Raw genomic sequence first — 72,089 nt, forward strand, 5'->3', positions numbered from 1 at the left:
CACAGAGCTTTAAAGAACAATGAGATGAACTCTCCAGGTGTCTTACCATACAGAGACCGACACTGTAAGAAAGTGAAAATGTGCAGTTGTTATTTGAAGCAGCTATTTCTGCTTGACCTGATCATTGCAAAATGCACCATTTTGGTGTACAGTGTATCCCAACAGACTGAATGCACATGGTCGAAACATGAAAACATTACAATCAAAGCAGAACTTTTGAAACATTTGTTTAGCAGAATAGATCTGCTTCCAAAACATTTATTATTTTTTTTCAATTTACCTCAATTTTACCTTTTATCTTAGCAGAAACAAAAGGGATTATGATGCTTCTTCATATCCACTGTAGATAATTAAACTTTAATAACTTTAATAAAAGACACCTTTGGTTAAATTAGATTCCATTTTTAATTTTCTAAACTTAATGTGTGCATAAAACAAGTGCATGTGTGTCATCTCATTGAGCCTCTCTTTCCCTCACGAACACACACGAACACAAACATCCAGTAAGTGCTCAGAGGGGAGAGGATATTCCTGCGGGGCAGTGCAGCTCTGCAGGCCTGATTTATGTCAGCGCTGTTCATGGAAGAAACCCAGCAGAGGCCAGTCCTCATCATCTGATCACTGATCAGCACTGCATCAGCAGGAGGCCGCATCAGCTGCTCTGTGCTCTAAACATCCACAGACCTAGCTTCATCAACACTGCTCATAAAAACTGCTGCAGGTGCCGAGAACATTTATTTGATGTCATTTTTACTTTATTTATGCCATGTTTTGCCTTTTGATTAATTGTGATTATTATTTATAATAAGTTCATATTTTCAGGATGTTTTATTTCTCCGTTTTTAACAATTTCATATCAAATAATTAATGTTAATCTGAGTGGGGGAGAAAAGTTTCAGCTGAGCTCGCAACTGTGCATGATACTATAGCCAAATTATAATCAAACTACCACGCTTATGAAGAATATTAAATGTTACAGTGCATAGTTGTTGTTATTAATATATGTCATGATGGTGTTTACAGTTAAGTTTAGTGATGTTCTGTGTTTAAGTCACAATTATACGAGATCAGTGTTTCTGTAGTGCACACATGTGAAGTGTATATATGCAGATGGAGCCTGTAGAAATGAAGGAAAAATCGCTGGGACTTTCGCAAGTTGAGAAGAAACTTCTATGTGCGGACAATAAACCACAATACAAACTGAAAACGTGTACGCGAAGGCTCGTGTGTGCAGCAGAATTTTCTTGTTCGCTCGCAGGTTTTACCGTTCACGAGTAGCTATGGCAAGTGTTTTACTTTTTTTTTTTTTTTTTTTTTTGTGCTTGTAGCTAAATGTCACTTCAAAGGCTAATATTTCCCATGTCGCTACATGTGTGTCAGTCTTGTTGTAAAATGTAGGTAAATTAAAACAAAATGTTTTTTTTTTACAACAATAAACGTATATCCAAAATGTTGTTTTAATTTGGGGGAACGCAAATAGTTATTCTATGGCATCACAGCAATAAATAAATAAATAAAATATTTATTAAAAACTTCTATTTGTTCACTTCAGAAAAAAAACAAAAAAAACATGAGTAGGCCTACACTCAACTCGATATGGATAAATGTAAAAACACAGCACTATGTAACTTATTCTGTATTTACAATTTGCTAAATGTATATAATTAGCCAGTACATCATAAAATCATCTACCAAACCGCCTATTCGTCTTATCCCAAATCACTACGGTACATTCATAATAAGTGATTATTTTTGGACTATTGTAGCCTGTCCGTGTACACCTCCGCGGAGTAACACATAGGCTACCTGCGTGAATCGCTATAGACATAAACTTGGAGAAGTAGCTCCGTTTAGAATGTTCTTCCGCGGGATGCGTCCAGTAATAACCGCTAGAGCGCCAACAATTTACATAACTAGTGCTGCTTTAAAAATGTAGCGATTTAAAAAGGCCATTTTCTTTTCATTGTTGGTCATGTGGATGAAAGTTTATTGCTTTCAAGAGAACGGAACTAAAACACAATTTGAATGCAGGAGGTTATGCAAGTGAATAGTCATTCAGATGATCATGAGAGGCACACCTAACATATCTAAGAGGATAGAGGAAGCCAAGGATTATAAATGAATAATAGGCCTATTTTAAATGATATGTCTCTGAAATTTAAGCCTTTGGCTCTCTGTTGGTAACATGCCAAATTTGAGCAGAAGCTTGCAAAACACAAGCACATCTGCACAGCAATCTGAACAAAACCTGCCAAACATTTCAAATTTGATGGGGGAGAGAGAAAAAGATCAGTGAGAAGAGAGAGATCAAAGCCGGAAGAGTGTGGAAGAGAGAAGGGAGAGAGATTGGAGGGGGAGGACTGTTGGAAGAGGAGAAAGATGATGAAACACTTTTTGCAGAGTAATATTTTCAACAAAACTACTGTACCATTCATCCACATATATCAGTCATCAGAATCCAAACAAATGTTTCTCTCTTTTTCGTTCTCTGAAACCCTGCCCTCACCACACGGCCTTCATTCCATCGCTGCCGGCATGACTCTCTCGTTCATCCATCTTTTCCAAAGTGCTCTCCTTCCCTTCTTGTCCTTCGCTCCCTCCCTCCATCTCGCACTCTCCCTCAGCGTGCACTAAACAAATAACGATTGTATTTATCTCTATCATTCTCTCCATTTTCCTTTCCTCTCTCTTGTTTTCTTGCTCCCTCGTTCAATATTTCATGTGAATGAGAGCGTATCTATTCTAAGCTTGCTCTCCGCCGCCTCCCCTTCCTCCCCAGTTGTTAAAAAAATCCTTTTTCTCTCCACATCCTTCTTTCTGTCTACCTCCTTTCCCTCCATTTCTATAAATCTTTCTGTCTCCCACATCATCCCTGATGTTCTGTGTCCCATTTTTGCTCTCCCTCTTTGGCTTTCCATGACTGGACAATGTCCACTTCATTTATACAAAGAGGCTTTTAGCCAGCGTGCCTCTTTTCTCCATTGTTTGGCAAACAACACACACACACTCACATGCACAGGCTTTTCTGTTTTTCCGTCTCTTTTATTATTATACTCTTTTCTTTTTCACCGGTCTTAGTAATATCTCTCCGCCAGTTTTTTGATCTTCTTGTTTCTCTCTCTCTTACCCTCTCTTATGTGTGCTCTATCTGTGTCAGTGTTGTTTTAGGCACAGCAGTGGAAGGTAAACAGTGAGATTGAAAATTCATGTCAGACAGATGAGTGAGAGGAACCGAGAGCAAAGGAGGGAAGGAGAGTGACAGAAAGAGAGAGAGAGTGGGAGAGCATGTGTGAAGGGCCACTTTTGCTTCTTAATTTGGAAACAAAGAAGCTCTCAGATATAACCGGTCCTGCAAAGCAACAAATTTGGCTTAGGACCATGCTGTCGATTACTACAGGTGGTGAATTTGACTTGTTCCTTTAGCTGGTAAAAAAAGATATTCAATTCACTGAAATAGTATTCAATGTGAAAAAAGACAAAAAAGAGAGAAAGAATGGAAAACATATTACAGTAATGCACTTACTGTACAATTGAAAAGCTGGCAGCCAAGTGTTCAAGAGAGCTTAAAAGCAGAAATGTGAAGTTTGAGATTGTTAAAGCAGGAATTCATCAAATGTATAGGGTATAGTAGACGAGATTAAAATATAATTTGTAAATGCTATAGTTTATGCTGCACAATAGAAACGCTTCTCCACACTTGCTTTTGAATTTTGATCACAGTTCTATTATATCTGGAAACGAGATCTGGGAACTTGGGTAAGTGCTACAAATATAAATCGAACGTATAAATCGGTGATGCCGCAGTCACAGCGAGAGAACTTCCGTGTCATAAGGTCAGCCGTCCTGCCAGATGTGTTTGTGTTTTAGTTGGGTAGTTTATATCTGAAAACAAATCAAAGTTGGGCAAGAGCTGAATGTTCTATTAGATTGAAGGCTACGAATGTGTGGAGATTGGATTTGAGAGCAAGAACCGGCCATGTGACAGATAGAACCGAGCAGGAACTCCCCGAGCTAAATGTCAGAAGGGCCACGGTGTCACAGGGCCTGAAAATGATACACTACCATTTTTCATCATCTGCTCCTGAGACAGAGAGACACAATTGAATTGGGAGGCAGTATTGCAAATGAAAGATGTTTTATGAAAACTGACAATAGCCTGTCATGGTTATATAAAATGGTTTGAATCGTCGAAAATAAAGAAATGAAAAAAGGATGGAATAGAAAGGATATGTAAATCTCTCACTCTAGGGGGAGCGCACAACTGACTTGCTTGGATATTACAATTTAGGAGCTATTTATGATTGCAAATTTCAAACTCAATTCGCAACATACTTAAAATACATGGAATCTTAGTGTGTGAAGGGGATGCTGAAGAGGGAATATTTTCCTCTAGACTTACCGTACCAATTTACATTTTTTTCTTGCTTGAGACCAAAAACTTTTGTGCTGACAGGGCGAAGGAACAACTGTTGAAAATAGGAGTGAAATATTTCGTTTCTGCCATAGAAACTCTGGCGGAGAGAAAGATGGCAGGCTGATGAGACTGAGGCACACAAAGAGGTGACAGAGGTAGATCACAAGAGAGTGAGCGAACAAAAGGAGGACAGGAATAGACTTCGAAAGAGTCAATGTAGCTTGACACAATGGATGTAGGGTGAAGACAGGAGGAGCTGGCAAATGTGTATGTGTGTGTGTGCGTGTGTGTGTGTGTGTGTGTGTGTTTGGGGGGAGGTTACTGTGCTTCACAAATGGGCGGGGGGGGGGGGAGACAGGTGAGAAGTAGTAAAAAACAAAAAAAGAGGGAAAAGACAAAAAGACAGAGGGATTCCCCAATGACACCTAATCTCTTCCTCTCTTTCTCACTGTCCTCTCTCCCTCTATTCCCTCCTTTTCTCCCAATAAATCATTTTGACTTCTCCTTAACCAACTCATTCCCAGCAGACAGGAGGCAAACTGCATCTATCCCTCCTCTGCAACTCTCTCCTTCCTCTCGCTTGCTCGCTTTTTCTCATTCCTGAAAAAAATAAACCCTAAAAACCCCCAAAACTATCACGGCTATAGCCAAGGCAACGTGTCTTAAGGCATCATGACATCGACCAGGATGTAATAAATATTACATAGCACTTTTCCCTCTAACTATCTACAACCATTTCTGTATCTGGGCATTATCTATTCACCTGTATTTCTAGATGCACCCCAGATAGACAGACAGACAGATAGATCAGGGTTTCCAGGTCTGCATAACAAAACCAGCCCAACTGATACTCAAAACTAGCACAATCATGGCCAAAACAGCCCAGTAGTGATCCTGGAGGGTCAGAACTGCCTTCCAGGGGGTTCCAAAACAGTGGACTTGCCAACACTGAGATAGATAGATAGATAGATAGATAGATAGATAGATAGATAGATAGATAGATAGATAGATAGATAGATAGATAGATAGATAGATAGATAGAGGGTGGTTTGTGTATGTGTGCTGAGGTTTATGGCAGGCCTGACATGAGGGACACACACATAAAACACTGATTACTATCATTAACATCAGCTCAACATCCTTATGCGGTTGAGTAGATACCATGAGTGAAGGACAGAGATAGAGATGAGCCAATCCATCAATCCATTTCCCCTCCTAAGAGGATTTCCCATAATTATTCCATATTAGAAAAGACTTGGGGAGAGAGAGAGAGAGAGAGCAGGAGCATAGAAGGATGGAGGTTTGCTAATAAAATGATATAAAGCACTGCACTCTGACAGACAGTAAGAGGATTGTGCTGGTAGGTAATTAAAACTGCACTAGGAACGGTCTCCGTCGTAATTGTTTAATGATATAAAATAAAGATTGTCTCGTCCGTCTCGAGAGCAGCTGTCTGAAAGCATCTCTGAAAGACTGAGAGCTGGAGCCAGCGGACGCGCGCTTTTGTGCTGGGCAGGAGGCGGAGCTGGTGACTGAACGAGCACAGCCTACCAAACAGTGCGCGCTGGCGTGTGTGTGTGTGTGTGTGTGTGTGTGTGTGTGTGTGCGAGAGAGAGAGAGAGCGGCGAATATGGCCAAAGAGAGCGAATAAAACTCGCTTGAGCACTTGTTCGTCACACAAATGCAAGTGTAAAACATCCCGCAGCCGCCGCGCGCAGGATGCTCCACGAGCATCCTTCCAGATACGATCTTACGAGCAGCATCAGCAAAAGAAAATATTAGTTTTACAGTCACGGAGCCTCGTTACATCCCGAGTTTCTCCAGCGTTACGGGAGGACACCCGCATTTAAACTCCCAGCACCCGGCTGCCAGCATCTCTCTGCTCCGTCCGCGGAGATCCAGCAGCGCGCGATCAGCGCTGGTCTCGTGTCGGACTATAGGATTTGGGTGGACGCCATGGGGACAAAGGGAGGGGATCTTCGCCATGGATTCTGACTTTTTAAACACTTAATATAAACCTATAGATTGCGAAACCCCTATAGAAGTAGTTGAGCGAGCTGCGCTTTGGTCGCGTCTCTTCCTGCCCTTCTTCGCCGAACGGGATGGTTCCAGCGCAGCGTCGCGTGGGGTGAGAAGATCTTGCAAGACTAGGAAGAAAAGCGAGAGATCGAGGGATTATGGCACTCTTCGCGCTCTGTCTTTTTATTCTGACGCTCACCTGCACGAACTTTGACCTGGTGACTGCAGCCAGGCACGCGGTACACTGGAACAGTTCAAACATACTGTAAGTCGTCTTTTTAAACGTCATTTCCCCGACAATAAGGCGTCATTTATTCTAAAAATACACTTACATAGATTTTAAAAAATACTTGAAAAATAGCAAAAATGTTGTGTGTGTGTGTGTGTGTGTGTGTGTGTGTGTGTGTGTGTGTGTTTATAGCAGGGAAAGTAAAATATAAACCAAATGTCGCATGCAATTCTCCAGTTTGAAACCGTTTTAGAGGTTTACACTCACAGGGATTCCCTTTTGGGGCAGGTGCACCAGTATACAAGGACAGGAGCTTTTTGAGATGTGTCATGTTTGTGTGTATTGTGAATGTGTTTGTCCATATTTCTGTATGACTATAATCAGTGCAGGTGTTTGTTTTGGTAATAGGCTTTATTTTGATATATTTCCTAGTAGTAAGGGTGATATATCTCCTAGATCTCTTGAGTTTGAAAACAACCACATGCAGGTTAGGTTGATGTTTGCTGAATATTAGTGTTTTGTAGTCCTCATAACTTTGTAGTCATAATCTGTAGAGCTCATCTGAGGTCTTTTTGTCAATTACTTTAGTAAAAATCAAATACAACAAAGCAGAGTTATGCCTCAAGCCCCAACTGTAATGTTGACCAAACATGTAGTACTAATCATTGGAAACTCCAGATGTTGCATACTGTCATGACAAAAAGAGACTTCCGCTCCAAATAGGAGCCTTGTACAGTTTCTTATGTTGTATGTTGTAGAAATGTGGTCAGGTTTGTGCTTTTGTCCTCACAGAACTGCTTTCTCTTTCCTTGTGTGTCTCTTTCCATCCCTTCTCCATTCTCTTGCACTCCTGCATGTTTCTCTCATGGAGTCACTGTGCGTTTCTCCCCCTCTGCTTTTCCGTTCTCCTCCCTCTTTCAGAATCATACATGGAGCTTGGTCTAGTCCCCTGTTTCTTTTCCTTCCATCTGCAGTAATTAGCTGCACTTTTTCAAAATGACCTCAATATGCCTGCATTGTGACACTATTCAATCTCAGCATCTCTCTCTGTCTCACACACACAGTCTCTCTCTCTCTCACACACATACACACTTCGTTTTTAACTTCATATTAGAATGGATGAGGTTGGTTTGGTCACGGTTAGGTATGTCGGCTCTGACTGAATGGTAAATTAGAGCAACAGTGGGGATATAAATGAGTGTGTTAGAGTGATATGGCTCTACTGGTTGTAAAACCTACAAATTAATGCAGAAACTGGCCTAATTTACAGGTACTGTTCACACTAATAAGTAGCTTGGGGCAGAATACAAATTTGGCCTAAATGAAAATCAAATTAAACACATGCACCACCAGGAGCCCACCTGCCTGAGAGCTTCTTATTTATTGGTACTTCTATCTTAATCTCTATCTCAATCACTCACTCACTTTTTACATTTTACAGAGGTTTTCTGTCATGAAAATCTGGAGCTTGTTTTTAAGCTGGCATACAAGGTACAATTTTAAAAGCCACTGGATATCCCCTTTTTTGCCCCTCTTTGAGTTTCACCCCTATGCTGTTTGCATACACCAATGTATACTGTATATATTATAATTAATGTTTTACTTATAGGGCTATATGATCATCGTGCTTGAATATGGCCGCTTGACCGGCTACAAGTTCATAGGGCAACAAAACTCATACACCCCCCCCCATAAATTAACAGATTTTATCCTATTACAGCCATGCAAATGCAAACATTTCCAATTTGAATCATGATAAAAAGCGATAATTTTTGCCTTACAACAGTGGTTGTCAACCAAGTGGGCCGGGACCCACTATGGGACCTCATGGTTGAAGGAGGGCTTCATACATTAAATTAATACATTATTATTAACGCAATGATTATTTATTATTAATCAATTACAATAAAATAAATATGATTATGTCTTGTGAACAAAACCATACAGTCTGAACATATTGTCTTGAACGTTAATCACACATGTTAATGAAAAAGTGTTTTGCGCTTAATTTTGCACTAAATTTGCACCACGTGCTTTTCCATTCACACCGGAGTGCTCACTGTGCTGAGAAATTATAAGTGCTTCTTCCACCCAGTTTCAGCAAACTGAGAAAGCTGCCTAACTGCATTAGCATCGGTAGCAGCACGGGGCGGATATGCTACGTGATAAAACCAAATTAAACTGGCTTATTTTCATGGATTAAGTTTAATGAGACTTCTACAGCAAATGTCATTACACACTTTCGGCCGACTGCACAGTAGAAAGTATGGACATTAACCTCGTTTTACTATGAGCTTTACTAAGACGTGTTATAGGAAGAGTGTACTTCATTTTGGTAAAAAAAGTGTGAGGGGAAATTAGCCTGTGAGCTAGCATTATCGGTGTGTATGTGTGTGTGTGTGTGTGTGTAGACTTCCCTCTCCATAAATGCTTTGCAACACTGATGACACACTGTTACCTCAGCTTGGCCTAGTTATACAGCACAGAGAAAGAGAGAAATAGAGAGTGATTTAGAGCTGATACTAAAGCATTGTATTGCTAAATGTTGCTCTATATTCTCCTTTTATAAATATGCTTATTCTTAGGGGTCACAGCCTAGATGCTAATAGCTGTTATAGCTGTGGTCAGTGTGCTGAATTTGGGACTACAGCCAAAGCTGCACAGTCACTCCGTCTCTCGTCACTGTGGACCAGACCGAACAAGCTAGTATTCTGGTGTTTTGACTCAGGGGTTTGATACGGCACGAGTGTGTGAGTGTGAGTGTTGTATAACTAAACGTCTTTGTTTCGAGCAGAGCACGTTTGGTGTAAACAGTAAGAGAGGTGCCGTCGGCGATGAGGTAAAAAAATGAAAAACAAAGCAACCAGACCAATGCCTCCTCATTCATCTTCTAAGAGAGTTATAGCTGAGAATGTACTTTCAGCTCGCACACGTACACACACTGACAATTACTGAGCACGGAGTGGGCAGTGATCCTAACGGCCCTACACTCTCGCTCCAGTGATGCGCATCCCAGAAAAAAAAAACACACACAACCCTCTCAGACGCATAATTGAGAAACAGGGTTGAATAAATACATACGAACCACCGGTTTTCCTGGCCAAACAAACATCTCTGCTGACGAGAGGATAGATTCTATTTTCACATTCTGAGTGAATGCTTCATTATAGTCACATGAGGGAACTCTAGGGTTTATATGGTACGTAATTGAGAAAAAACACTGAACACGTGTAAAGTTAGTAGAGGTGAAGTGAGTGTGAATTTCAAGTGGATCAGATCCTGATTCTCCTGTTGTCTTTGCTTGTAAAGTACCATAACAACTGCTTGTACAATACACAGTCAGATTTCGCATCATCAAGCAGCACTATGCTGTAGTGAATCTACAGAAGTGGAGGCCGATAAGCACTGAGAGAGTTTAGTACAGTACAGCATGGTCATGTCATTTCTATACGGACTGTGTGTAATTAAAACACATAGGAAACAATTATGAGTACAGTCTACATCTCATATGAGTGCACACCATTCAGATGACTCTTCACAGAGTTTATTTCTTAATTTTTGAAATAAAAGAAAAAATAGCACCAAACTACAGAATGCACCTACATTTTTTGAAATATAAATCTATATAGAAAGTGATTATGACAGCATTTGTTTTGTCAGTTTTCCATCAGATAATGATCCTAATGGAAAGTACTGGAGCAAACAATGGTTTCTATGGTTACCACAGGGCAGGCAAACGTGTTTTTGTTTAAGAGCATCTATTTAGGCTACTGCTTGGTGAAATTCAGGGTCTGAGTAGGGTGTAAACTTGACATACTGAAATGTTTGAAAATCTTGTTATTTACACTATATATTTATAAGGAATATATACGTTTCACTTGTTTTGCTTCCTTCAAGGTTAAAATGGGGTCAGACCCCCTTAAATTGTCCTCTGTATAAGATGCTAATAGTGGCACATATGAAGGATGATTTAAGTGATGAAAGATTTATGATACTTAAGTTCCTGCAGAGAAACGGTGTTGAAAAAAAAAAAAAAACAGAAAGGGGGTCCTGTTTACACTGTGCATAACAGTACAAGCCCCCCCCCAATTAATTTTGAACTTATGAGGTTATGTCAACTCCTATGCTTGAAAGTTTCATAAGCATGTGCTCTTCAACCTGCACTTTGATGACTTAAGGTTTAATTATTCGAAAATAATTGTAGCTTTATCCTTTAATTTATAATATAACATTTTATGCAATAAAGGTGCATACACTACTGTTCAAAAAATGGTAGGATTATTGAAACTGTAATTATACAAAATATACCTTTTTAACATTTTCATAAAATAAATGCATCATTGGTGCATCATACAAAATATACCGTTTTAACATATTTTCATAAAATAAATGATTTTTTTTTTAAGTAAAAAAAAAATGCTCACCAAGGATGCATTTTTTTATTTTAGTTTGTATGATTACAGTTTAAGTATATTTTAAAATGTAATGTATTCCTGTGAATTTTAAGCAGCGTTAACTTTGCTCTCGCAATAATATGGTGCTTAACAAACATTTATTATTATTATCAATGCTGAAAACTGCTTAATAGTTTGTGGAAACGTGATACATTTCAGAATTAATGATACTTGGATTAATAGGATTTAAAAAGAACAACATTTCAATAGAAATATTTTTAAAAATGGTAAATGTTTTTACTGTCACATTTGATCAATTAATGCATCCTTGCTGAATTAAAAATTGTTTCTTTACAATAAATAAATAAATAAATACATACATAAATAAATAAATCTTACTGACCCCAACAAAACTTTAAACAGTAGTGAATATTCAGATATAAGTCTGAATTACAGTATAGCATATTATTGGATGCAGGCCATTGTCATAGCTGGTGTTTTTGAGTGTATTTGTGTCCATACAAGAAAGAGCACAGGTGTGTCCAGGTGTTGTGCAGATGGCTCTCACATGTACAGTTTGGTTCAAGTGAGGTGAGCTGACATGCTGTGCGGAGGTTAAAACCTTTGGCATAAGCAGCTACCTTGATATTTTTTCCTGAATTGTCATTAGCATTGAATAAACAAGGGATTTGATTGGCAGATGGAAGGAAAGACTGAATGGCAAAGCCCATAAATCAGATAACAGTCCAAGGTTTGCATATGCAAATTGCTCTGTGCATATTCATGAGTAAACGAAGAGATCTATCTAAGTGACAAAAAAGAACTGGTTCTCGTTCATCAACTTCGTGTTATCATGGAGTTGAAGCCAGTCTGTGCGCGTGTGCGCGTGTGCTTTATGATCTTAGTATCTATATGAAGAGCAACAATCTTAATTACTAATGCCAGTTCAACTGAGGCTGATGAATGAGGCAGTTGTGCATAACCACATCCACTTATCACACCAATCACTTCTGTTTATTTATTCTTCGTCATGGTGAGAAGTTGCAATGAATGCAGGGGATGCCACGTAAGAAGATGCTCCATGCTCTTCTTTTCTATAGCGGTGCCTTTAGTTAGTCATTCATAATCACACTATTTATTCATTTAATGTTTTAATACCCTCCTCACCTTCTGTGGCTCAGCCTCCCTTCATTTCATCCATCTTCTCTTCTTAATTATTATTATGAATCCCCTCTCTTTATTTATTAATAATTTCCAAACAGTGTGACACTCTCTAAGAGCATGATAGAAGCAGTGATCCCAGGAGTCTCTGCACACTGTAATAATCCAATAAATAATTGTTGTGCTTATGAGCTTTTTGTAGTTAGTTTCATCACGTACTGTATGGATGGATACAGTGATATATATATACATATATATATATATATATATATATATATATATATATAATTAAGATGAGAATATGTAATGGCCCGTATTCTGTGATTTTTAATTGACTTTTAACTGCTTGCTCATCAAGCAAGTTCATCACAGATCTATATAAACTAACAAACATTATATTGTTTAAAAAAAAACAAGACTTTGTGACCATCTGAAATCATTTTACTCCTGTGTATATGCTTGGTGATGTGTAGCTTGAAACCAAGGTATTTTAAGATAAGTATTATGTGACAGCTAGGTACTGAATATACATACAGTACAAATCAAATATACTGAAAATATCTGCTGAAACTTGACCAGTCAGACACTTTAATATTGAATAAGGAACCCTTTCAATATTTCCAGGTTACCATAGTTGGGTTAACTTCTACAGAGGTGAACGAAAACTACAATAAATATATATTGAGGGTTCACATTTGCCCCACTAGGAGAAGAAATAAATCCACGACAGGGTTTCTGTGTCTTTCCAAAAGAGGAAAAATATCAAGAAGTCGATTATGTTGGTCAAAACAGAGGAAAATTTACAGTCACTCCCTCAACTTCTGTATTAGAAACACTCACCCAGCAGTACTTTTATGTAATTTAATATAGGAAAACACAAAGTAAAGTGTTATAGATGTGCATTAAAATGTAAAAAAGTGAAAACATAACAATGTTGCTAGATTTACAACATTAAAAACTGTGGAAACAAATCATCACAATCTGTGAAAACTTTCAATTTTGCTGATTAGTTAAGGGTTAGATTAACTAATTCATTTTATTTATTTTTTTGAAGTGCAAAGCTAAACAAAGAAGGTTGCGTGAGGTACCTCAGTTGAATGCTGAGAAAATGAAAGTCTCATCACATCTCCGTGACTTTTTGAGTTTTCTCAACTTTTCATTTTTGACAGTGCAGCAGTAGGAGGGGGTCTGGTTGGTACTTTGGGGAGGATGTTAATGCAGATGGAAATGATGTGTATTTCGGGCCTCTTCCAGTCTCAAATTATTCACTTCAAAAGCAGGCCAGATTTGACACACCTTTCATTACTACAGCTCGTGATGATGAAACGAACAACACCGGCTCTCGCCTCGCACCGCTGTTTTATTATAAACAAATGATTTACATTGAAACACCATCTCTGTGGTCTTGTCATCCCTCTTTTTGCGAAATGGCCATGATTCACTCCTCATCTGAAAGTTGCTTTTCTCAGTTTCTCAGTGCTTCAAATCACACACAGAGACACAAACATGCATATACACACAAATGGGTGAGTTTGTGTGGTTGTGTGTGTGGTCCCTCTGAGTGTATGTGTGTGGTCTCTTTATCTCCCTGTGTATTTGTCCTTTGAAGGAGGGGAAGAGCAGTGTAAATGTCTGTGATTTGAACAGGAAGAGCCGTGACTCCCTCTCACTTAAATCCAGCAGGCTGGTGAAGGTGAACCGCTCAATGGAAGAGTCATCTCAACTTAATGAATAGAAAAAAAGAGCATTTGGAGTCTCTCTCTCTCTCTCTCTCTCTCTCTCTCTCTCACTGATTCTTCTGTTACTCTGCTCGTTGGAGCTCTGGCACACAGAACCACTGCTATCTTACACTCAGACAGGCTTCAAAGCCTCTAAACACACACACACATATAGTGAAAGGCTGCCTGAGATTCGTGTACATGGTGATATACAGACACATGGCAGCAGGTTATATTCTCACTGGTGTGTGTTCTGTAAAATTGGGTGGTTTTTTTGGAGGCTTCTGCCTTCTTTTCACATCAAGCAAGAGACAACTGGCACGTGATCCATTTGAACACACACACACACACACACACGTACAAGCGCACAAGTAGGAGATGGAGTAGCACTAATCCAGACAGACAAGCTAATTCTGAAAGTATTGTATATGCAAATGTAAACGTGAAGAGGGTGAAAAGCAGAGGCTTTCAAACAATTAATAATCACACTTACTGCTGCTTTGTGTTAGTTTAGTGTGACTGCTGCATGAACAGGGTTCTTAGCAGGGGTTAAATGAAACTTTCGTTTTATTTCTTGTCAACGAATCAAAGGGTGGCAGATGGCTAGACCTCTGCTTTATCTTTAAGACTTTTCTCAACACAGTGATGTAGCTACATTCAAAATAGTTTTATCAGGGTAAAATGTGCTAAATTAAATAGTTATTTAGTTTAATATTGTTTAATATGACTGAATCAAATTACAATAACAGAAAGGTATTTATTTTTTCAACGTCTGTTCATAGAAATACAGTAGTTTCTTATGGTTATTTATTGCCAAGAATGAGTATGCAACACTTGTTCTCTTTTAAGAAAATGTGTGTGTGTGTGGCAAAATCCCAGCTGCTTCCCATGACACAGTTTTCCCATATTCCCCTCTGCAATAATTTTTAATGGAGAATTGTGAGCACTTTCTCTTTATATGAGGAGACGTGTGTGTACGTGCATGTGTATCTCTATGTGTGTGTGTAGAATGGGGTTTTTAATGGGAATTTTTTGCCATTAAAGCCATCATTAGCTGGGCCATGAGTGCGCCCTGTTCACCATAATCATGAACATAATTAGAGAATTAGCAAGAGTTTGAGTGTGTGTGTGTGTGCACATCATGGATGTTAATGGAGAGATTTTAAATGGACAAGCTAAATTATGACCTTGTATAATAGACTTTTTATCAGCCAATGTCAGACTGTGCTTCAGGAATTGGTCTCTGTGTCACACTGATGAGTGTACGTGTTTGTGTGCGCGCATGCGTTATTGTGTGTAATTCAAGTATTTTACATTTTTTTGCATATGGCAATGATTTTTTGAGGACTGTCAATCGATTGGAAGTTTTAATCAAATTATTTGCATAATATGTCAGTTAATAAACCAATTTAGTTGTAATTTCATACCTGCAAGTGTGTATATTTGCTGATAAAAGACCCCAAATAAAGATACTAGATGTAAGATTATTCGAGATTTTTTTTAAATGTATAATTTTCTGTTGCGGTTTCATATTTAATTGTGCATGCACATTTTTCCTATTTTTACACCTAGATTACCTTTAACGTCTAATGCTCACTTAAATTTAATCTTTAAAAGCACAAGCATTTTTATAACACTGTTAAATGTAATATCCTTTTTCATCCTGTACATTATCCATTTCATTTAGCATTTCAAAAGATTAATAGTTTTTAGTGTTCAAATTTGTTTTCTTATTTATGTTAAAACTGAATATGTAATTTATAGTATAGGTTTTCGGCCATAACATAAAAATACAGAACAGAATCTTAATATCGGCATATCTCTACTTAAAAGTCAGTATATTCTTTGTTTCATGTGCAATTGCCTCCAGAAGCAGCTGACTATTGATTCACAGAAACATGAAGATGGTAATTAATCAAACTAAATTAAGTTTAAATTGTCAGCTTTTTTTCTTCTTCTTTAAAATCCATTTCATTCCATTTAAATCAATTTATCTCAAAGCATTCTCTCTCTGACTGCCCCTCTTTCCTGTGACACTCGGGAACTCCTTCTCCTCCATGCACATGTAATCCATATAATACAGAATGTACAACAGATTCTGTGAAATAAACTGGTTTCTGTGAGTGCCATCAGTGAGTGTGTGTGTGTCTGTGTGTGTACACAAGTCTTTACTTCTAAATCCTCTCTTGCTTGTACGTGGTTGTACAGAATATCAATGGCCTACTGCGGGTTCCTCTGTCTGAGTGTGTGTGTGTGTGTGTGTGTGTGGTGGGAAGAGCAGTTGTTAGCATTGCAGGCTTATGGTAATAAATGCATTTTCACAGCAGTTAACAGAATTCTGTGTCACATCCCGGGAGAAAGACAGAGAAAGGAAAGGAGATGTCTAGAAAAGAAGGATTGAGCAGAACACAGGTAGGTATTTATAAAGAGAAAGAAGCAGGTGGGAGCATAGAGAGAGAGAGAGAGAGAGCGGGGAGCTCTTTTCTTCTTCCACTCTGGGTTTACTCACTTACACAAGTGCGCACACACATACATTAAAGGGATAGTTCACCCTAAATTCTGTCATCATGTACTCACCCTCGAGTTGTCCAGGCCTGTGTGAGTTTCTTCCTTTTGTTGAGCACAAAAGATGATACTTTGAAGAATGTTGATAACCAAACAGTTCTGGTAGCCATTGACTATATAAGGAAGAATCTTATGGAAGTCGGTGACTACCGTCAGCTGCTGGATCACCAACATACTTTAAAATCTTCTTTTGTGCTCAACAGCAGAAAGAAACTCATACAGGTTTGGAACAAGTGGAGGTTGAGAAAAAGTTAATTTTTTGGGTGAACTTTCGCTTAAAACACACTCTCACACTAATACAGATTTATTAATGCAATAAACCAAAGCAAGAGATCACACAGATGACTTGTGTGTGTTGTCAGGGGTGTACAACATCCTGATGAACTGAAGCTCAAGTATGGGTACTGTGTCAGTTTTACCCAATTAAAATGATCTATCCAAAAATATGGGTTTAAATTAGTTTACCTTCACAGATTTCCCTTTGTCTAGGATTTACTGGTTATCTTTAGGTTTTATTTTTGACTGCAAATGTGTGTTTGTGTACTATTATGTTGACTTACTGTAATGCAAGTTCATGTGTTTGTCAGTAACACACAAAAGTGCAAAAAAATTATACTTTTACTGTGATACTTAAATCAAAGTACATTTATAAGAAATTTTTACTCCTTACAGTTTTGGTTAAAGTTATCGGTATTATGTCAAAGTTAAAGTCAAATATCAAGCCAAAAGCATAACTGGATGAATACTTTTAAGTGGAAACTGAACTTGATTCTTAGCAGTTGAAATTGACTAAGAAACCACATTTTTCACTCTCATTTAAGTAAGTTAAATGCACAGACTTGTGCAAAGCAGCCTGTTTAATTGCAGTTTTCTCAATGTTCTGACAACGAAAGGCTCAAGGACACACCAGATGTTTAATTAAATAAATATTCTCAAACATTTTCCTTGAAATTGATAAACTGAATTCAGCAGCTGATTTTATAGTTGTTTGACACAAGTATATAAATAACTTTATATAAATGATTTGTTTATACTTTGTGTCTGGTGAGCCTTCAGTGACATAAACATCAAATTATTTCATATTGAAATGTATTTTTCTCAGAACTTTTTACAATTGCTCAGTAAGACATAATGTACCCTGTTTTTATTTTATTTTTTTAAACAAAAGATTTACATTGTAAAGACCAATCGCTTACTTTGTACTCTGAAGTTGTAAAAAATTAAGTTTGTATAATAAAATTACAAGCATATGGTTTCATTAATAATTCTGCATTAACTGTACAAATCTCCCAAATAAAACTATAGTAATGAAATACAATAAAATACAATGAGTATATTTCACCCGTTTCACTGATATGAACATATGCAAGCTCACACATGCAATGCAACGCACACTCCGTAACTGTAGAAATCTCAGCCTGCCCCATACAGTCGAAAATAAAATGTACATATTGATAGAAAAGCTATAGACCCATACGGACACAGACATTTCTGTAAAGGTAAACTCATTTAAAAGTTGAATATACAGTTTCCTCAGTATTGCAGTTGTCACAGGTCTGAGGAGATATTTCTAACAGCTGTCATGAGTTAAATATAATTGAGAGAGGTAGAGGAGAGTAGAGGCTCAGGAGAGAGGGTTCATTAGAGAAGGGGGAGTGGAGAAAGAGAGAGGATGGAGAGATAAAGGACAGATGGGAGAGAGGGAAAACAGAGATGGGTAGAAAGGGAAATGGATAATGGGATGGCATGTTGTTGCTATGAGATCGGGTCTTATCTAAGGCTCAGAATGACAGGAAGCTGACAACACTCTGCAGCGCAATGACACGAACAGACTATTCACTCACTCACTCACTCACTCACTCACTCACTCACTCACTCACTCACTCACTCACACACACACTGAGTGAGCCACAAGCTCTCACGTGCACATTATGGTTGACACACATCATTATGCATGTGCACACATATACTTACTCTCCATCTCATGCACGTGACCCAAAGCACATCATGGTTATACATGTAATTTTGTGCAGATAAGTTTTTATTTTTACACTCACACAGAAACATTCACAGTGCAGTTCATCTACATAATTAATGCAGACACACACATGTGCATGGCCAGGCTCACACATACACCCCCAAACACATACACACACAGCTTCTGGAGCCCCGGGGTCATTATTTTTGATGCAATGTACAGCAGCTGGAACATGCAAGGGTCTTATATGCTTCCACTGGGACTGCAGCAGACCAGAGAAAAGCTTGTGTGTGTGCAGCAATTTATGATATGCACAGTGCGTTGGCTCTGAATACATAACTTAATCATAATATTTCAGTATTTTTCATCTATTTAATCTACATAATATCCTTCTGCTACATTTTCAGCTGTGTGTGTGTGTGTGTTTTTGTGTGTGTTGCATATGGGAATTATTGCGTTCGAATGGGGAAGGTGGTGTTCAGGCCTATTTGAATTTGAATCAAACTGTGGAATAGTAAAAACGAGAGTGAACAGGGTAGGAAAAAAAGAGGGACAGGCAGGAGGCGGGGGTGTGGGGGTGGACAGTCTGGAGTCAGGACGGGGCGAGACAAGAGCAAGAGAGGGGCAAGATTGCCAATCAATTGTAATTATAATGTGGGTCAATTGTAACTAGATTGAACTCTCGTGTGACACTGCCACAGTGATATACACTCAACATTGTGGACCATATGCTGTGTGTTGGTGTTTGTGTGCGTCTGTCACGCTCAGTCAGTCATATGAAGGAGTTCGGAGACAAAGTGGATGTGAATGCCAACCGAGATTTGACTTTGTCCGGTTTTGGGGTCAGCAGATTTAAATACATTTCCATGTCAAACACTGGTTCAGTGGGGCATTTGAATTCACCATATTTGTTTACTTTGTTACTGTTCCCATTCATTCTCTTAACATTCTCTTAACATTCCCATTTATTTCAATGGCAGTTTCTCGGTTAGTGCATACTATGAAGTAGGTGAAAACAAGTATGTGAGAGGACAATTAAGTTCACTTTCATATTTATCAAGGTACTCAAAAGTATCTGTAAGACCTAGTACTTCCCATTAAATTTTGGAATGCACATTTGATGAATACTATGAGGAAACAAAGAGGAGTGAATGGAAGTGAACTGACACTGGTAGGTCATGTGACAGTGACAACATAGCAAATTTAATTACCCATATTTATGCTGTATAGAACTTTTTTTTATTATTGGTTGTGAATTAAGTTTTAAACCAAATGTAGTAGACAGATGATTTTGGATGCAGCATGTGATTTGAAATATGCCATCTTTTGCTAATGAGCACTCAGTTCTACCAAGTAGGTGAAAAACAGTATGTGAAATGAGTATTATGACAAAATGTATAATATACCAGGTGAAAATAATTACTTGTTAAGTGCAGTGTTAGTATAATTTTGCAAGCCATATTTATATGGTTTTAGAAAATGACACTAGCAGCTACTTTTGAAAGGTTGTTAATAGAAAGATGCCTTTTGTCCCCAGAATGGCTTAATTGATTGCCAACAGGGATAACTGAGCTGTGCTAACTATCCAAACTTTAAATTACTTCTTATTGTAATGTAGTCATGTATCACAAGGTGTTTCCCAATCTGCATACTTATGCACTATTTGTTGCTATTTAGTAGTGTGAATAGTGTTCACATTGGAAAATGAAAAGTACATTTCAAATACCAGGATGATGCACATACAATTAACCACAAAACGAATTATGGAATGTTGGACACTTTGTGCTCTCAACTTTTATAGCTTTCCTTTTGTAATGGAAGGAGAGGAATACAAACACTGGACAGTAGAGTACATCATTTGGGACACAGCTATTTACTCATTCACTTGACAGCTCACCAGAAAGATTAACAGTATTAATTGCTAAATTATCTAACAAAAGTGGCCAGTGGAATATATTTGTTACAGTCTGATTGTTTCAGTATTAATTACCTAGTTCATTTCACAGCTCCAGATACACATATCATAATAAAAGCCTCCCTCAACCATTACCGTTTTCACTTGGCTGCCTATATGATGGCTGTATGTGTGTGTAAGAGCATGTGTGTGCTTTTTAGACAAGTTAACGGAGTGTGAAGCTGCAGGAGCTGTCACTAACAGAGACCCCGGCATCACTGGGTAACTGAATGGAGCGTATCGGAATCGGCTTATTTTTTCTGGTTTTGACACGCCACTCTGACATAATTATACACCAGCCTCCAGTCAGAGACAGCACTAATGTAGGAATGAGGGGTTGGAGGTGGGCCCAAAACCCAGCTTTGTCACTCGTAATTAGTGATGAACTTTTCCCAGAGCCTGACTGGGCATAGGCGTCTTGTTTTGAAGTTGGAATCAATCGACAGTGTAGCGACGCCCCATCAGGGATGTGAGTTTCCCACCGGCAACTATGTCATTGATAATTAGAAGTGAATTTCTAATTTGTTATTGGGCGTCTGTTACAGATTCTTTCCTCCTCCTGTTTACGCCCATCAGACACATCCTGGATTATCAATAAGGAGCTGGAAGCTTGTCATGGACTCCTGATGGCATTTTAGCAGGCGAAATGGGGGTGAATGTTGAACAGAGGAGAACTGGATGAGCTGAGCAAGAACATTGCTTAAATCAACACAGAAAGTGCTGATCACATAGCCCTGAACATTTCTTTGATTTATATCTGTCCTAGTCAGCATTACAGCTGTCTCCCATCGGGACAATTAAGACTACATATAGCAGAGCACGTTCTTTGAGGCCTTTACATACCTTAATGCTCTTAACAAATAGGGTCCGTTTTTACTGCAGTGTCACACAAGGACCCAGTAACTGGGAACTAGTGGCCTTGGACTTGGACCCTGGACCACATGTCTCTAGCTGATGTGAGGCAGGCTTGTTAGCCTGGGAGAAGATCCTTAAGTGGTTTTTGTGCTTTCTGTCATCGGCTAACCACATAACAGAAGACTCTCACATGGGATTTTTCACCTGTTTGCTATTTATAGCGAGTCCAAGGTCAAAGAATACCAGCTGCAAGCTGTGACTCGTAGCATTTCCCAGTGCATACTGTCTGACAGGCTGCTGAAATGAACATTGGATCTCACTGCTAGGTAGTGAAGCACTCCTGAAACTTACACTATTTTCATCAACATTCTACTTTGCTCTGCTTAATTGACATACCTGCTGTCATGCAGCTAAATAAAAGGATTTAAGTCACTCAAAAAGGAAATTTGTGTTGTTCCAAACCTCTATGACTTACTTTCTTATATGGAATGCAAAAGAAGATATTTTGTACATTTACATGTATGCTTTTGAATAATGTTGGTTGGTTGCAGATGGTTGCAATTAGGAACTGAAGCTTTTGAGCTTCATATAAGACATGAAGGATTGATGAAAATATAAAAGTGGTTCAACATCATTATTTACTCATAATCTTCCAGTAAGTAAACTCTTAATTTGAGAACCATCAGTGTTGAATCAATCACGAATCTTGAATGCTCATTGCAGTTGTCTGATTTAAAAGAATGTCTCTCATAAATGCTTCAAGAAAAAAAGTTGTCAGGATATTTGTAAAAAATGAATTCCATTTGACTTATGTTTCTTAACTTTTTTTTTTTTTTTTGCAATAGCATGAAAAAGAGTGACCATCGTGCTATTAAAAATATTTTCTTTTATGTTCCACGGATGCAAAAAGTCAGGTTTACAACATTATGGTGAGAAAATTATGACTAAATGTTTATTTAGGATCAACTATTCTTTTAAAGATTTGCTTCATTCATAAAATGCTTTTTAACATTACCAATTTCTCTGTTTTCCCCTAACATAGCTGCGTTAAGATTGATTGGTAATGTCTTGTCAACACACACCTCCACAATAAATCCAGTATCTGAGCCCAGTAAGAGCTAGCCTGAGGCAAAAGTAGTGCCATGTCCCTTTGGGTAGGAGACTAGGCTTAAAGCCCTTAGAGCATATTGAAATGCCATGTTCGGCAGATCCCTCATTTGTGAAGCAGAAATCACCAACTAACCGCGCAAAGAGAGATTTTAAAATGGGATTTCTCACACTCTAACCTTGTAGTGCTGGAATTTCACATGGGATTTTGCCACCTGCTAGCATGCTAGCATAAGGGGGATTCACCTGCTTTGTGGGGGGCAGGGTTTATCAACCATTAACTACTGTTCACACCAGCGCAGTTTCCCACCAACAGTTATCTCTACTCTCCCACCTGCCATCCTTGTCGCTTTTCATAGCAAAGCCTAGGCTAGCAGCTATTTGCAGTACAGCGTAGCATACCTCACCTGTTAAGAACTGTTATATTATTAAGACACTGTTAAAGCCCTTATATTCTTGTCACACTGTACTGCTTTACACTATGTGCAGGCAGTCCTATCTCCTGCAGGATTAGCTTGCTCTTCAGATGCTTGTCAGATTAGCTATGTGGAGCTATGGACATGCTATCCTCATGATCAGAGATGTTTATTTATGTTGGTCTTGTGTTAACTCTTAGTATCATGTTGGTATTAATCTTTCCTCCCAAGCTTGATAACTTAAGTGGGGAAAAGCCTCTCTAGCAAGTTTTAATATAGGGAGGTTCTCTAATCAGTGTTCCCACACTTTCTTTCCTCATACTTTTCCATGAACTTTTCAGTCATTTCTTATAACTTGAAAAGTATTTTGTAGAAATTATTTTATAGAGATTGCTGGGCTAATTTAGAACTCTAAGTCGGTCTTATGAATTACTTGTTTAAAGGGGTCATATGATGCAATTTCAAATTTTCCTTTCTCTTTGGAGTGTTACAAGCTGTTCACGCATAGATAAGATCCCTAAAGTTGCAAATACTAAAGTCTCAAACCCAAAGATATATTCTTTATAAAAGTTAAGACTGGTCCACGTCCTCCTAAAATGCCTCGTTTAAACATGCCCACACATCTCTACATCACTGTGTGGTAAGATTTTCATAACACTGGCCAATGTTCACCTAAAGAAAGTAGGCGTAACTTTTATTCTCTCTGTTGCCACCACCAGCATGTCGTGGAGATGCTGTGTGTTTCGTTGTGAAAGCGAAACTACTTTGTTTTGGCTTCCAAAAAAGAACACAATTAGAAATCAGTGTTTAAGTTGTATTTACATCACTGTTCCAGAACAGTTATAATGATGAGTGCAACGCAATTTATGAAAGACTTTGCCCTGAAACTGGGAGAGAAGACTACAATGCGTCTACACACAAAGGCTGTTTCTATGAAGTGAGGCAGATCCAACTTTGCAAGGACAGTCGGCTGCTTTTGACTCACAGCCTGTAAGTACGTTTTTTATATTTAAAGAATTTTCTACTGACGATTCAAAAGCGAGTTTTGAGCAGTGCAGAGTAGCTCATGTTGTTTGTTCTTCAATCACAAATGCAAACAAGGTTTTATGTTTACGCAGCGCGATGCACAACGCATATAAAGGCAGTATAAGTCCCCACTGGATGCAGCAAATGCCTCGTTTGTAATGGTTTTGTAATTGATTTAGTCTCATCGCGCCAGGAGTGAGCCCCATTTCCATCACACGCCTGAGGTATTTGGCCAATCACAACGCGCTGGATAGCTGGACAACCAGCCTAGAATGATATGCTTTTTAAAAATCGACACGTTTTAGAAAGGCATAGAGGAGAAACAATAATGTACATTATGTGGAAAATATTTTTTTTTATCTTAAACTGTTAGTTACCCCTTTAGTTATCTTAAAATTCAAAAAATAATGTTATTTTTAGCAACATGATATGACCCCTTTAAATTAATAATCTTATTAGTGTGCAAATTTCTCCAGATAGGCCCTCAACTGTCTGATATTATTCTGGTTTTATTTTAAACAAGCACTCACTTAAAGCAAAAGCTAAAGACAAAACACAAATATATTATTATATTACTGCTTGTCCTAGGGTTTTGAGGATGCTGGAGCTTATTCTCGAACCTAGGGAATTATATTATATTATATTATATTATATTGTATTGTATTGTATTATATTATTACTTCCATGACTTTTTCCAGATTGTCCTTGGCCATGGAAACTTTATCTATCTAAAGCTCAAACGCTATCGAAAGTAAAGCTTCCACAAACAACAGCATGCACTGTTGCATTGTTTTTTTTTTTGATAGTTTTAGGGATTTTTATCGGCCAAACTCAGTACCAGAATTGCTTATTTTACAAAAGTGACAAAAGAATCCTAAAATCAAACATTAAAGTAATTAATATTAGCATAAAGTGCATAGCCTCTATTATGCAAAATTATCAACATGACATGGGCTGAATACAAAAACTGTCAAGCTGATCAGAACAGAGCTGCAAACTACACTGCCAAATGAAAAACCTTTTCATGTCCCACAAATACATTTTTGTTCTCCATTTTTTAGTAAGACCCAAATACCATTGTGACAATCTGAAAAGCCTTTAAAATAACATGAAGATGAAGATTTTTTGGATAAATCACAATTTGATAAAATGTAAGTTTAAATGCATATAAGGAATCCCCTCTGCTCTGATATTGTAGTGTTTGTATGTGTTTGTGTATGTAGACAGGAGCAAGGACTCTTGTATTGTCTTACGCTGACCGAGGCATGTACGGTTTCATATTTTGCCAACATTGCATGTGAGTTTTCAAGTGATCATTTAGTGTAACATTGAGATGAGTCTACGTTGTGGTGTCTGAACTGATCGAAGGACTTCTACAACTCCCATCTCAGCCTGTGAATCAGCAAAAGCAAATACCCACATCTAAATAAAATGTAAATAAATCCACATTATTGGGGTGGACAGATAAATATCATCTTTAGCCAAGAAGACAGGAGGCAAGACAGTGGAACCAGAGGAGAGATGATTATTGGGTCTTTGAGAGTCTAGTTGACAGCATGTAGAGGGCTTGAGTAAATCCTGGGCTCAGAGGAGCCGCAGTGTGAAATAGAACAGCTTACACTCACACTGGGGGACTTCGGGACATCACATTCATGCTTTCATCCATCCCTTTCTCTCCTTCTCTCTCTGTCTTGCTCTTTCCTCCCTCTCTCCCTTTCTCTCTAGGGCCATGCTGTGTCTCCTCTGATGCCCCATAAGAAGAGCAGTCACGGTCCATTGAGCTGCATGGACAGCAATTTGGTTGAGCTGTGCTCAAAGCGCAACTCATGAGTTTCTTTAGGAATAGTGTGACAAGAGTGTGTGTGTGTGGTAAAAGGTTTAAGGTTGATGCTAAAATCTCAAACAATTTATTCCAGAGACTTTGCTGTATTTTAATGCTAAATTGCTAAAGCAGTGGGTTTGATACTTCCCAGTTAGTCTAAAGAAAGCTTTGCACTACAGACACGGCCTCCTTCGCATTCATATGGATATGTGCGTGTTTGAAGCAGTTTTTGTGAAGCGCACGCTTTTTTTCATATGTATGTGTCTGTTTGAGTCTAGCATTGCTAGTTTAGCTGTGCGTGCTAGCCCATTAGCATGTCAATTTGGTGGTTTCCCTCCGCCTGGGTTAGGATTCCAACTTTTACTCTGAAATTAATCACAAAACACTCCCACAGAGAGCTTCATAGAGAGGAAATACAGCCCACTGTGGCTGAAACTTTGTTTCGAAGGCAGGAATTAATTTTACTGTGAGAATTTTTAATCTTAATTTTTTTTTTTTCCAATTTTATTGTGAATGAATATCAGAGCTTTATTTGACCTAGCATTGTTAACACTAGCTATTTCCACAGTGTTTAGATGTCAGCCTGACACTGTGACTGAATAAAATCTGAGAGAGAGAGAGTGAGTGTGAGAGAGAGAGAGAGAGAGGTAGTTGAGGTTAAGATAAAGGCATAAGATTCCATTAAACTTGGATTCACTTCTTTAGTTTATATATTTAGCCGTTTAGTGAGTGATCTGATGAGTATTGATTCAGCAGAGTGGGATCATTGCTGCTGGGGCGGACGGCCTGTTCACACAGCTAATCTTTCCATTTAAATTATACATATCTTTTAGAGCGTGCGAGGAAGAGAGAGAGAGAGAGAGCGATGCTGTTTCATTGCCTCCCTTTATAAATTTTGACCACTATTTCTATGCATAATGGAAAAAAAAAGAATGGGGTCAGCAAAATTTTATTAGGTAATCAAATATTTAGAAAGATTACTTTGAGGTGTGTGCCGAATAAGACCGGGCCACAGTCAATAACAAACTTTGTCCTCGCTCTTTCCGTGGGCGGGGTGTTTGTGTGCTCACCACATAGGTGTGACTTTTCAGCATGCACTGCAGATATATAAATATTTAAATCAGATTTTTAGCACCTTGGGCTATTTTCACTCTTTTTTTTCGAATGCGGTCGCTCGCGACTTATGCCACGCTCCTGTGCGAAGCATTCTGGGCATTATTTTTTACCATGCCTAGTCTGAGACTTTTAATGTTCAATAAATGATCCATATCCTTGCTTCTAGTACACACACACACCTTCTGGTTCTCTGCAGTGCTGATTGGCACTCATTTTGCTGGAGGGTGAAATATGAATCTAATGTGTTTATCTGTTAACTGTGCAGTGTGTGTTATAAAGTGCCATTCTTGCTCCATATGACACAGCTGATTATGACGGCCTCGCTTAGTTTAGCCCTCAAGATAGAGAGAATATGCGGAAGAGGAATGACTCTATCACTCCTATTTTCGGCCCAAAGGCATCAAACCGTGTCCATTCAATCGCTCACTTCACCTCAGAGCCACCATTAAGGATGGCACTCGGCATCGTAATAAAACAATGAAACAATTAAAGTGTGTGTATGCACACAGGAATTGCTTTTTAAACAGGTTTTTCATGCTTCACCGGACTGGGAGTGTGACTCTATTCCACTGCTATTCTTACGAAAATAATCATATTATGGACTAATCGCTCGCGCATGCTCGCACCGTATGCTAGACCAATCAAATTAACAAGTCATCAAAGTGAACTTCAGAGTAATTTGCTTTTCTGGTCTGCTAAGTCGGACTCCCTATCTGAGCCACACACACACACGCACATGCACGCAGTGGGATAGAGGGATACACTCCTGGGAAAGCAGGATGGGATCAGTGCCATCAGTAGCTTGTGGAGTCTCAGTGGTGAAACACGCACTCATGAAGAGCTAACCATTCAGGTGTACAACTATGCACAGCAATGATTTCCCATGTGTGTGGGTGTGTGTGTGTGTGTGTGTGTGTGTGCATTAAAGGAGGAATTTGTGTCAGAGTGTTTAAAGCTGGATTTGTGGGTCAGAGGGGTCCGACTGTGCACATCTGTTGAGAATTAGAAATCGAAACCTATTTACAGAGCTTATGTACGTAAACTCATCCTATGTATTTGACGTGAAATCGAAACCTTTTTCACTGACAATCTTTTTCAACTCCCTGGACTGAGGAATTACAGAATAGGAGCCTGAGCCTGTTTACTGAAGCTCTCAGCAGACAAATTCTAACAAAAGAGGAAGAGCAAAACCTGGAAAGAGAGAGAGAAAGAGAGGGAAGGAAAGAGAATGATGGAAAAAGAGATTGAATATCATGCTCAAAGTGTGATTATTCTCTCTGTCCCACTTTTTTCTATTTCTCTCCCAGTCTCTCTGTCCATCAGTGGTGTTCATGATTAGAATTAAATTGAATTACTGCAGGCATGAATTTACCCAGACCCTATGGCACTGAGATAGATAGATAGATAGATAGATAGATAGATAGATAGATAGATAGATAGATAGATAGATAGATAGATAGATAGATAGATAGATAGATTGATTGATTGTTTGAATGATTGATTGATTGATTAAATGTGTGTGTTCACGGTTTGTGTGTGTGCACTTTGGATGGATTAAATGCAGAGCATGAATTTAGAGTATGGGTCACCATACTTGGCTGAATGTCGCTTTCACTAGATAGATAGTGTGACAATGAGTGTGATACATTCAGAGGGAATCTTTTGAGGTTATTCTTAGACAATAATGTATTACAGACTGCCAAGACAGTCAAATAAATGTGAATTTGGGATTTAATTGAATGTCGACTTAAGAAACAGAAAATAGAAATAGGAATGACAGGTATTCTGGAGAGAGAGAGAGAGAGAGAGAGAGAGAGAGAGACTGTGGGAAAGACATATGATATATCAATATATTGACCTGCTGTTTTTTTTTTCTTTCTCGCCTTCTGCCTCTTATGCTCCATATTAACCCATCCGTCTCACTTTCTTTCTCGTTCTTACTCTTCTGTGCTAGTCCAACTCTGCTGAGTATTCATTTATGAAATTAGCGGTTTTAAACTTTGACCTTTCACAAGCTGAGAGGTTTTTCCTTACTATATTTTTGTTCTTTCACATGCTAAACACGTTTTGTTATTTTCTTTTTAATTTTAATAATAAAAATGTATTATTTTTATGTTTGTTATTATCCTTATTATTATTATTTATTTATTTTTTAAAGTAAAAATAAAAAATATTTTAATATATTTCAGGCTATGGTTTTGATAGATGTTGTATGTTTAGACATTATTTAATTTATATATGGGTATTGATTCCTTACTACAGCCAAATGTGCGACAGGTACTGTATATTGGTTTGATCTTCTACTAGTTCTTTATAAGCCTATATCTATTGACATATTCATGCTGAAATCAGTCTGCCAGCATCCTCTCGTGAATTACATCTATGTGCATGTATTAATACCGTGCTGAAAGATGTACTATTCAAATTAGCATAAATACACAGAAGAAAGTACTCATTTAAATATGACATCCTCATGAATATTTGATTAGATCCTAGAGCACCTCTTAGTTTCTTTCTTACGAGTGTGAATTCAGGCGAATGTGGCATGCTGGAGCCAGAATGGCCTCGTCTGCATATGACTCAAAGTGTAGAATGGAAAACCGGCATGCCAGGATTCAGTCTTCAGCGCTTCTTGTTCATTTCTCAGTGATGGCTCAGCAGCGATGACATTGCTTGCTTCGTCATTGCTGAAGATCTCATCCAGCACATTAATGTGAGAGCCCTGGGGAACAGATGAGAACCTGGAGTCAAACTCAGTGCAATAGACACAGATCATCATTATGGTCCTTCTAATGTTTCGCCTGAGCTTTCGTGTCTGATAGATTGGAGGCACATACTCTGAAAAAGAGAAGATAATGTCTGCTTGTGCATACAGTTAGAGGATGTCTGTGTGTTTATGTGTCCGCTGGTAAAATATTCTCCATATCACCACATGCTGTTCTTTTGAATTATGATGTCTTTTCAAAACACTGTAGCACAAGGCTCTTAAATTAGCTGGAAGACAGTTGTACAGTTACAACAATACAAATATTGAATTTTGAAGTACTAGATTGCTCTGATTTAAAAAGTCTTAAGGTTATTGATCATTATTTTCAATGTATGGCCAAAAAAAGGCCGATATTAAAATGTATTTTATTTAATTATATTTTATAAATGTAAAACTAATGAACTTAACAATTTTTTGAATGCACACAGCAAGAAATCATTCTTAAAGCAACAGTACTCTTTAGGAGACAATCCTCTTAAAGCATCATATATTTGGCATAACTCTTGCTGCCTGTTTAACTTATACACGGATAATTGCAAATTTAATCTTAAAATAGGAGGAAACAAACATCCACAAATGAACATCCATGGCCAATAACTTTCCGACTGTAGTGCACTTAGTGGTGTTTTCTATAAACTAATATATGTATTAGGCTGCTATATAAAAGTCTTTAAAGGGATAGTTCACCCCAAAATTAAAAATGTCATCATTCTGTTTTCCAAACTCCTTCCATCCTATATGATATTATTTCTTCTGTGAAGCACTACCTTTTGTCGATATTTTGACTGCCCATTCAGTGGAAGTCAGCAGCATTAAAAACAACACTGTGGACACCAATAACTTTAATTTCATGGACAAAAAAATAAATAAATAAAAAATTATTATTTTTTTATTGTGTTACTTAGAAGAAATTAAGTTATAACAGATTTGGAACAACATGAAGGTGAGTAAATGATGCCAGAATATACAATTCTGTCATCATATACTGTTACTATAACAGTTTCAGTTCCCATCAATTTTCACTATATGGAAAAAAATACAAGGGATGTCAATGGGAACCAAAACTGTTTGTTAACCAACATTTTTATTTGTGTTCCAAGAAAATCATACAGGTTTGGAATGACACATGGGTGAGTAAATGATGACAGAATTGTCTGGGAGTACTATCCCTTTAAGAGAACTGCAGGATAACATTAAAGGCCAAACCAAATTGTGCAAAAAGAGGTGACTCACCCATGGGCCATGAAAGATGGCTGAGAAAGGAAATAAGAGAACCTGACCTTGTTGCAGTTCACCGTCTCCTTTCCTTCAGCCACAAGTGAGAGTCATTATTTGCTGCACCAAATCTATTTATGATAGACTACAGTCTGAAATTATTTACATTGGAGAGAATCCATCCTTTAGACATCCACATACTTATCCTCAGTTCAACACAAAGGGCAGTTTTCCACCTCATGCAGGAGATGAAGTTTTAAATGACCTCCGGACACACATCAACAGTTGCCCCGCTTTTCCAGTCCATGTACACACAACGACACACTCATTCTTTCTCTGAAAGGGACAACTGTATTGTTAGGGGAGCTATTCTAATTAGAGTTAATTACCGCAGACTCTCTCCTCTCTGTGGTAAAGTGAGCGTTCTGTCATACGACTGTAATGGAGACAGAAATAGAAACCCTCGACTGGGAGACAGAATGTTTGAAGGGGATTTAGATAGTGAGAGTTCCTGTGATGTTGTGTCTCAGGTGCAGGGTCTCATTTTACCACATCAGGATTAGTAGAATCATTATCTGTCACTTTGACGGACCGGTTTGTACATTCTCCATCATGATCTATTTTTATGCATCAGTAAATTGTTGTAATGCTTGACATTTTTAATGTGACATTTGATATCAAGAGCTCTTTTGCTTTTCTCATGCTCGTTGATCTTGATATTTTTTGTTTATTTCCTCTCACAATTCCTTTTCTACCAGTTCCTTGCTTGATACTTTATCACCATAGTGCATGATTTCTATCATATAATCAGCTCTATATGACTTTTCTGGCATGGTAAACTTGCTCAGTAGCTCACCTGGTACAGCATTGCACTTGTAATGCAGACTGCTCAGATACGGAGCCCTGAAAAATCACAAGCCATGATAAAAGAAGTCAAAGTCAAATGTTGGTGGTACATTTATTTATACATTTGATAGAGCTTTAACCTTTTAACTGATAACTATTTACCAGACAACCAACTTAATAAAAACACTGCTAGATTTATGAGAATCCAATTTGATTCATTCGATAAATGACAGAAAATTTGCCACACCAGTTTTGCTGGATTTCCTGCAAATCAGGCTATGCGACAGACAGAGGGAGGGACGGACAGAGATTGAAAGTGGCTTAGTGAAGGAGGGAGCTGATGAGAGAGAAACAGATTGAGGGAAACTGAGAGAGGGAGGCTGGGAAAGATGAAGGGGTCAGTCCAAGGAGATGAGGAGGGAGTTAAATGAGAAATGCACAGAAGAAAAACAGATATTTTACATATGGCCTAGTGACAGCTCAGAGGGAGGGAGAGAAAGAAAGGACAAGATAAAAAAATAACTGCAAAGATATAAAAAAGTAAAATATAAAAAGTATAAAAGAGCACAGTGCTAGAATGACTGTATCAGGCACCCTATAAAGATTATGGAGATAGAATTGTTGCATAATTCCAAATAATTGCATTATGATCCACAAATAAGTGTAAAGAGATTAACAAAAACCAAACATATTGCCAATAAAAAACATATTCACAAATATCTTTTTATTTCACAAACAACACAACTTTGCCTGGCATTCATTTGTGAATCGCATCCTGTACATTTGTAGATCACCGCACATATTTGTGGATCACTTGCTTTGCATTTGTGAATGGCTTTCTGAGTATTTGTGGATCGCTGCGCGCATTTGTGGATTTTGAATCATTTCTAGTGTTAAGATGCTGACAATCCACAAATGCATGGACTCCACCCACGGTCAATTAAAGCCAATCAGATAACAGCCACACTCCGCTGAACAATCGTAGCATGTTCTCGCTATAACCAATCACATTTTGCTTTACAATTACACCCCTGTAAGGAACTGCATTCTATGGACACTTTGTTCAAGCTGCGGAAAGAATATGTTATCAGGTAACCTAGAAAGTGTGCTTTATGTGGTAAAATGTAAATGAACTTAAGTAAAAATGAAAATGTAAATAAGAGGGAAATTAACATGCATATTTAAATCTACACTATTTATTGATATTGAAAATATTCTGCTATATACTATAGCTATATTTTGCATCCCTTCAGAGAAGTTCATATAGTAGGATGATGCTGGATAAAAATTGAGTGGTGAGACTGATGTGAAAGTGTCATTATGAGTGATGAGGAAAGATGAGTATGATTTATACTGATTTACATTTGTTGGCACACAGAGAAAAAAAAAACATAGAAATTTTGACATCTTTGTGCATGTGTTTATTTGTGCGTACTGTGTTTGTGAACTCTACCATATGACCGTACCTTATCTCACCTCCAGCATGAATGAAAGACTGTTTCTCTCTCTTTTGCAGTTTTTTTTATTGCATCTTTGTAACATGTTATCTTGGTAATCTTATTATAAGGTGAAGCTTCTCACATTTTCATTCCGTGTTCCCAATGACACCTCAATATTTCTTCCCTTTCTCTGTTTTGTCTTTATTTTTCTCATTTGTGCCAAAAGCAGCTCTTCATTAGTGTTTCTGAATCGCTTCTTTATCTCCAGCACATCTATCTCGTTCTCTCTCCTCTATGTTCCTGCGGCTTGGTTGGCATTGCTTTGCACTTTACTATTAGGAATGTGAACTTGTTTGAGTTGTACATGGAGAAGATGGGGTTATTGTTGTTGTTGTTGAATGGAGTGGACGATAAAGGGGCTCTGAAAAGTGTCTCTCTCCCTCACTCTCTCTTGTTCTCTGATATTAAATTTTCATCGCCTGTAGCTGAGAAAGAGGAAGGCTGACAATGGAAAGTGAGGAAAATAAATAAAGAGATAACTGTGCATATGGCTACGGTTTCAGTATTTTGTACGAATAAGCTCTTTTCCTGTATTTTAGACCTCATCATCTACATGAATCATAAATCATTAGGGGTGTAACGATACGCGTATTCGTATTGAACCGTTCGGTACGACGCTTTCGGTTCGGTACGCGGTACGCATTATGTATACCGAACGGTTCGTTGGAGTATTTAATTATATTTGAAAAAAAAAAAAAAGAGAGAGAGAGAGAAATATAATGATATGCGTTCAACAAGGTAGCCCAATAACCCAAACAACGTAACAGGCAACGCCCCTGACACTCCCGAAGAAGAAAAAAACACCATCTTATATGTTTATGTTAGGCTACTCAGCAGGCGCTCGCTCACTCAGTACGCGCTGAAGGCTCGTTGCAAAATAGCCAATGCGTTTAACAGACTAGAAATGAGAAGATCCCCCAATAACCAACAGGTCTGGTGTTTGGGTGCACTTTGGATTCCCTTTAAGCTATAATGGTGATGGCAAGAGAGTGGTTTCCTTTCCAAAGCGCTCGGGCAGAAGCGCTCATGAGGCGTCTGTCTTTGCTAAGCAACAATGACGTGCTCTCTCCATGAGACGCGGAAATTTCAGCGAAGGATAAATGGATTTGCAGCTCTAAAAATCGCTTGCAGTAGCTCTGCTACTAAATTTATTTCAAAATTGCAATCCATATACAACTATGATCAGCTGATCCTTCATCTTGGCTGAGCTCTCAACGTTGTTACGGGAAAGGATGAAGCTGATTGGTTGGTTCTTGTCACATGACCCGCGGTGCGCTTGCGGCATTCTGAAAAGTTGAGATGTTTTTACATTTTGCTGTATCTAAAACGTATCGAACCGAACCGAACCGAACCGTGACATCAGTGTATCGTATCGAACCGAACCGTGAATTTTGTGAACCGTTACACCCCTATAAATCATACTTGTTTTACAGATGTAATAAACCTCTGGTAATAAATTCCCATTTCAAAAAAATATATATATTGCCTTAACATAATGTATGTTCTACAGTAAGAATTGGATTATGGCCTTTGGAACTTTGAAGAGGATATTGGTATGCTAAAGTGAATTTTTAAAAGAAACTTATAGCAGTCAATTAGCTTTTAATTTATAAACTTAAAATAAAACAGATTTAATTAAACTGAAACCTATTAAATCTGTACACACACACACACACACACACATATATATATATATATATATGAGTACACAGACTGAATGATAGACAGATGTCACCATTATCTGGAGTGGCGTATTGACATGGTTTGGCAACAGCAATCATAAAGGAAGGAAAAGGAGGAAAAGGAAAAGCAAAAAGAAGTGAGTGAATTAAAGGAAGGGGAATAAGTTTAGAGAAAGAAGAATGACATAGATGAGATAGAAGTCTGAAAGAGTGCACAAAATGAAAAAATCCCAAGACAGATGGAGGATGGAAATACAGAGACAGAAAGATGCGGAAATGAGAAGAATAAGTGACAGAGTTAAAGAAAACTAGTGAAAAGGGGACACTTATAAAAAAAAAAAACAAAACAAAACGCTGAAGCCAGTATAAGCTGGTTTATTGCTTGTCGGTTTGCTGGTTTTAGATAATCCAGACACGACCAAAAAGTCACCTTAAACTGGTTTATTTTTTTTAATCAGGGATTAGAAAGAAAAAGAAGTAAAGAGAGGCCAAAGAAACAAAGTCGTGTGGTTCACCAGCGTTGTTTGACAGAACAATGTTCCATTTGGTGGGCAAAAGACACATTCAATTATTTATCAGAAAGACATACACAAACAAACAAGCACACTGTCTTTCCCTGCTCATTTTGTCTTGCTACACACTTTCACATCTTCCACGAGAGGAAATGGCAACATTAGACGTGTGGGAGAAGAGAGAGGCCAGCGAGGTTAATGGAAACACACACTTAAAGTGGACTCCTGTGCCATTTACTCCGGCTCACGTGTCTCTGGGACTCTGGCTGGCAGAAAGTGATCATGGAATAAACTCTGACATACTGAACCCACAGATCACACGTTTCTTCCTGCATCTTGTTCGGTTCATAGCTGCTCATGGACTGATACCCAACTGTGTAAATAGTTTTAGTGTGAGTGTAAATGTAGTTTAATGAGGGCCCTGCATCTGTGTGTGTGGGTAAGTGGGTTGGCTCGGTTCGGAGAAAGCGCTTTTAGAGTGAGTACTTGAGACCATTACACTGCTCCAATCTGCTCCTTTCTTAACCGCTGTATTGATTGTCCATAAGAGCCTCCAAACTACCGATATCCAGGGCAGTAAACATGCCACACGGTGGGAGCACGTGTGTGTGTACATATGATGAGGTATGTGGGTTCTTTTGGGATCAATGTGAGGGTCAGAGGTTAATGTTTTGAAACTACAGCTCGATAAAGGTGTGCTGGTTTGTTGTTTTTAGTGGATTGAGAGCGCAGGAGATTAACTGAAGCTGAGAAGTTCAAGAGAGTCTTTATTTACTCTGCCTTTTAATTTATTTTGTCCTCCAGCACCTTTAGAAAAGAGTCATTTATAAGTAATTCTCATTAAAAAAAGAGACGTAAGTCTTTTTGTATATTATCCCCAATACCTCAAATGGCTCTTTCTCTCCAAGGACAGAAACATGCTCGACTCAAGTATGCAAATGTCTGCTCGGTGGCCTTAACAAACCTCGGGAAGGTGATAGAGTCGCCTCCAAATATGTGTGCCGTTAAGGCGGATGTTTATTTTTTAAAAGGTAAAAAAAAAGAAAAGAAAAAAACTTGAAACCTAATGAAACCCAAAAAGACCTGAAATAGAAGAACATTTACAGCAGGGTTCCTCAATAGGCTGCCCAGATAAAAAAATTTGGCCCGCGATGATTTTAAATACAATGTCATTAAAATTCGAACACAGCATCAGAAAGCAACAATAATTTGAATATTTATCTTGGGACCATCTTTTGATTATTTCAACAAAAGCAACAATAATATAATAATTGTAATTATATATATATATATATATATATATATATATATAATTACACCTGATTTACAGTCTCCTATGCAAACTTTGGTCCAGGACCAAGGGTTACTATTGTCAACTAATACTCAAACTAAATTTATAAACACATTTACATGAAATGAAACAAAATAGTTTAAAAGGTGTTTTAATTCAGCTAGTTGCCCACATTTCATATTTTTGTTTATTTTTTAAGTATTAAGTACTAAAATAGCTAAATAACTAAAACTTAATATTCAAAGGCCTTCATGTTTCCTCTGGTATTTCTGCTGTAATTATGACAGTGCTGCATATTTTTTATTAACAAAAACTGAGAGTGTTGATATATTAAATTAATTAACCATGAATCATTATTTGATCCCATTATTTGATAGATAGATAGATAGATAGTTTTTTTAAACAAATTTTATAATAAACGTATAAATTGAAAATGCTTTTCTTCAGATTTAAACTTAACGTTCCTCCTAATATGGGTAGAGAATTATTTTCTAGATAATATATTTAATAATTTGCTTTGGCTTCAGTATAGTAGCAATATAAAAAAACAACAACAATTATTTAATTTGAATTATTACACTTTTTTGCACATTTCATGAGAAAAGAAAATACAGTACACACGAAATTTGAAGACTTGTTTTACTTGCAACAAGAATAAACATGGTGTGAGTCAACTTCAATATTTTGTTCAGTTAAGTTTTGGCTGTCAAGAATAGTCATTACCGGTAATTCTAATTTGAAGAGATTTCATTATATATATAATTTATATTTATTGTTTTAGGATTAGGCCTACTTAGTTTAATCACTAAAGTAAACAGATGTGTTCAACAGCTTAATTTCCAATGTTAATTGTGACCCAAATTCTATATTTTGGAAATAAAGTTGTTCAACACATTTGTGTGTTGAAGTGAAACCAGTTGGGACTCACTAGTGTAGAGTATGTTTGGGACTTAAGCCTGATGGACGCGTCCTCTCTCTCTTTATTTCAACGTCCTGTTTCACCTTCTCTTATTCTCTCTGTCCCAGTTTCTCACTTCTGTTCCTGTCGTTCATTTCTTCATTTGCATTTCTCCTCTTCCTCATCCCTTCATTCCTTCCCTTCATTTTCCTGAATGTGTCCATCCATCTCTGTCGTTCATCATCCATCTCCTTGAGACACACACATACTCACACAGTCAATGCTAATTCAGTTTTAATTCATGACACATGGCCAGTACTGAAGCCAAATGCGTTTAGAATGGAACCCCCAAGTCAGACCACTGCCTCAGTGTCTCTCTCTCTCTCTCTCTCTCTCTCTTTCTCTCTGTCCCTCCTTCCTTTCTGACTGTCTAACAGATTGTTTTAGGGATCCATTTAAAGCCCCAGACTATACTAGGGCAAAGAAAAATAAAAAGCATTGGAGTGAAAATCTTTTTGTTTAAAGGTTGCTTTCATAGCTCAGGAGACATAAGTACTGTATGTTTCAATGAAAGCCATAGTTCACCTAAAAATAAAAATAAATTTCACCCATGTTGTTTCAAACCTGTAGTACGTTATTTATTCTGTAGGAAACAAAATGATAATGTGTATACAGACACAATGAAACTCAGTGGGGTGTGATTGGAACATTAATAGAACCACTAATGAAAACTGTTTATAAGATGAATGTAGAAAGCTCACATGATTTGCTTTGGGTGGAATTTGATTAGTTATGTTTAAGTTTAATATTGTTTCTTTGCAAATATTGGAACATTAAGATATCTTAATGTCTTTTTTTCTCTGGAGAATGATCTGTAAAACAGGTGACTTTAGCAAAAAATGTGCTGTCTGGTGTTATTAAGTTATTACGTAGGTCTTCCTTGACCATGCATGTATTTATATATGCATCACATTTAAGAAAGTCTCTCAAATGCATTTACTACAATATTAGGCAATTAAAGATCACAATATAAGGCGAAAACTGTTTTGTATTTTTTTATTTGTAACTTAATATACAAGTAAATGTGAGCACAGTGCACTTGTACTAGAAAATATGAAAAAAAAATTGTTAATTTCAAAAAATTTGAATATTTGAATATGAATATTTAAATGCATAAAATAACTCATTTTAAATTCTGGCATTTATGTTCTGTTGACTTCTTGCCTTTTTTACATTCTTGCACATGGGGAAGAGAACAGTTTCCACCTTTTTCTTTGTACAGAGTTCAATTTAGGTATGATAGAAATATAGTTCATTGATTATATGAAATTCAGTGAAGGTTTACTAAACTTTGAACCATGTAGATCTCATCCATGAGTATGTGATGATGGAGAACAAGCTTTAGAAAGTGTTCAGAACCAGAACCAAGCTGACTGAGCAATAAAGCTATAGCGAGTCCCTTTATTAAAATAAATGGAGGTGAAAAATAATAATAATAATAAAAATTCATATTCACTCAGTATTATTTATCTATTCGGTTGTGTTTTAGGCACTAAAACAGTCCAGTACCTTAACAAATTTTTATATTGAAATAAAGAAGATTTCTGTACTAACCCGGTCTGGATTCTGGCCCCTTCCTGGCCACCCCTGTGAAAACATCCTGGCACTGCCACAGGTTGTGATTCATCTTAAAGCTGGGTGGTTTTGTTCATAGCCCAGAACTCTTTATTGAAGCGTTTTATAAAAAACCCTGTGGAGAAAATCAATGGGAAAACACTTCCTGAACCAAGGCAGCTGACAAGATGGGCGGTTACTGTTGTGCTCGATATGGCCAACAGAGCTTAATCAACACATTTAAGACAGCCTCATAAAGCAGGACAGTGGCTAGCGGCCATAACAACACATGACACATAATTAACAGGCTTTGGCAAAATGTCAAGCATGCATAATCGCAAAGTTAAATGATACAAAACTGAGCAATCATTTACCTTAAAAGTTTTGCTTTCCAGGTGAATGATGGGAGATCAACTGCCCCCAGCTAATATAATAACATATATAACAACATGCAAGAATAAACAGAGACGTACACACATATACACACACACACACACACACACATACAAACAAGGCCCAACAGACGCATACATTCTCTCTCTTCATTGCTCAGATGGGAGCTGTGTTCTGTAAACTTACTTGAACTTGTAATAAAGAGAGCGAGGGAGTGAAGGAAAGATGCAGAGGAGAGCAAGAGAGCCATATCCTCATTGTTGTTCAGAAGAAAGGGGGTAATAAACAGTAAAGCGAGGAGCAGCGTGTGTGTGTGTGTGTGATGCCAGTTCATCGGTCTCTGTATAGAGGTGACTGAGAAGAAAATCGAAAATGACTAGACTGAACTGATATCCTGAAAAAGATGAAATATTGTGTCTATTGAAAATCATATCTGCACCCTCTGTTTAATAAACAGTCTCCCCGAATGACTTTAAACTTCACATACTATCGACCAACGTCAGAAAGTAGCAATGTGCAGCGTGTGTGTGAGTGTGAATTTATCTGTTGGATTAGTACAGTTCAGAGGCTAAAACTCGCCATCAGGGCTGTGACATTGAGTGACTGCACTGATACAGAGTGAGAGAAGAGGAAGGAGAACTGCAGAAAGGAGTGAGATGTAAAGAATGAGCCGCAGAGAGGAGTTAAAGCAGGAGAGAGCGAGAGATTGGTTGGTTTCTAATTGCCTGTGGCAAATGGGCTTTGAAACGAGGGGAAGCCAGTGGAGGTGTGTGTGATTTACGCTCACACACACTCTGCTGATGTGAGGGGCTGGTGATGAGGTTGGCCTTGAGAGCAGGTAACAGCGGCTGAACTCTCCCCCCACTGACACATATCAGTTCCTTAGCAGATTTAAAACCAAACACACACTCATCCTCTCTCTCGGCTGAAGCACTGATTCCGAGAATGTTTGACTGATTAAAAATCCTGCTCTAAACCCATTGAATAGTAAACGTTTGTTTGGCTCCAAAGAGTGGAATTGCGATTAAATTTCTTTGGAGTTGCATGTGGCACGTTTGCAGTCGCATGCATGTGTGTGAGCCGGCTCCAACAGCTCTATGATGCCTCTAAATTTAATAACCTTTTCCATAATTTATTTCTGTAGAGGAGGAAAGAAATGAGTGAAGAGGAAAAGAGAGAGAGGGGAGCAAATATATATGACATGACAACAAATCATGCAGTATAAATGCCTATACAAAGCTTTTATCGGAAAATGAAATAATAATTAAAAGGTTTGAGTAATAATATGTTTTTTTTTATTTTTTATAAACTGGTTAAATTACTCCAGTAAAGTTGCATTCAAAATCCATATTTGCACATGACAGACTGTCGGTCTCTGCACTGGTTTTGCAGATTTTTCTGCAAGTTTAAATTGATGGCAACAAGTGACTGTCTTCATGATTGAGTCATTGAATCATATACTCAAGCAAATTGTTCGAAAACATTGATTCATTCAGGAATGTATCAAGTGAGTGAGTCACTGAATCATTTACTCAAGCGATTAATTTAGAAACTATCATTTATTCAGGAATGTAAAAATCAATTTGTAAAAAAAACTAAAAGATTTATTCAGGAACGGAATGAGACGTTAAATCATTTACTCAAGAGATTCGTTGTAAAACCGGAATGGTCAGAACCGTTTATTTCTGTATTTGTGATAAGTGAGTCATTAAAGCATTTACTCAATTAATTTGATGCATTCAGAAACACTGATTCATTCAGAATAGTAAAAAAATTGAATTATTGAATCATTTACTCAAGCGATTTGTTCAAAAACAGATTCATTCAGGATTTAGCAAGTGAGTGAGTCACTATATCATTTAACCGGTTGGAATGGTTTGGCTTCATTTTGAACTATATTCATTCACAGAGCAAATACATGGTCAATTGCTAAATTTGATCAAAAATGTAAGGTACTTATGAACTTCTTGTTTATTGAACTATTGTATACAGATGTTGGTCTGAATAGCAGTGCAGCTGTGACTACCAGTGGATAAATCACATAATATTTAGAACAGCACTATTGCTCATGATGTGATCCTTCTTAATCGACTCGATGCAGAGGTCTGTATGTTAACTAAACACTTACTTTTAGTCCACAGTCATCAGTGGATCTGCATGTCTCCTTTATGAAGCGCAGCATGTGTGTACGTGTGTGTGTTTGTGTGTGTTAACGCGCCCCTCACATGTGTTTTGTCAACTGTTCGCAGGACAGATGCTCTCCTTTAATTAAACGAATTGAGGGGGTTAATTAGAAGAACAGAAAAGAACAACAAGGGAAGAGAAGAGAGCTGCTGTTTCTCCTGTGGTGCTGATTCAGCTCTGCCATCTCTCTCTTTTTCACTCATTATATAAATATGCTCTGTAGGCACAATCATTCTACACATATGTAACCATGAGAAATATGCATCTTACGTTCTACATGGAAAGAATGAGGATTTCAACAAGAAATGGACTAATAATCTGATCTGACTTGCAACGTATGATTAATGTAGTGAGTTCAAATATTTATATGGGCAGCTGTGTTTCAGATGGTATTATTGCTTTTTTTCTATTGCAGAAGCTTGGTCTTTGTCTCTCTCTCTTTCTAATAGTGACATTGATCCACTGGGTCTTGATCTTGTTTTAACCTGCTGTCCCAAAATCCCTTACTGCCCAGCTCAGCATCTTGCATCCTGGATCCACACAGCCCCATGCATGTGCTCACATATACAATCATGTGAATCTTGTGTGTATGTATATGTTCAAATGTTAGCTAAATAGTTCCAATTATTTATTCTTGTAGACAGAGAGGTAACTCCTTTAAGCTTAGGAGGAAATGTGTGGCAGTCTTTTTTTAAATATTCAGAATCATTTTTTAATGATTTCAAATCTCCCATGGTGGGTTGCGTTTCCTCTCTTTATGTTGTGCTAATGGTCAGAAGCACAACTGCAGATTCCCTTCCATCAGTCCTTCTTAGATACTGTCAGCATCCTTGCACTCCAAAAGAAGTTTGTAATGAAAGAGAAAAATAGCTTTTGATTTTGTTTTTATTTCATTCGAATTTATGTGTTGATTACATATATAAAACAATGATTATGATAATACTTTTTTTTCTATTTCATGAAATATATATATTTTTTCTTTTTTTACATTTTTTTAATGTTTCCATTTTGCTCAAAAGCCTAGTTTTTAACAGCATATTCCACTGGAACTACTTAATATACTGTGTCCACATGCTACATGATTGGTGAATATTCTCTCCAAATAATATAGGAAACACGCAAAACCTTCTTTAACAAAAACTTTAACACTTTTAGTAAAAAATGTGACAGCACAGGTTTTCCATTTGAGACCATTCAGGCTCATTATTATTATTATTATTATTATTTAACTGATCAATAATACCAAGATGCATTGTTTCTGTTAACTAATTGTTTATAATGGTTAATCATTTTAGCCTATCACTTATTGAATGATTACTGTAGTATATTACTGGAATAATAAAACACACACACACACACACACACACACACATATATATATATATATATATATATATATATATATATATATATATATATATATGTGTGTGTGTGTGTGTGAGTGTATGTATATGTATGTATTACTTTTATTTAATTATTTTATGTTATTACTTTTTTCCCGCTTGTGTGTGTGTGTGTGTGTGTTGTGTGCGTGTGTAGAGGGGTGTGGCATTATAATGAGATGTAGTAAACGTTTGCTCACTCACCATGTTAGCAATTTAAAGAAAGACGGAGTAATAGAATGAGAGGAGTGTGTGTGTGGGGGGGGGGGGGGGGCGAAACGAAGGGGAAGAGGCGTTAATGCAGCGTTTTTGATCTTCATTTAATAATTGAATAATAATCTCCCATGAGTAGTGACCTAGAACCAAGGAAAATAAATTGATATTCATTTGGTATCTAAATACTGACCCCTGCTGGTCAGTCGTTATTACTGCAACCTCCCATTAGGAGAACCCGCCGAGTTTCACTCCATCCTCTCGGTGTCTTCTGCTGTGACATTGACAAACGAGTGCAGTGAAGAAGGGACCGCGGCTGGGTTGTGAATTCTGACACTTGCACGGCAACTTTTCTAGCCTGAAGTATGACACGTCCCACGAGAGCTGCATTCACTCGGCGCAAGCGCTCTTCGTTGTTTATATACGTTGCGTTACGCGCGTTTTCATCAGGCTCCGTCTAGTAGGAAGAGACTCAGAGCTGCGCACTGGAGCGGTATAACAATATATTACTACAGGTCCCAATACAGCCATCACTCGTCTCTCGCTTCATGCTCACCTTCATTCTATCTCACAGGCCCGAGGGAGCTTCCCCCGAAATGCAAATGTCTGATACAAACTTGTACTGATTCTGCCAGAACTTTTAACGATTAAAATGCATTCATAGGTGAAAACCTTTTTTTTTTCATTAATTAAAATAAAGCTAAAATAAAACAGCCTAAATATCAAATAAAACGAAAATTAAAAATGACTAAAACTGAAATAAAAATAAAAGTGTCATAAAAAATCTATCTGCAATAACTAATAAAAAATTACTAGAGCACAAAATGACTAATGCTTAAATCTAGAAATTTCAAAAGAAAGCTAAAAAAAAAAAAAAAAAAACAAAGAATACTATATTAATCAGTGACAGTGTGGGGCTTTTTATTCCAAAAATGTAATTTATTACTCGTTAGTTACTCCTTTTAAAAATAATATTATTACTTTACTTATTATTATCTGGCAAGAGTAATTAGTTAGACTACTAGTTTCAAAACTATGGCCCACAGATGTTATAATTGTGTATCTTTCCCATAAAATTATGTATATATTTCTGCCTCATCATTTGACCAAAATCTACATTGGATCGCAGTCAGAAGTTTTTTTTTTTTGTTTTTTTTTTTTTTTTTACAAACACTCAGTGGTGATTTTTAGTGACTTTTTTTTTGTAAAAGTGTTGCATTATTTGTTATGTGTAGCTTGAAGTTAATTGTAGCTATAATTTTTCTGTAACCCAAATATGATTATATTTCATGAAGTATATTATCAAAAGAAAGTTCATAAAATTTTTCCTTATATTAATTAATAAATACATTTACATTTAATGAATAAATCTAGGAATTATTGTATTTGTTGGATTGTTGAGACATGAAAAAAAGTAACTACTAGCTGTTTTAGGGATGTTAACTGTAATAATAATACTCAAATCTTATTAGTAATTAGTTACACTACTAGTCACTGCGAAATTAATATTATTACAGTAAATAGTTACTAGTAACTACTGCCCAACACTGATTAATAAATGATGAATAATATAATAACATGCATTTATATTTATGCATTTAGCAGACACATTTATCCAAATTGACTTAGAAAAGAGGTGGAACTAAGCAATCTGTTAAAGAGTCAAAAATATTTGTAATAAGAACACCACATTTGTTATTATTACAACAATAGTGTCCTCTAGCATGACAGCAAATACCTAATCTTATAAAAATTTAAACAGTTTTCTTGTATAGTTTTCCTTTATTATTAAAATATTAAAAATGAAAACAGTTGTTATATTTAAACGTTACAGGTTTGGTATAGATGTATAGTTTTAGTTTTGTATTGTTTTAATTCCTAATTCCTATTCTGTTCCAATTTTCCCCAAAGGAACAGAAAATTGGAGTACATGAAAATGGAAATTTTTTGCAGTTTCTTATACGTAAAGCTGATATTTTGGCTGGACCTACTGTATGTGTTTATGTATAAAGAAGCCAAATATGCCTAGTATTGTTTGAGCACAATGTGACCATTTTTGCATGTTTCCTTTTTGTCCTCAGACTTCGTAAGGAGGGCTACACAGTGCAGGTGAATGTCAATGACTACCTGGATATCTACTGTCCTCACTACAACAGCAGCCAGAGAGGCGTAGCCGAGCAGTACGTGCTCTACATGGTCAGTTATCGTGGTTACCGGACATGTGACCCACAGCTGGGCTTCAAACGCTGGGAGTGTAACCGTCCCCACGCCCCACACGCACCGATCAAATTCTCGGAAAAGTTCCAGCGCTACAGCGCCTTCTCGCTGGGCTACGAGTTCCATGTTGGGCAGGAGTATTATTATATCTGTGAGTATCTGTGTGTTTTACCTCAACTATACACACTTCTAAGTCTGTTGTGACACAGTTATGTACATTATTATATTAATCTAGAGTATATGAATGTCAAGCAACCTGTCATGTTGATAAAAAAAGGTAATAAGAAATTATATTTAAAAAAATGATTTTAGAATAATAAATTCTATATAAATTCAATATATAAATTCAATATATTGAATTTATATAGAATTTATCCCTCTCTCTCTCTCTCTCTCTCTCTCTCTCTCTCTCTCTCTCTATATATATATATATATATATATATATATATATATATATATATATATAAAATAATTTAATATATACATATATTCAGTTTTTACTAAAGATTTTTAGTTTCGTTTTTACTTAGTTACTGCATTATATTATATTTACTTTTATTATTTAGTCATTAAATATTGTTAAATGAACTGAAATAATTTTTCTTTTTTTGGGTGGAAGTTGATTTGGTCTGGTTCTGTGCAAGATTCACCCATTTGTGAATATTTAATGTTTTAGAAATCAACTTGTGTCTATTACTAAATCTGTAAACGAATAATAATTCATAATCCACAATTACGTATTATAATAATTGTACATACATAGTGCTAACACTATACACACTACTGTATCTGTAGTACCTTGTGTATGTATTGTATAAGTTACCATTGAGACAAAGCAACAATACATGCTATCTTTAGATAATAGATAATTATTTTAATGCTTTATTCTTCTCTGTGTTCTCTGGAAGTACAGTACTTCAGAATAGTACAGTTATAGAACCTAAGCAGTATTTCTGATGATTGACAGGTGACTGACATTTTGCTGTTTTGTTTTAGCCACACCCACTCATCACCACGGCCGGAGCTGCCTGAGATTAAGAGTGTATGTCTGCTGCTCAACAGGTATCGACCTCTATCCCTCCATCCATCCATCCATCCATCCATCCATCCATCCATCCATCCATCCATCCATCCATCCATCAACTCATCATTTCATCCATCTATCCATCCAACCTTTCTATTTTTCAGTCAATTGTTCAAGCTGTCAGCCCATTTATGAAGCGCATGTTTTTTTAACTGTTCTATCTGTCTTTCTGAGAATGAAATCAATCGGTTTACTCAGAAAGCACACTCTCTCCCTGTCTTTTCCCTCTAGATTTCAAATCTTAATGTTGTGGTCTGGCACGCATACATCAGGATAACTTGGATAGATTTTGATTTTGCTTTGTTAAACCTGCACTACTATTATTCAAAAGTTAGCAGTGAGTGAGTGTTTTATTGTTTGTTTGTTTTTTAGAAATTTTATTCAGCAAGGATGCATTAAGTCAACCATTTATAATGTTACAAAATATTTATATTTCAAATAAATACTGTTCTTTTGAAGTGGCTGTTCATCAAATATTAAGTCAGCACAGCTGTTTTCTACTGTAATGATAAGAATGAATGTTTCTTGAGCACCAAATCAGCATATTAGAACAATTTCTGAATTATTGATGCAAAAAAAAAAAAAAAAAAAAAGCTTTATCACAGGAATAAATTTAATTGAAATATTAAAATAGAAAACGTATTTTAAAATATATATTTTTTTTTCACAATGTTGCTATTTTACTATATTTTGGGTAATATATATTATATTATATTATATTATATTATATTATATTATATTATAATGCAGTCATTGTAAACATTAGATACTTTTTAAAAAACTCGAAAAAAAAGATTAAAAGCTAATTTTTGAACAGTAGTGACAAGAGAATTTGTGACATCAAAATAAAAAGTTAAATTAAATTAAAAAATATAATAAAAAATGTCTTCGCTCTTTGAAATATTGTCAAGGCTGAATACAGTAAAAGGAAAAAAAAATACACTCTTACATATTGTGTGGCTGTGGGAGTATATAATATATATATATATATAGAAGTTGGGAAACACTGCTGGAAAGCAGTCTCTTGCTCCTCCCCGTCATTTCTTCCCCCTATCCCTCTTCTCTCTTGTTTCCAGGTGCTGTCAGGATTCTTGTTCTCTCACAGTCAGTTTGCTGGCACTGAGTGTTATTTTAACCCTCACCCTCTCTTTCTGTCATTGTTCATGTTCATTAATAATATTTCAGTATGTGAGAGAGAGCGAGAAAGCACACTGTGTGCTCTCTCTTGGAGTCTCTGAGTCCTTGTGTCAAGACGAATCTGTTAGTCCTGCTCAGTCAGGTCTGAACTCCAATGCCTCGAGTTCAAAGGGCTGAAGCAGGGCTGATGTATTTATAAAGACATGAAAAATGACATACTAATGAGCTGAAGAGTTGAATCAGGTGTGTTAGATTAGAGAGATAAAATGTGCAGCCATGGGAGGCCTTTAAAAACAAAACTGAGAACCACTGAGCTAAAAAAGTAAGAAACAAAATGTAGTAGTTTTGAGATGCATTAATAAAAGTCAGACTTTAAGCTGTCTTAAAAAATACATTGAGTGTTATGGGAATCATAAAGAAGTTTAACATGTAACTTGTCTGTAAATTATATATATAAAAAAAATATTATAAATATAATTTTCAAAAAATAATTAATTGGATTTTTACAGTGCGACTGTTCTGAAGTCAAAACATATTAAAATACGATCTGACAAACTTTTATTTTCTGTTAAGCTGACATAACATCTTTTTTTCTTCTACCCACTATTAGATTTAATTCAGATTTATTTGTATATCAATTTCACAATAAATAACTAATTTATTTTACATTCACAATTAATGACACATTTCTTTCTGTTAAACTGACAGCATTTTTTAAAATCCAAATGTATTTGAACATCAATTTCAGAGTATATTAAAAAGTCATTTTATGAGTTTTTTTAGCATTCATTGAAATCTGACAGTGTGTGTGTATATATATATATATTCAAATCACTTTTAGAGAAAAAGTTTCATATGAAATTATTTGTATTTCAATTTGACCTTAAATTAGACATTTATTTTATTTTCACAATAAATAGTTTTTTGTCCCACAACACATTACATTTTCCCTTTGCTTTTGTTAACTAATAGGAAAACAAATTAACTTCAACTGTATAATTTTCCCCAATATGTAACTAAAATAAATATTAATATTGTTTCAAAACAGATTCAAAACTATTCTTGAGTGTACAGTATGTTGCAAAGAACAAAATCTTCTTTTTTTTTCTTAAAACTATATATGCAGATTTTCTAAATAGTTCTAAATAGAATAGGCATTCAAAACATTAAAACAATCAAAATTAATCATGATTTTCTTTAAAAGTGTCAAAGAAATTCTCAAATGTAAAAATTATTATATCAACCAATCAGTCAATCAATAGATAATACTGACACATCATTTTGATAGTCCAAAACTTTTTTATCAAATTTTCTGTGGAACACCAATAAGTCAGCTGTTAGACAAGTAGTCGACTTGGCCATTGTTTCGTGATTCATGTCCCATTCTTTTGGTGTATGTAACCTGAACTGGGGACACTAACTACCACCATCACTTTCTCACCCCTGCGGATGACTTAGAGGAGCTTACAAAGAAATCTCCGAATCCTTTGAGAGCATGTATAAGATCCTGCAGAGAGAGTGTGTCCTGATTATCCTTTAATGTCTTCCAGCATCTGATTCAGATGATGAGCCCCAGCCCACAGAGCCAGACTACACTCTAAGACCTAACATCAAAATCGATGACCTCGGTGAGTTACACACACCAGACGGACCACACTGACACTTATACATATGCATATAAATCACTGACTAAGCTGACATTTACACCCAGGGTTTCTGTGCCCAGATCTGTGGCATCCACACACCTCTTTCCAATAGTCACACAGCAAGCTCATAAATCATGCCTGTGCGTGTTAGAGCTTATTTATTGTTTTAAATCAAATTGGGTATCAGGTTAAAAGCCAAATCCACTTCATGTGATTTGAATATGTAATAAAAATACCTATGAGATCAACTTTAATTTGCTTTTCCTGTGCTCGTGGTGTACACCAAACAAACACAGCAGTTATTTGCTAGCACACATCTTATAGGCAATGAGTGACACTAATGAAGCCATGAGCTAAAAGGCAGACGGAGCATGAGCTGCCTAAATATAGTTAGCTTGATTAGCGCTAAGGCTAGAGTTATCGCTGATTAGCGGTGGCAGAACTAGCCCTCCAGTTCCCAGCCTCACAGTCAAATCCTGCGCTTCCCCACCGCCGACGTAACCCGACTCAAGGACAGCGACCACCGCACCATTTAAATGAGAGAAAAGAAATTGATTTGACTTCAAATGTTTTTAGGGAATAAAGAGGTATCGATCTGTTCGTGATTTTTTTCCAAGCGTGTGTTTTGAGACAGATGGATGTGGATGTGTTTTGGGTCATCTTTGGGTCGGAGCCACCCAACGATTTCCAATAACTGGAATCTGAGTAGCGGCTCTTTCCCGCTTGCTCCGATCAGGGGTTCAGTTTTCAAACAGGCCAGAGAGGGGAAGAGAACAACCGCAAGAGGCCAGCCGGGTCTCAGGAAGCCACACATCTCAATACAGCTCCATACATCTGTGTCCAATAGACAAAAGAAACAGTCTCGTCCTTGCTCACTGTTGTCCCATTGGTACTGAGCAACTTTAAGAACCAATGGAAATTATATATTTCTAAATTGTACACTAAACTTCTAATAAAAAACAAATCAAAAGATATTCACAAAACCACCACAGGAAACTCTAGAGTGCTGCAAGTGCTTTTAAATTAAGTGCATAAACATTTTTTTTTTAAATAATTTAAATAAAATTGGATTCTGAAGTCATTGGAAACATAAATTCTCATTTGCAAGATTTTTAATGTCAGGTCTGTAAATCTGCAGTAGCAGTTAGTCCCATTAATGGCAGCGAGTTTCACGCTGCGTTCAGAATTTATATTAGTCGCACAAATACACAGGCAATCACAAATACAGATGCAATAAACACAAAGACAGCTTTTATTTGGCCATCAGGGAGTAACACAGAGCAAGAAGATGTGTGTGGCATTGTGTTCATACCATTCTCTTTATACTTTCCATATATATATATAAATATATATATATATATTTTTTTTTTTCAGGATAATTTGAGTAGAATGTTCAAAAGTTTGAAATATAATTGTTTTAATGATGAAAAAAAATGTTTTGTCACTTTTGATCAATTTGATCAAATCAACTCTTACTGAGCCCAAAGTTTTGAATAAAAGTCTATATATTTTCAACATTTCATGTTGGATAGCCAAATAGCAGTAGCTAATATATTATAAACCATCCTGAATTAACAGTGAACAACATTTATTTATGAACATTATCCTAGATTAATGAATGCTATAAAAGTCTTTTTCATCATTATTTCATGATACCTTAATGCGTTACCTTATGTTTTTGAACCTTATTGTAAAAAATTACTGCGATATTCTATAAGATGCAGAGATCTTTGTGTTCTGTAATGTAAGATTTGACTTCCCATTTGGGTCATTGACAGGGCAAACGTATCAAATTTCTTTGTAATCCATTCTCCAGTGGAGAAAAATAACTTAACACTTTCATCTGATCAGCTGATGTCACATGACATGGCAGTACTGATTCAAGCAAACTATCAAGCTAGAAACATCTGTTCGTCCGGGTCATGAGTGTTGAATTCCAGCTTCTCTTTCCTGTCTGCCATCCAAGGACTCCTGTCAATCAAACATTGCTCGGTCTTTTAACATTTTTAGTCTATCAAATATTATTTAAAAATAATGTAAAAAGCAAAAATATTATACTATATAAATACTATTGAAGAAGATTTAAACAAAAAATGTTTCATACATTTCTTATTATTATCAATGTTGAAAATAATTTTTGCTGATAAATATTTTTTAAATAGGGGGACAGTAATGACACATTTTATGTTACAAAAGATTTCTCTTTCAAATAAATCCTGCTCATTGAGCTTTGTGTTAATCAAAGAATCCTGAATAAACAACAAAAAATGTTTCAACTTGTTTTTGATGATAATAATAATGATGTTAATAAAAAGAACCATTATTAATGAATGACCACAAATAATAATCAGCAAATTAGAATGATTTAAAAATGTACAAACATTTATAAAATCCATTATATATATATATATATATATATATATATATATATATATATATATATATATATATATATATATATATATATATATATATATATATATATATATATACACATATTATATATTATATATACATATATTATATATATATTAAATTATTTTAGATAAAAATAATAATAATAAAACTCATTGAGTAAATATCTAAATTAATGTTATCTGCGTAAAAGATGATAAATGGAAAACTGACACTCCAGACGTGTCTGGAACACCTGTCACATCTTTTGTGTGCGTGTTACAACATCATATTATTCTGTCAAAACACACAGACATACTGTGCGTGTCTGGAGATGTTTTTGGCAGACAGTTTGCGTCACACACTATTGCCTGTAACCAGTAAGTGAAGACGTGTGTTTACAGTATGAACTCGCAAGCTGGAAGACACCTGCTCACAGTCACAGACACCTACAGTACAAACCGGTTATGTTAGCTGTCCGTCTCCTGTGATGATGTAGCAGAATTCCATACATTATTTGGGCACATCAGACACTCCTCCTGTCATGATAATAGTTACATTTTAGTTTGTTGTGTTCAAGAAGAAGCCTGTTCACAACTGCACATGAGCACAGACACATTTAGTGCATACCTGCCTGAGTCACTGCGTTTTATTTTTAACTCCTTCCCTTAGGCCTCAGTTGGTCAGAGGGTTTTCTATACCTTAGTGAGTCACGCAACATTAGTGTCTAGACCTTAGCTGTTAATTTTGCTCTGTCTGTCTCGTTCCAGATGACTATGATAATCCAGAGGTCCCGAAATTGGAGAAGAGCATCAGCGGTAGCAGTCCATCCAGAGATCGCCTTCTCCTAACCGTGGCATCACTTTTCCTTATCGCACTTTCGGTCTCCTAGCATCCACCTTTTGACTGTCGCCATACCAACGAGGCCTTGGGTGGGGTGGGGGGAAGGAAGGGTCCAGGGCCGATAAGTTTGCAGATAAAGACTAGGAAAGAAACTGGAAATGCAACACTTGATGCTGCAGCAGCTTTAGGAGTGTCAAGCACCAGCCCACAATTCAACAGTGGATTTCATGTCTTACAACAGCGAAACACTTTGCGTGTCACGCAGACAATTAATACAACCTTAATGAGAACTGTGCCATTTTTAGTAACAATAGTGCATATTGTTTGCTGTGTGTGTGTGTGTTTGTGTGTTTATGCATTTGTGTGGCGCCTTCGGTGCTCGGTGGTGGAGCAGATCTTTACTTCGGTCTGAAGGTTTGATGGCTCCATTATCTGTGAATTGGCAGGTTAAAAGGTTAAAAGCATCTCAGATTCTGTTTGATGAGAACTGAAATGAAACTGTCGAGGAGTTCAGGTTACTCGAAACCAGAAAAAACAAACAAACAGGAGCACCGTTTAATCCGATTGCAAAAGTATTTGTTTCTCTCTGTGTGTTTCTGTTGCCAGAGAGAAGTACAAAGCGCTGGATGATCATGTAATTGCTGTCAAAGATGAACTGCGATATCAATTTGATGAGTTTAAACAAGCCTGTAATAGAAACCGATCTCACAGACTTTTAAACAAACAATTTTGGACTTTTCTATTGACAATACCACAATTTATAAAGCATTAAATTCCAATTAGATCTGATTCTTATTTGAACGTATTGTGGCCGCACATGAAGGCAGGGGCTGATATGGTTGGTCTGTGATGCAGAAAATTGAGACAGAAGTGATTTTGCACAAGTGCCAGCATAAATGCGTTAAACACATTGAGACAAACAGAAGCCAAATAGCTTTTTTTGTTGTTGTTTTCTTTCCTTCTCCCTTTTGATAAAAGGTGCTTGAGTGAGTGAGCGAGCGCAAGTGTGTAAGTGCATTAGCTCAGTGATGCTGGAAAAATCTCCTCCAGACTTTATGGACTTTAACCGGAGGTGGACACCTACACAGACACTGTACATAAAACACATGCATTTATTTATGTGTGGACATTGTGGACGACCTCGGCTCATTCGTTCGGACCATGCTGATTCCCGCTGGATTTGAAAGAACTCCAAACCAGTTTTTGCTGGTTCGTTTCTAATTTGAACCAGTTCCACGTATCGCTGTTTGCTGCTTGACTTCTTTCAGTGGTGATCAGCCAGACCAAATGGAAATTGAGGGGTCTGGTGGTTATAATCTGTTTCTACGGCAACAGTTATTCATCTATACACACACCTAAAGGCACTAGAGTCCAGCTGGAAATCAGAACAACACACACAGAAAGAAATAACAGCAATTACTGGCAATGGTTCTGGTGACACTTTTGCCAAGAGTAATACAAGCAAACAAATGCTTCAGGGCAGATAGTTATTGCATTCTTGCGAGCTTTTCAAGGGATAAACGGCAGCGTATGCATCAATCATTTTACAACAAGGTTCAAAATTAAGGTTCTAACTCTTTTAGACTGGCACCTTATCACGATGGCAAAGACATCATATCATGGCTTCATGATGATAGCAGCAACCAGCGCCGCTTTTCGCCCTAGAGACAAGCAACTGCTGCTTAAACTATAGTGATGGCATGTGGTTTAGCAGAAATGATGTGTGGTAGAAGTTTTCTAATGTAGAGTCATAATGGACACCTTCTCTCACACCTACAGGCTGTCTTTAACGTATTGATAAAGCCGTTTATTGTATCATTCCACTTTTGCTCTGAAAAATCATTTCAATTTATGTGGAACATTACGTCTGCTTTATATTCCATTGCTGTGGCTGCTGTTTTCACTGATCTAGAGCAACTTCAGAACAAAGGAACACTAATTTGAATGCTCAGAATGATACTTTACAGACTTGAATCTACATTTAATTTGTTTCATGTTGTCATTTCTATGAATTGGGTTGAGAATAAGAATGTTTTTGTGCTTTTTGTTTTTTTTTCAGGAGTTTGTTTTTCTGATGGAATAATGTAATATTTCAGAGGAGTCGATCAGGCAAAGTCTCACTCTTCAAATGTTGCACTTACAAAACTTGGACACGAGAATTTGTGCGTGTGTGTGTGTGTTAGAGACTGCAGTTGTTACAAGTTGACGTTTGTCTTAAAACTAGCCTAAATAACCTTTCAGTCTTGTATGTGTGTGTATGAGAGAGAGACAGAGAGAGAGAAAGAATGAGAGATCAAAAGGTAATAAAGATAAAGGACGGTGTGAATGTTTGTGTTTATGCGAGTTGTTTTCCATTGTTTAGTCTAGGCATTTTCTGTGTGAGTGGGTGCAAGTCAAAGAAACTGTATTGTTTTGGAGGAACAAAAGCATTTATTAGTGTTGGAAACAACCGAATACAATCATGTTTACCTTCAACTGGAATGAATTTAAAGAACTTGAAAAAAAAAAAAAAACTGTAAACTGAACAAACCATAACAAAACTTATAATAATAATAATAATAATCATGATATAAAAACATTAAGCCTTTGATTCATATTTGTTTCATACACAACATTTTTTATGAACTCATATGTTTGGGTATTGAAATGTCCATTTGAATTTGATCACTGTCAGTGGAAACCAAATCTAATATGAGTACACAAACATAATCTCCCCCTCACTCTGACTTCCCATCTCCTCATTAAATGTAGTTTCAGGTTTCACACTGCTGTCAGCAAAAACAAGCCATTCTTAACCAATCTCGCAATCACTTGTATTTTGTGCACTCCATCATCTCTTTCAGATCTATTATCATAGTGTCAGTTATGTCTGCAGAGTGTGTAAGAAGCAAACAGCACAAAGATGAAAGGATTTCTATCAGGCTGACCTGATGCTGAAACCATCTCATCTAATCACTGCTACATGAAGATATCTCTACATATCAAACAACACATTGTTGGGCATGGGAAGACACTTTTTAAAACTGATAACCATCCAAGCAATTTTGAGATTATTTTGTCTGCCGGTGCTAACTTTGAGCAAGATAACGTAAAGGTCTACCTTTACTACAGAGTTGAAACAGAATATCGATAATTAATTAATGTTTTTTTTTTTTCTCAGCCCTAAAAATAAATTTGATGAAAATCCTTTTCTTCTCTCACATTTTATGCTGATCCCCAGCCACCCTCTTGTTGGGTCCCTGGGGGTCCCAGGACTCCAGTTTGAAAACCTCTGTGCTTAATCAATGTTTTTCGACCTTGGGTTTGTGGACTACTAGTGCTCCTTGGTGTAAAAGCAGTATGTGAATAAAATCATTAAAAAAAAAAGACCTGGAAGAGAAAGAGTAGGCTAGGTTACATCTACTTAACATGTCATATACAGGCATTTGCTTTTTAATCATTTGTATTTATTTTGTAAATGTAAGAACTGGCAAAAGATAGGTCAGCTGCAGTGAATAAACTGCATTTATTCACCACATTTTTTTTTAAATAATAATATTAATAAAATAAATATAATAAATTAATATATTTTTAAGAATGGTTTAAAATACCATATGCCAGGGGCCAGCCTACTGCAAAAAAGACCCGTTTACACTGCTATAACTAGGCTAAAAAGTTTCATAATTGTTCCTGAGAATAGGGACGTTATAATCATATAAAAAGCGCGCGAAAACAGAAGGTTGTGGTCGGTTGGTGTTGGATGCTGATCTGTCGCTATAATTATCGATTCTGATGAGAAGGAGCATTCACTCTAATAGCTGCTGAGAAGAACGTGGCAGAACAGGTGTTGCTGTACTGAGCTACAATTGTTTGATTGTTTTTTTTTTTTTTTTTTTCATCTTATTAGAGTGACGTTTGATTCAGAGCGACATGTCGAGACAAAAACTCGTAGATGACTGACGTTCCGTTAATTACTCGGAGGCTCGGCGCGTGAGTAAACCGTCTGAACACACTGCAACAATAACGGCGATTGATTCCCCAGACACCCGCTGCTTTCTGCTATCGGTCTCACAGAGCAGACGCTGACCTCATCTGCTGCGGGAAAAGGACAAAGACGCCTATATAAACCAAATGATGGAGCTAATGAGTAAAATGTTCCGTGTTAAACAAAACAGAGCAGTATAATGGTGTAGACAGACCCACATCTGAACATCAGTCTGTGTGTGGTGGGATTGTTAGTTTATGGAGGAAAACCTCAGTAACAAAAATGCCTTAGGAAACAAAGTTTCCTCTAAATGGCCACATTTACTAAAAAAAAAGAGAGAGAGAGAGAAAAAAAAAGTACAAAGGAGTCTGTTAGAATTTCACCTCTGTGGGGGTTAATCGCTGGTTTAGGATCTCGCGGAAGTACACAACCTGGAGGCAGTGTTGAGTACTCGAGACTCGGACTCGGTCTCGGACTCGGTCTCGAGACCGTATTTTAATGGTCTCGGTCTTGTCATGGACTCGTGTGCATTTTGACTCGGTATTGACTCGGACTCGAACATATTAGGAATCGGACTTATGCCCGAGTCCACTCGAGTCCCAATCAAAATATTTCATGATTATTACTGTATGTTAATGTTTAATTAAATTGATGTATGATTGATACATCCAATGACTGGTGATTTTCTTGTGACATGAGACGTTAGGCCAGCGACACACTGGATGTGTGGCGCAAGCGCCTCAGCTGCGTGGCGTGTCTGTTTTTAATTCGGCTCCCATGTTAACAGGTTAGATCTTGCAGACTGCCTGCGTGAGACGCGCGGAAAACCCGTGCATGCTAGAAATAGAACTGACGCCTATTTTCACGCGAACACGCGCGTGTTGGAAGCGTTTCCAGGCAAAATAAACTAGGAAAATATGTTTATATGTCACTTGTGTCATTATGTACACAAATATACATATTAATTCATGACATTTTGATATTTGAAAGTCTATAGGTTGGCATAAATTCAGATATAAATGTAATAAAATAAATAAATAAAATAATTATCGATTTTCAAATATTGCACCTGTCAAACATACTCTATTTTGCAAGAGCCTGGTTTTTCGGCGGCCTCTCTCTATGTCACCTATAGCAGAAGCAGCGCGCTAGCTTCTGGTGTGTAAAGACACAGAAAACGCGAAGCAGCCACCACGCTTCTGGCACGCAGCAGAGACGCCATGCAGCCAGTGTGTCACCGGCCTTAAGTTACCCTCCTGCCATCCGCCTGTAGTGATCCCGCTTTCCAGAAAGCCACATTGCTACATTATTTCTCTCAACTGTGTTATTTTTACAAAGTAGGACAAAATGGTCACAGAAAAAAACAAATATTGTTTAATTAAATTATATAATGAATACAGACACAGACTGACTGTCTCAACACTAAACATCTCCCCCCGAAAAAATGTCTGATAGAAGGCATTGAACTTATATGGCATTTCAACCAGCTTTCTTCCCCTTGCACATACACACTTTTGCATGAAATTTTCCTGGACAGTCAGTCGGCTCTTGTGTGTATGCCCTCCGTAACTAAAAAAAACTTCGACTAGTGTGTATTTTACCCTGCATTAAAACCCACCATCCAGTGAAATTAGCATTAGATTATCCGTTGCTGTTACAGAAAGTGATGAAATGGTAACTTTTGTCAGTCCCCGCTTCCTCTGCACCAATAGAGAGAGTTTTTAGTCTGGGTGGATTGATCATGAGACCACATCATGCTTGGTCTGGTAGCTGGATGGTCTCCTCATTTATTTTTTTGAAAAGTAATTATGCCCATCTTTAATCTTCACAACATCTAAAGTGCACATAATCCAAGACATTTTCAGGATATTAGCAGTCATTAGTTAAGCTTCAGGGTTAAAAGTTATGTAAAAGCTGTTACAGTTGAACATTTACAGGTATAGTGGTACAGTAATGTTACTTGTACTAGAAGTGTTATGTGGAATTACATTATAGAGTGATACACTAATGTTATGTGTACTAGAAAGGTTATATGGATGTGTATAGTGGTACAACGATGTTATGTGAAAATGAGCACTTAATATTGACAAGTAACAATTCATAATTCTAATAAAATTACCTTTACACCACATACTATGTGGCCCTTTTACCCTTTATTGTTTCCATCATACATTTTACATACTCTTGAAGATTTCTTTAGGTCTTGTCTCAGACCCAATCTCTCTGGTCTCGGTCTTGACTCGGACTCGAGCCTTTCTGAACTCGGTCTTGACTCGGACTCGACCCTTTCTGGACTCGGTCTTGACTCGGACTCGACCCTTTCTGGACTCGGTCTTGACTCGGACTCGACCCTTTCTGGACTCGGTCTTGACTCGGACTCGACCATCTCTGGACTCGATCTGGACTCGGACTCGAATGAGCCGGTCTCGACTACAACACTGCCTGGAGGTAACATAAGGCCTAACGTCCTTGTCTCGGGTAACGTTAAACAAGATAAATATTTCCACTGACCATTTTAGATTTGATAACTATCCATGACAGGCTTTTAACGAGATAGGTTTATTAATCCCTAAATTAAAAATGTCATCATTTACTCACACTCGTACATGTTGTCCCATAGGATGACTTTCTTTGACAACAAATAATTTATTTAAAAAAATGTTTCTGTCCATACACTGAGTCTCAAAGTTGTTTTGTTCCACAAAAGACTGAAAGACATACAGGTTTGGATCAACATGAGGATGAGTAAATTATGACAGGAATTTCATTTTAATAAATTATTTAAAAACATATTAGGGTTTCTAATGCAGTTTGGAAAAGATTGGAAAAAAGAAAGCAGAGTATGCAAAACATTAGCATTTCCAAACCTCTACGATTAACGAGAATAAATTGATCATAAAGGTGTTTTCATGGCAGCTTGTTAGTCATTCTTTTGTGATATTTCAAACTAAATTAATTCAATATGCACTTTTTCATTTTGCAAAAATGCAGGTTATATTGCAGATTTTACTCGGGAGTTTCTTAGTACCATATTACAGAGCCTCTAAAAACAATACAGACTTTTGTGTGTGTACAAGAAACCATTAAACTTAGAATGTAGGACAGTGCACACTGATCTATCTATTGCACCATCAGCCCATTTCGTGGTGTGGTGTCTTGGCTGCCATAGAGAAGGCTAGGCATTAAAGCAGACCTAAGGCCTGAAATATGATGTACTGCTCTAAGGAAAGCCAAATTTATATTAATTCATGTGCGTCTATGCTCTCATTTTCTTATAGTTAGATGGCAGTGATGCACAATGAAAATGAGTTATGGTATATAAAACTAGACAATGTAATGCATCAGTATGCAAAATGTTCCCGTGCTCATCTGAATAGTTTCTCAAGGGCACAATAACTTTCTTGTTTGCATGCAATTATCTGTCTTTATGTATGTATGCAAGAATATCAATGAAAAAAAAAAAAAAAAAAAAAAAAAAAAACCTGAGAAAATAAAAATATTTACAGATGACTACTATATACCAAATATAAAGCTAAAAATAGTGCTGCAAGAACCGTTTATGTTCAATATGGTCTCAAAATCTACTGAGAGGTTTGGAAATTTGAGTCTGGAAAAGTATGAAATTTTGAGATTTAGGAACCCTGACATTTTGTACTACGCCAAGCAACATTCAGATATAGCATATAATATTTTTTATTGTATATTGTAGTCCGCAGGTCTCAATGGTTTGGAGTAGATTACATTAAACTATATACAGTATTCACCTTCTGATCATGCTGCTGAGCTTTGGTTAATACTGAGCAATGTGTTCTACCACCCCATACAACAAAGAACATGCAGAACTAGACTGCAGCTTAACTTGAAGACCACCAGGTGTCTCTGTTTCGTCTAGTACATTCAGATGTACTAATAATACTGTAATACTGAAGATGGTTTTTCCTAATCCATAAATTAATCCCACTGTGTCTGTTGTATAAACTGGAAGTCAGGGCAGGATTTAAGGAACCGGGGGCCCCTGGGCTTTAAGGTTATGTTTGGGCCCTATACCTATACACTACAAAAGCCATCAACTAGAACATTATTATGGAGTAACACGAAATACACAAAAACTTAAATATGCTTTGAGGTTCAAATATAGTACAAATAATGTGCAACCTGCCTATCCTAGACAAAGTTTAGATGTAATATCAAATAGTCATTATAATACAATAAACAGGATGTGTTCTTTTATGTGTGATAGGCTAACTCCTATAGGCAAATTTACAAAAACAGAAACTCATTAAATGGCTATTTTTATTAGATTTTTTTTAATAATAATTTTGATGACATTTCTGCCCCATTATGTGTGATGTCAGTGAGCACTCAAAACTCTTCAGAAAGCCTAATTTAGTGGAACATTAATATAATATAACATCCGCTTTAATGAAATGAGGCGTGAACATAAGAGAATGTATCATTATCTTTTTTTGTGTGTGCTCTTTTGAGCTAAAGGCTTAATGGAGCTGTTTAAAGTAGCCATGTGGTGACAAATTAATCAGGGCAGTCGCGATACAATTGGTGTGTCCTTCTTCTATGTGAAATAATCATAATAACAGTATATGCTGTTTGATTAAGGCCTTGAATGTCGTAGTTGGAAACTGTTAGCCCAGGCTGGCCCATTTAGCCCTTGTGTGCACAATGGAAATGTGGCTAATAATTTCTGATTAGCATAACTGCCCAAATCAAACAAACATAAACGAGCAAAGTTGGGCCCAAGACTGCTGCCCAGTCAGGCCCAATGGTAAATCTGGCTATGGATTAAACTGTCTGGATTGAATCTAGAATATGTAAAACAAGCACAGTGATGGTTTAACACAGACCTGTTTTCATGTGATGATGATAGAATTTTCATATTTTGATGAACTATCCATTTTATAAAAAAGATTTTTACTATGTGTTCTGTATATTTGATTTTAGAGAGTTATTTATTTCTATGGAGGGTCTGTTTGAAAGTCTGCAGAAGAAGACAAATAAAAAGAGGATGTAGGCAAATGCTCTTTTATTTTTTTTAATTCGACTAGATACTCCCTGATCTTTGCTGAACTTTCAGAGGAAGCCTCTCCACCCACCTCCTATTGCTCAGTGCTATAACTGTTGGTTTCCGTGTTAGCAGGATTGCCGTGGTATCCGTCTTGACTCAGTGAAATGAGGGGAATCTGTTATGAGAGTTTAAAGTGTGTGAATAAGGCCCACCCACTCACCCCATATGGCCCAATCAGAAATAATCTTCCGGTGTAACTATGTTAGCATAATTTAGCGTCCATTAACATACCCAGAATGATTAGTCTTGTAGGCGACATGCTGTGTGCAACTTAAAATACTTTTCAGAAAAGCGATTATTTGATTCTCCTCAAAGCAAAATGATTCCCACGTACTCATTAACGCCTTCAGTAGCCTCATTACTCTGTGTAAGTGCTTTCCTGAAAGCCCAAATCGTGCCATTTTTCACACAGAGAATTAACCGTGCCTTCGCACCCTGCTCCAGATGATTTTGTTTTTCTCTATAATTTCAGAAAATGACCGTAAACAGCAGACAGTGAATGTGTCATTACTGGAGGGAGATGAGATTAGCAGTGTAATGAGTAGCGCTGGCAGGAGAGGGACTGAAGTGGGGAAAAACCAAAGAGCTAATCCAGCACTAATGATATTAATAACTGTCCAGTCACATTCAACGCTAGAGGCAACTTCATATTTCTGGGCGACATCATCACCATTCTTGTCCCCTCTATTGCGGTCTAAATGCGGCGAGCATGTGAGCTGTCAGTCATATGGCCGGTCTATATACGGCAAAGTGTGTTTCATTAGTCAGTGTGTATCGAGGCAAAAATCACTGAAATGTTTCGCTTGCCAACTGCTGAGAAGTTGTGTCACCCTCGAATTTGCCTCCTTTTCCGCTTTTAACCCTCAAGGCATCTCATCTCCCACTCTCTCTTCGCCCTCCCCTCTCTCTTTATGCATAATCCATTTTTCAAGGCTGCATCTATACAGCTCTCAACAGATGTATGTTATATATAGACACTGACTATCAAACCTCACAGTGAACACTCATTACACAGGCTTCAGAGAACAGATAACCTCAATCACACATAATAGGGACCACATTAATGACAACATGGGCTTAAGCAATTAAACATTTATAAAAAAAAATTGTGCTACACTGTAAAATTTTTCCAGGATTTCACAAGATATAACTGTAATATTTCACAGTTAATTACATTATTACCACTTCACAGGCTTTAACTGTGATAATTCACAATATTGTGGCGAGTGGGGCGGGGCCGAGAGGCGTGGGAGCGAGGAGTGAGGCCAGGTGTAGTGATTGGAGATGAGCTACACCTGAGCCCCACCGCTAGTATCGAGTCCCACGTAGGAGATGGAAGGATATAAAACTGGAGTGACGACCGTGAAGGAGGAGAGAGGACCAGGCCTGGGACATTATTTTAGGTTTGCTTTTTATTTATGCGCACCAGTCGTCCGTGAGGGGCTGGTGCGCCGTTTTGTATTTACTTTTGAATATTAAAATGTTTTTGATTGTGCGCCGGTTCCGCCTCCTTCTTCCCGATGAATATGGAGATTTGTTTATTACAAATATAATACCGTATTTAGACTTTTACTGTGAAAATAATGCAGGCGCGGGGCTTTTACAAGAAACTACTGTGAATGCCGTCTTTTTTGAGTGGCAACTGCGGCAGCGTCATCAGAGCGTCATCAGAGCTCTCTGATCTACGTGGTCTCATTCGGTGGATTCAGACAGCGGTAAGTGTTTAAATGTCAAACTTTATCAATTTGATGTTTTTTATATGATAGTGCATGTAATTTAAAAGTATGAACCAAATTAGCGTTAGTTGTAGGTTCTGTTGTCATGTTTTTGTGACTTAGCTGGAGCAGACTGCATCGCGTTTAAGCGCGCAAATTTGAATGAAAAGACGTTGGTTGTAGTGTTAATTATACCGTATTAAGTTAACTGTGAGATGTCTGATTAGATACACCGTCGAACATTTAACTTTAGCTTTACTTAAAGCTTATCTTAGTTAACTTACTCTAACAGCGTTCTCTCTTTTACCACAGCATTTTCTACATTGACCGACGATAAATAAAGTTATAAGGTAAGATGTGGCCTTAATGTGGGTATTATGACAGTTATTATCAACTAGATAAATTATGGTGTTTGTGGATTTGGGCAAAGGTGGATTAAATTCATCTCAAATTAGTAACTTTATAATTTTCTTCCCTGCTGTGTGTGTGTGAAACGGAGCAACCGTTGTCTTTCTCATCAACAGAAAAATGAATGGGGGGCTTCATCCAGCTGAGTTCATTTTCAACCGCCATTTTTATTCGGATAATTTTCAAAATATTACTGTTATTGTGTCATGAAATGTAGTTTTAAAAGTATTTCAGGCGAGAATGTAGTTGTTTTAAACTCAAATATGCGGTTTATTTATAATGACAGCGTCTATTTAAAAAATGTGTTTCGCCGATCTCAGAGATGAGCTCCATGCGATCAGCGGGAGCTCCGTCATCATGTATCCGCCGAGAGTAGCCTTACCTCGGCTAGATCTTCTGACATTTGCCGCTGGCTCTGATGTGTCTTAAGTGGTTCAAGATAAAATATAATTCGTTTGGGGTAAAATGAAACGTTTCTTATCTTTGGCCTATATTCAATTTATCTATTAATATGTTTTATATATATAGGTCATTTTTATTCCTGTCTCTATAGAAATATTAACTTTTGTCATATAGCTCTGGTTGACTGCTCACTGACAACATCTGTCGTTCTTGTTGAATGAGTGGAGAAGGGTATTCCTGCACAACCGGAGGCTGCAGGAACATACTGTTGAATGAGTGACTCCTAGCAGGCTCCTTATTGGTTAACGCGGCGCGAATTGATGCCAAAGTTCAAATTGTTCAACTCGGGCGGCAGACGCGAATTCGCGTCAAACGCTAAATGCACAAAAAGCACCATTAGCGCTTAACGCGCATTTCGCGCTTTTTTCGAAGCGCTCTATTCGCGCGTCAATTCGCGTCTTCCGCGCCGCGCTTAACGCCCCATTCGCGCCGCGAGACCTCCAGACGCGCGTAAACGCGCCTTTGCATTGACTTAACATTGAAATCATTCGCGCCAGACGCTCTATTCGCGTTTGGTGTGAACACAGCATTATACGCAGCTAAAACGCTGGTGTGGACGGAGATATTCGTTTTAATTCTCCGTTTCTAAACGAAAACGCAGTAGTGTGGACGGGGCCTTAATTTGTGTGTCTGTGCTGGAGACCAGACCAGATTAGACCAGAGACAAAGCTTAAAAAAGTCAGAAACAACTAGAAAACTGGGTGCTTTATTGTGAAAAAGATATAAGAAATGAAATGTTTATCACATCATCTGTGAACGGGTAATAATTCTAGGAGGAAGAGTACAAGTAGAAACAGCCATAGGGAGATGGACAGGCAACAGGTTCTTACTCCATCCTCTGCAAACGGAACATGTAAATTATGTAAATTGTTGTGTGCGAATGCCTTGCCTAGGTAAATCACACACCTCTACTTTGGTGAAGGTCTATTCTTGACTGTGTTTGTGATGGAAATGTTTTTCAGTTCAGTTCCATGCATTTTTTTTTTCTGAATTACAGTACTTACACCTGAATTACACCTTTGTTTAAACTGAGCTAACTTTAGTTTGACTCTGTACTGCAAAAGCAGTGACCCACTGAAGGTGGTGACTGGGAACTGACACCTTTTTCATCACACGAATTAAACTAACAGGTTTCTTCTGTCTTTTTGTTTGTAGGTGCTTCTTGGGCATCAACCCAGAGACGGGCACAAAATCTAAGAGGCAGAGAGGTCACATGAACCAGCAAGTCTGCACTCTTATCAGGAAGCTCATTGACTTCGAATGGATGTCAATCTAATGTAAGCTGTGTTCCAATTTAAGAACGGACTAATGAAACACAGTATCTGTGTTAAAGGAACATGCTGACTTTTTGTGACTTTATCTTATTCCCCGTATCCCCCAGAGTTAGATAAGTCTATACATACCCTTCTCATCTCCGTGCTTGCCGTAAGTCTGTCTGAGGCACCCACCGCTAGCCTAGCTTAGCACAAAGACTGGAGGTAAACGGCTCCAGCTAGCATACTGCTCCCAATAAGTGACAAAATAACGCCAACATTTTCCTATTTACATGTTGTGATTTGTATAGTCACAGTGACTCTAACCATCTTCTAACCGTATACATACTGGGAACTATATTCTCAGAAGGCGAAGCACTGCTACTTGGGGAGTGATTGTCCCAGTAATATAGTTCCCAGTATGTATACAGTTAGAAGATGGTTGTGTCTCATATGACCTTGTTATTTGTACACACTGTGACTATACAAATCACAACATGTAAATAGGAAAATGTTGGCGTTATTTTGTCACTTATTGAGAGCAGTATGCTAGCTGGAGCTGTTTACCTCCAGTCTTTGTGCTAAGCTAGGCTAGCGTTGGTGCGTCAAACAGAGGCACTCAAGGAGATGAGAAGGGTATGTATGGACTTATCTAACTCTGGGGGATACGGGGAATAAGCTAAAGTCCCAAAAAGTCGGCGTGTTCCTTTAAGCTAGATGTAGTTATGCAGTAAGAAGTTTACTGAAGCTATTAAAGGGTTAGTTCACCCAAAATTGAAAAATCTTTCATTAATTACATCCCCTCACGATGTTCCAAACACAAGAATTTTGTTCTACACAAATTAAGAAAATTTTAAGCAATATGAGAGCTTTCTGATCCCACCTATAGACTACTATGTTATAACCATTTTCAAGTCCGAGAAAGGTAGTAAAACCATCGTTAAAATAGTCCATGTGACTACAGTGGTTCAACCTCAATGTTATGATGCGACGAGAATACTTTTTGTGCCCAATGCAATCACATGCATGATCGAGAACACATCACGTGAACAGCATCGGATACTGGCACAGAAAGGAAAAATGTTGAATAAAGTCGGTATTCTATTTTGTTTTGTTTTGTTTCTGCGCAGTAAAAGTATTCTCGTCGCTTCATAACATTAAGGTTTAACCACTGTATACATATGGACTATTTTAACAATCTTTCCGGGCCTTGAAAGTAAAATAATTGCTGTCCATGGAGGATACAGAAAGCTCTCGGATTTCTTAAAATATCTTAATTTGTGTTCCAAAGATTTTTGGGGTGAACTATCCCTTTAATGTGTTCTATAGTGTCTCCTGATTCAATGTAGAGTTTAGACAGACTGCAAAATAAATGTGTAAAATTAATTGTTTTTACGTTTATTTGATTTTAACATGCCTTGACGTCTAAAAAACGTCAAATTTACAGTACTTTACAATAGTTTTAAGTGTAAATTTACATTACTTGCTACTGTGTTGAATTACTATGCAATTTAGCATGCAATTTTAGCTTAAAGGGTTAGTTCACCCAAAAATGAAAATTCTGTCAGTAATTACTCACCCTCATGTTGTTCCAACCCCGTAAGACCTTCTCTCATCTTCGGAACACAAATTAAAATATTTTTGATTAAATCTGAGAGCTGTCTTACTCCTCCATAGGCTTCTAAGGGATTGAAACTTGCTGGCCCAGAAAATGTATTAAAAACATCATTAATATAGTCCAAGTGACTACAGTGGCTCAATCTTACGTTTACCAAGCAACGAGAATACTTTTTGTGCGCAAAACCCCCCCCAAAATAATGACTTCATTCCACTATTCATTTCCTTCTCTCTGGGCCTCGGGTGAATTCATGTAGTATAACAGCGTAGCGCTTCTGTGTTATACGTCACATGCATCACACACATGACCAGCGTCGGCCAATAGTGAGCCTACGTGTGACGTATAACACAGAAGCGCTACGCTGTTTTACTACATGAAAAAACTCAAGGCCCACAGAGAAGGAAATGAATTGTGGAATAAAGTTTTTTTTTTTGTTTTGTTTTTTACGCACAAAGTATTCTCGTCGCTTTATAAACTTAAGATTGAGCTACTGGAGTCACTTGGACTATATTAAAGATGTCTTTAATACATTTTTCTGGGCCAGCAAGTTTCAAACCCTTAGAAGCCGATGGAGGAGTGATCCAGCTCTCAGATTTCATCAAAAATATCTTAATTTGTGCTCTGTAATTACTGACAGAATTTTCATTTTTGGGTGAACTAACCTTTTAACCTCAATCATGTTACTTTCAGTCCTGTTACTCATGTGAAAAATAATAGGACTGGGTAAAAGTAACAGGAGTGATTAGAGTCCTGGTTTGTTGATTTAATATTAATTGAGAGTACTATTCACATTTTTTTTTAATAGTTGAAATTACTTAAATTGTAGACATTTTAGGATTAGTGTTACAATGCGAGCACCATACTTACAGGGAGTCAGTCCACCACAGAGTAACTTAAACTTTTTGTCTTTTTTATCTTTTGTATATAGTGGATAGAACCCACACTATGCAGGTGCCAGCTGCGAGGGAAGGAGAGAGACACCTGCGACCCCCTCTATTCCCACCTTTTTGTCTTTTCTTACATCTCTCTCTCTCCCTCACTCTCTTTTCTTTCTCCTTCTTTCTCTTTTGACACACATTCCTGTTACCCAGTGTCAATCCCTGTTGCCCAGTGTTTTATTCATGTAATTAAATTGTATTTTACTTCTAAAAAATAAAAGTTATGTCACTGTTTTTATCAGTTTTGTTTGGTCCATCATTTATGCTAAATCACAGTAATAGATAGACATTCACAGTTATGTACAGTAATTCTACAGCTGCTTACTGCTAAATTACAGTAATAGACACTAATTTCACAGTTAAATACATGAATTCTACAGCTGCTTACTGTTAAATTACAGTAATACATAGACACCAACTGTAATTTCACAGTTAAATACATTAATTCTACAGCAGCTTACCGCTAAATCACAGTAATGCGATGTCAGAATTACTGTGAAGTCACAGTATACAGCTGTCATTTCACAATAATTAACTGTAAAAATGTTACAGTAACTTACTGTGAAAGTCATGCAATTATTAACCTGCAATTTATTGTAAATTTACAGTCAAATAATTAACAGTGTATATTTTAATCATTTTTCATGAAGTAGACTAAATATAACACAGCAGTTAAGTATATGAAGCTTAAGTATTAGAAAATTATGCAAGCACAAACACGATCCTCAGATTGAACAGAACTAATACTGAAACCACTAATGGGTATATACAGTACAGACCAAAAGTTTGGACACACCTTCTCATTTAAACAGTTTTCTTTATTTTCATGACTATGAAAATTGTAGAGTCACACTGAAGGCAGTGATGGGGTGCTGCGCCAGATGACCTGGCCTCCACAGTCACCGGACCTGAACCCATTCGAGATGGTTTAGGGGTGAGCTGGACCGCAGACAGAAGGCAAAAGGGCCAACAAGTGCTAAGCATCTCTCAGGGAACTCCTTCAAGACTGTTGGAAGACCATTTCAGGTGACTACCTCTTGAAGCTCATCAAGAGAATGCCAAGAGTGTGCAAAGCAGTAATCAAAGCAAAAGGTGGCCACTTTGAAGAACCCAGAATATGACATATTTTCAGTTGTTTCACACTTTTTTGTTGTGAATATAATTCCATATATAATTCCGCATGTGTTAATTCATATTTTTGATGCCTACAGTGTGAATCTACAATTTTCATAGTCATGAAAATAAAGAAAACTCTTTGAATGAGAAGGTGTGTCCAAACTTTTGGTCTGTACTGTATATACAGTTTGACACAAGAGATTTCAAGTGAGATAATATTGCTAAAGCCATTAATTTTCAATAATTCTCAGGAATTGCAGTTGACATTTGTTAATCGCTTTGGCTTGGTTTGGGTCCATCAGCTCTTGGGTCACTAGTTTGATTTGCTATGGATTTTGGATGTCTTGACCTAACTGAATAATTAGACAGACCAAGGAAACGTGGATTATTTGTAACTATGGCCAGACCTTGTCCCTAAGCCACCTAGGACACACTACACACAAGAATGCACACCATTAAACAAACTCACACAATGACCTTTATTTAATATTCTATCCATAAGAGGTATGAAATATGATAAATATTCTGCAGATTATTTGTATTATTTCCTTTATTTTCCCGTGATCGTATGTGGAAACTGAGCTGCAGTGTATGTATATGTACACACATATATGTGTTTAGGAATGTTACATGAGCAGCTGGATTGAGTCAGTGATGTCGTCAGGGCAGAATAAAAGTCCACCTGAGCTCTTAAGGCTTTTCAAACTAATTGTATTACTAATTGTATTTTCGTCCTTTGACTGGATGATAACAGTCACCCCTCCTGAGTGACCACAAAACAATTACCAAACCTAATTAGACTTTCCCATCTATATTATAACATGTTTGTTTACTTTAGAAAAAAATATACTTTTTCCTCTTTATTTATGTAATGTTTTTATCTTTATATAAATTTTATATTTATATAAAACATTACGTAATTTACAACATATATTTATATAATCATATACACTGCCAGCATGTTAAATTATAGGAAACAGGATCATTTAAAAGGTTGGGGTTGGTAAGATATAAAATAACTCTCTTATGCAAAAATAGTGTAAAAAAAAATAATATTGTGAAATAAATTATTAAATTATTAAAAGTAGCACTTTCCTATTTTAATATGTTTTGAGTGTATTTTAACTATGTGATGGCAAAGCATTTCAGCAGTCATTACCTAATTTAAAATCTAATTGGAGGTTGGAACAAACATAAAGTGTTTTAACTTTGCACTTTATGAAGAAGGTTGATCATGACCAAATGTGTTCATATCAAAGAAGGTGCTTGTTGCAAAGTTCAAGTTTAAAGTTCAACTTTATATGAAGAAATAAAAATTATAAGAATTAAAAAAAGCATTTAACATACAATTCCTGTTTGCATCATACAGTGTGCATTACTGCAAACCAAGTATGTTTACACCAAATGTTACTTTTACTAAAACAGGTGCTGGTCATATAATTAGAATATCATCAAAAAGTTGATTTATTTCACTAATTCCATTCAAAAAGTGAAACTTGTATATTATATTCATCCATTACACACAGAATGATAGATTTCAAATGTTTATTTCTTTTAACTAAGGAAAATCGCAAATTCAGTATCTCAGAAAATTTGAATATTGTGAAAAGGTTCATTATTGAAGACACCTGGTGCCACCCTCTAATCAGCTAATTAAGTCAAAACACCTGCAAAGGCCTTTAAATGGTCTCTCAGTCTAGTTCTGTAGGCTACACAATCATGGGGAAGACTGCTGACTTGACAGTTGTCCAAAAAATGAACATTGACACCTTGCACAAGGAGGGAAAGACACAAAACGTCATTGCAAAAGTTGCTGGCTGTTCACAGAGCTCTGTGTCTAAGCACATTAATAGAGAAGTGAAGGGAAGGAAAAGATGTGGTAGAAAAAAAGAGTACAAGCAATGGGGAAACCCATTCAAAAATGTGGGGGAGATTCACAAAGAGTGGACTGCAGCTGGAGTCAGTGCTTCAAGAACCACTACGCACAGACGTATGCAAGACATGGGTTTCAGCGGTCACATTCCTTGTGTCAAGCCACTCTTGAACAACAGACAGCGTCAGAAGCGTCTCACTATGGCTAAAGACAAAAAGGACTGGACTGCTGCTGAGAGGTCCAATGTTATGTTCTCTGATGAAGGTAAATTTGGCAATTCCTTTGGAAATCAGGATCCCAAAATCTGGAAGAAGAGAGGAGAGGCACACAATCCACGTTGCTTGAGGTCCAGTGTAAAGTTTCCACAGTCAGTGATGGTTTGGGGTGCCATGTCATCTGATGGTGTTGGTCCGCTGTGTTTTCTAAAGGTCCAATGTCAAGCAGCCGTATACCAGGAAGTTTTAGAGCACTTCATGCTTCCTGCTGCTGACCAACCTTTAGGAGATGCAGATTTCATTTGCCAACAGGACTTGGCACCTGCACACAGTGCCAAAGATTCCAGTAACCGGTTAAAGGACCATGGTATCCCTGTTCTTAATTGGCCAGCAAACTCGCCTGACCTTAACCTTATAGAAAATATATGGGGTATTGTGAAGAGGAAGATGCGATATGCCAGACCCAACAATTCAGAAGAGCAGGAGGCCACTATCAGAGCAACCTGGGCTCTAGTAACACCTGAGCAGTGCCACAGAATGATCGACTCCGATTTCTAAAAATCCTTTCTTTGTGAGAACTTGAGATTTTCCTTAGTTATCAGTTATAATCATCAAAATAAACGAAATAAACATTTGAAATATATCAGTTTGTGTGTAGTGAATGAATATAATGTACAAGTTTCGCTTTTTGAATTGAATTAGTGATTTAAATCAACTTTTTGATGATATTCTAATTATATGACCAGCACCGGTACATCTAGTTAAATTCTGTCATGCCCACTCACACAGAGCATGTGAGGATACACAAACTCAAAAGGGTGCGGGTTGGATTATATATTAGCCTCTCCAATTTAGC

General features: G+C 37.1%; 1 protein-coding gene and 1 long non-coding RNA gene across 2 annotated transcripts; both read left to right on the plus strand.

The window, feature by feature from the left end:
• Window positions 1-6,039: 6,039 nt before the first annotated feature.
• On the plus strand, window positions 6,040-54,917 carry LOC128030101 (ephrin-A3). Its single transcript, XM_052617594.1, has 5 exons — window positions 6,040-6,698; window positions 45,352-45,638; window positions 46,484-46,549; window positions 49,259-49,336; window positions 52,519-54,917. The coding sequence occupies exons 1-5, from the start codon at window positions 6,592-6,594 to the stop codon at window positions 52,638-52,640; spliced, it is 660 nt and encodes a 219-aa protein (XP_052473554.1). The 5' UTR covers window positions 6,040-6,591; the 3' UTR covers window positions 52,641-54,917.
• A 7,851-nt stretch (window positions 54,918-62,768) lies between these two features.
• On the plus strand, window positions 62,769-68,270 carry LOC128030166 (uncharacterized). Its single transcript, XR_008187853.1, has 4 exons — window positions 62,769-63,350; window positions 63,663-63,700; window positions 65,376-65,497; window positions 68,020-68,270. It is a non-coding gene; the product is annotated as an uncharacterized LOC128030166 (long non-coding RNA).
• Window positions 68,271-72,089: the final 3,819 nt, after the last annotated feature.

This window comes from Carassius gibelio, chromosome A16 (genome assembly GCF_023724105.1).
Source record: "Carassius gibelio isolate Cgi1373 ecotype wild population from Czech Republic chromosome A16, carGib1.2-hapl.c, whole genome shotgun sequence".
In the NCBI taxonomy this organism is placed as follows: Eukaryota; Metazoa; Chordata; class Actinopteri; order Cypriniformes; family Cyprinidae; genus Carassius; species Carassius gibelio.

Bases quoted from the DNA above. Each gene is read 5' to 3' on its own strand.
- LOC128030101 (XM_052617594.1), top strand. From the start codon at position 6,592: ATGGCACTCTTCGCGCTCTGTCTTTTTATTCTGACGCTCACCTGCACG. The intron at 46,550-49,258 runs GTATCGACCTCT...AATGTCTTCCAG, and splicing joins GTATGTCTGCTGCTCAACAG to CATCTGATTCAGATGATGAG. The intron at 49,337-52,518 runs GTGAGTTACACA...GTCTCGTTCCAG, and splicing joins CATCAAAATCGATGACCTCG to ATGACTATGATAATCCAGAG.